The following is a 63,674-nucleotide window of genomic DNA, read 5'->3' as shown; positions in this document are numbered from 1 at the left end:
AAACAGAATGCAGATTAATCACAAAGTAAACATATGTGTTGGTGTTTACAACAGCACGCGTTTCAAGCAAGTTTTGTTGTTTTCCTTATAATAATAACAATAATATTAATCCCGTTGATCGCACTTCGTTCTTTTTTTAATTTGGTAGAATTAAAATGAAACATGGCATACTTCCAGTAGCGTAGCAGGCAACAGGGGGTGGGGGGGGAGGGGGGGGGGTTAGTATAGACCTCCTGTATATTTGTAAACAAACGAGGTGGCGCTGCAGTCGCTAGCGAGCTCGTGGTAAGCAAAAGGTCGGGGAGTGGCGTCGCGGATAGGTGTTGAGCGCGGGTTTTCAAGCCTTGTAGGCGCGTTTCCAGCTTCTGCGAATCATAGCAATGGTCGATGCTTCCAACTTAGTAATTTGTTGAAGTACACGAGCTCGCGTTGGCCACGTGCGGCCTATAAAGAGAAATAGTTTGCACTGTATTGTATATATGGTTAGTAGTAAACGTGTAGAAACCGTTCCTGCCGTTTATTTATGCGCCAGGCATTGAATAAAACAAGTTTTGACACTCTGCACTAGCCGGAATGATTTTACTTCGGGACAATAGTGAGGGGAAGTGCTGGCCTTGTTTCGCCGGAGCAGACATGCGCTCATCGTCTGCTGACATACGTACGTGTCGCGCTGTGCGAAAAGTGGGGACAGCGTCGTGTCCCTGATCTCCTGTCTCGCTTAGCGCTGTTTTTAGCCGCATGACCACGCACCAGCCAGGCCAACTTGTCCTCTTGTTAAGCTGGTCGATTTGGTGAAAATTGTTGATTTCTAGAATTATTTTCTTTCCTATATCCCTGAAGTCTAGATTCGTGACGAAAAATTATAGCAAAATATTGAGTACAAATTTACAAATTACGCTTTTTAGAAGTGTGGTCGTCAAAAATTGTGAGGTAATTTCTTTGATTTCAGTGCCGCATTTCTTTGACCAAAGCGAAAGCGAAGATGCCATAAACGAGGGAATAAACTGTAAGGTTCGTTTTGCGACCTATCACATTTTCTGCGACTGGATCACTCACCTTCGTAATTCGCATGAAAATAAAATGATTCCATTTGTCGCAAACTATTCCTGAGACGTTGAGGAGAGTAATAAATCTCTCGATTTTATACCCTACACGTGCAGTACTGTGTTAGTTATTTCTTGTAAGAAACGTTTTCATGTTACTATGCGTGCATAAATACTGATCATATAGAAAAAGAACTAATCGCGTCATCGTACAGAACAGGGCTTTATGTACATGCTGGCATAAAAAAACTGCGCACTATCTACTCAATTATTTAGACCTTGGGGGGACTTAACGACGGTGTTAATTATAATTACCCAGAACTGCACTAGGTATAACTATAAAAAAAAGGAATTACTGAAACTAGCGTAGGAATTTCATATTTGCACCAAGTTTAGTTACATATCGCATGCATGAATAACGAAAACACTTTTCATTGCCGCGTCCCCTCTCAATCTCGCCACGTGTCTGTTAGTAGCACGCCTGCGGCTGCTTCTTTCCAAACAAGCTTCGCGATCATGTACTACCTCATGAAACATGACACATGCATGATGCAGTGAAAAAGCATATGGCGTTTAGCACACTTAAGGTACGCTATTCTAAGCACACCAACGCGACCGCGCAAGATTGACACAACTTACCAGACTTCTTTCTACTCGAATGAAATAATTACGTCGTCATATCAAGAAACAGTTTCAAGTAAATATTAAATGTCATAAAACGCGCCATTAAAACATGGTGTGCTATTAACAAAAGATCATATTCCTTGGGGGCGAGTGAACCTGTCGGCGCCCCGTGCACTCCGGCTCAAGGTGATAAGTACATGTGCAGCTGCATATGTCTTTTTTTTCCTTGAGCAATTATCAGCCTACTATCCTGAAGTTCAGGTGAATGAACGCTGTAACTTGCATGTTATTAAGTGCATTGAGTGGCAGTGCCTATCGACTCCCAGACTTCGCGCTTTACTACCGTGGCCCAATGCCTGTTAGCCAGTTTCCGAATGCGGCATTTATGCGCGAGAAACCTATCGAGGCTAATTTAATATTTTTTATGCTACTACGCGGATCCAGCAGTGACGCAGCTGGTCAATATATGCTGCTTCTGCAGTGCACAGGCTTGAAGCAGCCGCCGGTAGGTGCGGCAGCTGCGGTAGGCACGGGCAAGCGGAACCTGTTTTGCCTACCATGCGAAAGTCGCTGCTAACATCAGCGCCACCGCATCTTCGTGACGTCGCGGGGTGAAGGAGGTCCATAGAGAAAGTTGGCCTGCATGCGCATTAGCCCAGGGCCCCCATTTATCTTAATCCGGTCCTGCGTGTGCAGCACGAAAGGCACGAAGCGAGCGATGTTTTTTACAAAGCATGAATGAGAGCGCTGTAATCGCGGCGCGTTCGGGCGCGCGTAAAGTTCCTAGATCAGCTTTGCTTTAGAAAAGCTCATGAAGGGACTTAAGGCGCGCGGAGTGCGCTGTCATGTGGTATTTCTTAAACTTCGCGGGCTTTCGTTTTCCCCGAATTAAAACGGCCACGCTTAGTCTATCTCGTTGGAAATATCTGGGTTGACAATATTTGAGTAGCTCCACAAATTTCCTATTGACGCCTGAACGTTTCAAGCTATATTTAAAAAGTTAATTAATTAATCTCGACTAATTATTTAAGTAGGGTGATAAAAAATGGTATCGTAACTTTAGATAACCCTTAACAACATCCACGCGATTTCATTTCTGAAGAACGCTTAGGTTTTTTTCAAAATCCGGGTCCAAATTAGTTGGGACACCCTGTATATCAGTTTGTGCTAGCTGGGAAACAAGCACGCGTTAAATGCGTGAGTACGGCGTGTCGTTTGATGAGCAATGCACGGGCAGTTTTTCCCTCCGATGTGATGTGAACTGAAGGACGTTAGTTTGCGATTAATCATCGCATGCTTTTGAGGATTTCTCGAAGCTTGCACAGCACGCTGTGCACCGAAGGCACACGCTAGCGTTGTCGTCGCCGATGTGTACGGGTGCCAATACGATCAGCTTTTTGTTCTGCGGCAGCCCTCAATAACTTCAGGTCGTTATTTTCGATCTCAAGCGTGGGTAGCAACGAGACGCAGCAGAAGGCGAAGCTACAGAGAGCGTCTGCCCCTCCTTGATCCGTGACTATATTGTCGCCGTGATTGCCGGCGGGCTAGTTCCAGTGGACGCCAGCCCATGTGACCATGGTAGAGAGAGTTAAAGAGAGAAACAACTTTATTGTCAGGTATTTGTAGATCGTGGGCGACTGTGCCTCAGTGTGTCCCCCATAATAGTATGAGGCATAAGGCACTCAGTTTCCACTTATGTGTTTAACCTATTTAGGATGACGTGCTACATTACTTTATCAAAGCAGGAGGTGAGAAGGATAGGACGGAGACTTCCCTGTGTTAATTTCTTGCCAGGTTTTGGAATAAAGATGACCCGGGCATGCTTCCAGCTTGGAGGAAGAACACGGTCATTCCAATATCCATTGAAAAGATCAGTGATCTTCGTTACTATGACTGGTCGTCCAGGTTTCGGAGCATTTTGTTTGTAATACGGTCCTCACCTGCCGCAGCGGTAGTTTCAATGCTGTTAAGAACGGCCCTGACTTCGGATTCTGTGATATCCTTGTCAAGACCTAGGTTCTCTTTCCCCTGATACCCCTTGGCAAAGAAATGTCAGTCTGTGTATTCAAGTAAGCATCTTTAAGAGTAGTCATCAGGGAGACGTCTCTCTCGCACGCATGTATGATCCTTTGCATGTTCTTTTGAGATGCTGGTCTGGTATGCTCTGGATCCAGAATTGCTTAAGTAAAAACCAAACGTTCTTGCATCAAAGCTGACCATTTAGGCGGTCACAGACCTGATACCAATGCTTTCGACTCAAATCTTGGGTGTAAGTTTCTATCTCCCTTTTAAACTGGCTCAGGCGTTTACGGAGCCGACGATTGTGCGTTTGCTTAAGCCATCATTTCTGAAGGTGTTTTTGTGCTCCCCACAAATGTAAATGTCTAGCGTCTAGGACTGGACTATCCTCCGCCTGCTCAGCCTCAGTAGGGGCATTTTCCGCGTCCCTATAAGCAGCTCATCTGCCCATTCCTCAAGATTAATTATACCTGCCAATGAGCTTTCCTGTCAAGGGCGAACTTTCTGGCAGCTAACAGGCTGCCCAATTAAAAAAAAAGTTCCAAGTTCATTTGTATGCACTATATCGCACTGTTTCTGAAATGGAACACTGAAGATTTCAGAAATAACGGAGAAATTTCTTAACTAATCATGGCTTTATTAATACTCGTGATTTCAGAGATGTATTATAAGTATCGATGATGCAGTAATCGAGTATCTGTATCTTGTACTGTATTGTGCATCTTTATCGTGAAGACTTTGTAAAGCGCCATCGGGAGGAAGGACCCTAACCGGTCGGTAGCACACTCAAGAACAGGTGTTTTTAATTCCTCGTCATCGTCCAAGTTCAAGTCAGCTAGACACGGCTTTCCAACCAGGTTCACTCGCCTGGATGTGGATCCTCTCCAGTGCTCCTGGCCTCTCAAAGAAACTTCTTTCGAAGTACCATGGCCCCTACCGCGTCCTGGAGCGCACATCCTCCCTCAACTACATTATTCAGCCCCTCACATTGTCTTCCGACTTCCGCCGACGTGGCTGCGAGACTGTGCATGTTTAACGTACGACTCAAGCCGTACTACGACCCAGTTGTTGAGTCGCCAGTATGGCTCCCTTTCCTCCACGGGGCCATTGTGAAGTGAAGAAGGGCATTAGCCTAGCCGCACATGCCATCGCTCAGAGCGAGCCTGCTGAACCTAACGGACCAGGGTTTCGCCGCCGCCTAAGCGTTGGCCTAAGCTTCCATTACAGTGGTAATAAACTGAATTCTAGCAACAACTGTCTCAAAGAAAACGCTCGTATGGAGTACCTCAGCAATATAACTTTCTAAGCGCTTTACGCCATACATTTTACCTGGCGAACGCCGCCGATAGTCGCGGTTGCGAGGCTTGCAGTTTACGCGCGCCTCATTCTTACTAAAATCATGTTGTCAGTCAGCATGCTCAAGTCTCAGGTACAACACACCACAGGTTCAGCCTAGAGAGCAGGACCATTTTAGCCCACGTGTCATGCATTAGGACAGAAGCCTAATACGTTCCCGGCTGCTGCAATTGTGGGCCGACCACACTGTAGCAACTTCCCCAGAATCGCATGCAATACAAACTCGGCTTAACATTCCACCTGTGAGAGTGTCACTGTATGAATAAGCACAACGCATCATGAACGGGCAGGTACCTACCCAAGGAACCAGTGCTCGCAACCACAGAGGTTGAAGGCCCACCGGCCGGGGCCGGCAAGGGCCAAGGCCCATCAGCGTATGACTGCCCCCGTGCTCGGCGGTTTCCCCGACAACGCCGAAGCATCGAGCACTTACTTGCGCCGCGACGTTTGTTGCGGCTGCTGATCAAGTTCCATCGCCGCAGTATAAAGCAAGCACATACAGCTGAATGCACGAAACACGCATGCTGCTAAAGACAGCGCTGCAGCACAAGGTGCAGTTGTGCAGATTGCCTCCAAGACTTTTGTTTCTGTCGTCCACTTTTTCGTCGTCCCCAATGGTTAAAAAACACTGAAGTTGGCGTGTCAAGGAAATCAAGATTGGTCGAGATGGTCGCGACGGTCGCATGAATTCGGGCGGGCAATTCAAACACCACTCAACAGTCAGTACAACAGTGATGATGTCATTGCACAGTTCCTCACTGGTCTACAGGGTCGCGGCGTGTTTGCAGAATTGTGTAGTGCCTCCGCAAAAAAGAAAAGTAATTACGCTGAAAAGAGAATTTGGAATCGGGTCTGGACCTGAACCGATGCCCTTTGGGTCATAAGCAGGGCGCGCTATCCCTCGAACACCGAGAAACGTTCGTCCGACTTCGTTAGGGAGGCCTCGCTTGCGTGCCTTGTAGTAAATAATAAAAAGTAAACAAAAATAAGGAACAGTGCCCGTGTCTGCGAAGTGATATGCAAAGAGGACACCAGGCCGTTGAAGGAACCCCTTACTTCTGTCGCGTCATACCTTCTGAGGGGGGAGATAAATACGTTCTCCCCGAATAACCGCGGCTGACACAGTTCAAAACCTCCGGACCACAACCCGTGATCGTGTGAGCTACCGAGCACATGCCCACCACGGCGGGCCTTGCTCTGGGAGGGGGGGAACAAAGGAAGGACACCATGGGTGACAGAAACAAGGCATTTATTGCTATAAAACAATAACACTAGCTAGCAATAAAATACGCTAAGGAATCGAGGTCGCCCGACCCACCAGCACGTTATGAGCGAACGTTCGCCCACGCTAGGGCAAGAGTGTTCCCACCACGAGGCCTTGCCTCGCTGGCGGAGCGCCGCACCGACAAGTCAGCGCGCGTCGAGTTCCCGAGCCCAAGAGTTCTCTCCCGCGCGCAGCAGTCACGCTGTCTGTGGCGCCCTCCCCTGCTAGTTAAGGTAACTAGCCCGTGCACCCCGAATTTATTCGGCTACATTACCTGGCTGGCGCACTTAGGGTCATTTTTACCAGGATGACGCAGGAGTCGAAGCACTGCTCCGATTAAAGCTTTGCTCGTATCTCGAGTAGTTCAAGGCTACTTTACCTCATTTAATACGCTTGCGGAATAGGAAACCGGAAGCCACTATAGACAACAGCTAGCGTTCATTAGTCGAGCTTCAAAGATGCATCAAATCCAAAATTGAACTTGGAAAAAGCTCATGCTTCCATCCCACTACTGGTAGCACAGTGTTAGTCTATACATGGTGACAACTTTTCTTGGCTATAAAAGGAAGGCTATGGGGGCGTACCGTACGTAACTGTGCAATTACACCAAATAATTCGGCCGCATAGCCGCATGACCGTGTGCCTGGCCCTACTGAACACTACTGGCTCTGGCTCTTCGCTCTCCCCGCAGTAACTTCACTCCATCACTGGTACAGCTGGTGCCATCTATGAAAGCATCTTGTAACCGAACAAATTCATTGTAATCAACTATTTTTTTCTCAACTTTCTAAAAGTGAAAGCTGCCAGTACTGGTATAAACATTAAATAAATATCTACAATACGCTTGGTTTTTTTTAAAAGGAAAGCGATAACCACAAGCAGAGACTATGTTCCATTGCATAGGAAGGTGGGCAGAAAAAGTTGACAGAAAAAGTTGTGGCCAAGTATAATCTCATGCGCCACAGAACTTGTTCTCCTTTGTGGGGAGCACAGAAAAATATTTATAATGCAGCTATGGTTTCGTTTATGGAGGTTTAAGGTCCCAAAGTGACTCTGGCTACAAGGGACGCCATTGTGAAGGGCTCCAGAAATTTTCAACCACCTGTGGTTCTTTAACGTGCACTGACATCACACAGTACACGAGCCTCTGGAACTTCATCTCCATCGAAATTTGACATCCGCGACAGGGACTGAACCCGCATCTTTTGGGTTAGCAGCTGAGCATCATAACCACTAAACCACTGTGGTGGCACAATAACGCAGCTATCATTTTGTAAGTTCCGAAACAAAGAGTTTGGCTTTCAGCTTCTGGGCTGGAAAACTTTTATACATCTTCAGTACATTAAACGTGAATCTCTGGCAGCTTTTCGGAGCTGCCGGACGCAGTCCGAAGCGTCTATTGAGTGGTCGAATTTTCACCTATATGCACACTTGTATATTTGTGAAATATGCTCAGATGTTCGCCAGCAACACCCGTTCTGAAGTACATAAATGTTGCTCTTTTGGTACAGTTGCAACACTAATTCGTCATCACTTTACAAAGCTTTCAGCAGGCATGTAACACATTGCAAAGCCGTGCTGAATGTCAACTTTATAGTAATATTACCAACACATTTAACATGACCTCATTACTACTGCAGCAAAAAGTTGCTGAAACAGTTCATGCTTCTTCAGCGTTGAAGCAGTAAAAGCATGGGCAGGAAAGCAGGTGACATTTTTCTCCAACCTAGCAGCTAAAAATGAAAAGATCTTTTACTAAAGTAAGCGTGCCGAACTAGAGTTGATGCTGAACACTGCCATACCAAGTAATGAGGATGTTGAATACATTCAGTAGCAAACAACGTGCTGGCATCTCTTTATTATACAGAATACAACGCATATAAACAACAGGTTCAGGTCATAAAAACAAGAAACTAGAGGACGGTGACCTGCATGCCTCTCCCCGCAAAACGTGATTGTGAGGCATGCACAATGCGTGGCACTGGATTACAAAAAAAAAGGAGAGAAGAGAGCTGCGACAGACATTGAATGACCTCCTAGTACACATAGGAAAGCACCCCTTCCACAATGCACTGGTGTCCCACTGAAAAGGGAGTTTCACAGCAGACAGCACAAAGCAGTATGTTTTCAATTTCACCAGTCTTAAAGACTAGCTCACTAGTACACCCATTTATCCTTTTGTCACGTACACTGTGTTCAGTCACAAGCACACTGCAGAAAAGCACACGGTGCTTTTTTTCTTTTTAATAAAAAAACACACTGAGCAACACTTTCGTTTGCTTTGCGGCTCTGCGCAAAACTATGCCCATCAGCTCTGAATGAGTTTTCATCCTGGCTAGGTGCGAAAAACCGGCCAGTGCAAAGACAGTCAAAGACTATATTCACAAGCAGTGGTGATAGACCAGAATCTAGACCTGTCCAGGAATCAGTGGTGAGTGCATGGCCACCCTCTGTCAACTGTCTGCTCCACCTACAAACCAACCACGCCATACAACGCTGTGAAACACCAATCTGTCACAGGGCATCTCAATAGGGCTGTTCAAATGAGATGCACTCAACCTTACACAACGATACAAAGGCTGTTCCTGCATTGAAAAAAAAGATGCCTGGACAGGCTCTTTTGCATGCACGTGGCATGTTGTCTGCCAGAACAGAAACAGGTGGAAAGCAGTGCCTTCAAAGTGAAGCAGAGGTCACAGTAAACTGAGTCTTTAAGCCTAATGCCACATTAGCTGCAAGGTGACGAGTTACTTTGTCTTGTTCTCCCAGCAATGAATGATGCGATTTCAAAATGCACCAGTACTAGAGGATTGCAAATGCCTAAGCCACTGCAACCATTTGCCAAGCTCTTTTGTTTGAGGCAATGCTCGCACTGCATATCTTCCAGCTTAAGAGGGCAGTCACTTAAGGATCACCCAAACATTCCAAGCATCATATAAACTTACATGGCACGTATGTATGTGAACAGGGTCACCATGCAGGAAGGACACACAAGTTTGAATGGCAACAGGTGAAAAACAAAACAAAAAAAAACCATGCAGTTCCATGGAGCAAAGGGCTGGTTTAACACGAGAACACCTGATCACACAGCTCAGTAGAACAGGACACCGGGGGCCGTATTCTATAAGCTGTCCATTTTCCATTGACCATTTCATCTTTTGGTCATTCAGATATACCTGTGGCTTTCAAGCGTCTGTGGGAAACGACCTGAACTTCACCACTGGCTAGATCGCAGCCAATGCTGAGGTGCACGGCAGCGCTCTGTCAACAACAGGTGACCAGAGTTGCCCATCAGCTCGCAGCCAATGGCAAGGTCTGGTCACCAACGACCCAATGGCCAAGTCGCTTCCTAGAGATGCTTGAAAGCTGCAGGTATACCTGAGTGACCAATGACAGAGGACCAAATGGACGCGAAATGGGCTGTCGAACATGGACAGCTTTTAGAATATAGCCCCAGAAGTTCGAATTGTCATGCACTAGATGTCTGTTTGACAAGCATACCGTGCACCTTGAATGTGTGTTAGATGTGGTGCATAAGACCATCTGGGCTGCCCTGACTCAAGAACAGCAATGAATCAGATCCAGCATAACAGCACAGCCACTGCTACTAAGTGGCTTCTTCGAAGGTCTTGTCTTCCTGCCTGCAAACTAATTAAAATGCTGGGTACCACTTCCACTCTTGTTACAAAGGCCGGTGGCCACATTTGTCATCAGAAGCAGACCACACAAAGATCATCAGTTAGACAGTCATCCACTCAGAAAAGGATCTGATGTTGCTGGCAATTGCTTTTTCCACAAACCACTAACCTGCATCCTCTATACTTTAAGAGCTGAGAAGCCAGATGCAAGGAAGCATACTATGTATATATGGCCTTGTTTTTTAAAGAGCTCAAAAAAGAAAGGCCAACATATTGGCAACCGAAGCTGGTCCCTACCGTTATGCGCTAATGGTTACAGTTGTAATGACACTGCACAGGGTTTTTTCATCTTCATGCGGCCACCAAACTGGCTTGTGAACACCTGAAGCTTCACATACACACAGAGTCAGAGTTCAGCAAAATTTCCGCTTGCATGGAAACTCAACACAATTCGAAAGCACCAGCAACATGCTGTAACTGTACTTTCCAATGAGAAAACATTCTGCTCAACTCAATGAGAGTTCTGCCAGAAGCAGTTGCATGGAAAGTTCTTACTTTGGTCAGCATTTGAAGGATCGGAAGTCATATAAAAAAAGACTCCCTGGTGCACATTATGTGCAACTAGCGGAAGGGGAGGAGGAGGCCGGAGGAATAGAGGTGACCAGGAAGGTTACTTGTGGATGGAGAAGTAGATGACCAGGGCTACCACAGCGGCAACCACAACCACTAGCACCAGCAGACAGCAGGTCTTTTGCCGGTACTTCCTCTGTGGGGAAAGGGAAAGAAGAAAGCAGAACGACACAAAGGCAGTTGGGACCACATGGCATGGGACTGTCCTGGAACAGCCACATCAGGGGTAACACTTTCAGCATACATGCAGAGATGGGCCAGGCCAGGACAGACCCAAGAGAGACTAATGAGCAGGTAAACTCTAAATGTGAATGTTACACTACTTAGTCGTAGTATGAAAAAGCAGCTGAGAAAAGTTTCAGTGCAGAGTGGCCTCCAGCACACAGCTCTTTCCAAACTGTCAAAGAGCAGCTGCCTTGCCATCAATCCGCCTTTTTCACGACGCGACTGTGCATGCGCCCATCCCCTGGCGGCGGTGTCGCGAAACATATTGGAAGGGTCGCGCGCTCCACTCGAGACCGGCCGTGGAAGTGTAAACAAACTGGCTTCTTACGCGGGGTGCGTTGCTGCATCCGTCGGGCGTTCAGCGCGACGCATTTGGCGATGCATACGACATGTGTTACATACGGCTGCAATGCCCAGTATGTAAAATGTAAAGGGAAGCAAACTTGGATTTTTTCACTTTCTGAACGCTTCCCGGGACCGCCTTCGACGCAAAGCGTGGATAAAAGCAGTTCGCCGGCTCGACGATCGTGGCCGCCCTTGGGCACCGTCAAACACGTCAAGACTTGCGAGAATCACTTTGTGACAGGTACGGACGAGGTACTGTGTTTAAATGTGTGTGCAGTCTATCACGAAAGGTTTTATTCATGGCCAGGAAGGCCTCGAATGTCACCGTGGCACCCAGACTTCGTTCCGATGCTTTTTTGCTTTCTCAAGCAAGAAGGCCGAATGGGCAAGTGCTGTGAGCCGCTTTCAACGCGCGATGGAGCGGACAACGAAAAAGAAGCTACGAGAGCATTCACGCATGGTGCTAAAATTTTGTTGTAATCTCCTATGGAAATTTCCTTGTTTATGCCACTACACCCTTGCCAATCCCCCGGTGTGGGTATGTGTCATGTATTAAGAGGCAGAAGAAGAAGAAGGTGTGTTATGCGTGCGTTCGCATCATATCCATAATGAAGAGAGCTGCGTGGTATCGCCAGAATGACCTAATGTGCGCCCCTCGCGCTCGTCTTTATGGACGCGCATGCTTGTTTAACCTGTGCAGCGGTGTGCTGTGGGAAAATAAAGTGAAATTCTAGCAGAGCTGCCATGTTGCGAGTACGCTCGTGCTTTTGTAGTTCGTGTAGCTATTCGGCAGCGCTTTTGCACAACGATTGCTTGTGAAAACTGCTGTCCCCAGTCAGTTTTTGTGCTACGGCGTGCACGATGTAGTATCCACCTTTTAATGGATGGCAGGCATACACAGTGGAAAACGCCAACCTCACTGATCGGGGATATTTCACTGAACATTATGTCCCGAATGTAGCCTTCATCTCTGAAGCGGCGACCCTTGCTCAGCTGGCGTTCGCATCGCATGCCGGTTGATCGGAGATAGTGAAGAATTTGCTCTTCGGTGGGCACAGCAGCCAGCCTCGGACTTCGCACCGAGCCATCAGTCAATCCTAGAAATTTTCCAGGTACCAGGTGCTGCCCAGGACACGCCATCGTTGACAGATTCCAACAAAACGTGCTCCGCAGCGGCACTCAGTCCGACCGGGTTGGGCGCACAGTACCCTTCCAGAGAGCTTCCAGCGTTGTACGCGAGGTGGCAGCACAGGAATATGAAAAAGGCGGATTGGAAATGCTTCTCCACTGGCCACGTCAGTGTGACCAATGCTCTAATTTCTGCTGTGGTTCGTCTAACATATGTGGGGACAAATTGTAATAATGGAATGGAATGGAAAGCAATGCCTTCGAATTTACCCAAGGCTTTGATGATTTCATTCGGGCACTCCAGATGTACTGCATTTCATGGTAGCAAAAATAGAATTATGGAGCATGCAACTGGCTTTTGCACCAAGCAAACATTAAAGGACTGTAGACACCTAATTTTAGTTACGTTCTCTTCTTTCTAATGATGCATTCAACATTGGAATACATGGATCACCACATGGTATTTGCCCACGACCACAAAATAACTTATAATTGAATTTCTTCTCACGCGCTGTTTCATCTCTAGATCACATGAGACAGGACAGAAGCAGCAATTTAACTGCTAATACGTCGTTTGTTGCCATTCCAGCTCTTGAAGCAGACAGGCTTAAGTGCTGTAGTGAATTAAAACTGCATGTCAGCATTAATGTTGCACGTTTTTCGTGCTTCACATGACATAGAGGTAAACTACAACACATCACAGCCATTGTTCAGTTGATGAAACAAAAACCAAAAAAGTATGAAGAATAAATTGGTGCTCTGTGTTGGTGGCAGCGGAGCTGTCATTAATCAGCATGCCGCCTCCATATTTGGCTCCCAATGAACTTAATTCATCCATACTGGGGTGAAAAATGCGAATTTACAAACAACATTCCCACACGGTCACTAGATGAGCCTAACCATTAAGTTGTAAGGCCCCCCACCCCATGGCTCGGTGCATAAGGCTGTCAGGGCTGAGCACACATCATCCTGCATCATTCAGGTGCAAGTGGGTGCATCTGAATACAACATCACTGCGCATGCCTGGCAAGTTCTTCGCTGGCAGTGCGAGAGCATGCGCGTCATCTAGCAAGCAGCTCGATAAAAGCCAAGCGAGCAGCGCGTCGGGGAGACGAATGCAGGAGCACTGCCCGCACACTTTGAGGTTCTGGCAGCGTGGATCAGCTGCCGGTGAGATGTTCATGATTCAAGGACCCTCCCTGAAAAGGAACGGTCCCTCAAAGTTTAAAATATCTTCCTTATACTCAATAGTTTCACAGCATCCATGTGATGGAGGAAAAAATTGCCTTCAAAAACTGCAGAATCGTGTTGTGACCAGCTGCCAACATTCAATTTGCAGCTTTGTCAAAAACTGGAGAGTGCTGACATGCTCACTTTTTCAACAGGACACTAGTTGTATGAAAGTTTGTGCTTGCGCCAAATTGACAAAGTGTGAAGTACTGCCGCATGTAGAGGTCAGCAAGAAAACTTTGCAAAGGAAGCTGCAATACTAGTCATTCTAACACACTTTAGCAAGACAACTGTACAATTTAAAACCATAAGAAAAAGTACACTAAAACTCATCTTCTTCAAAAATGGTACACAGTGTTCATGCTTGTAGGGTTCCCACTGAAAACCCCCTAGTGGCAGGCATAGAAACCGTTGGTAGTCTGCTTGCTGCAGATTTACACTACCAGTACAGGCTAACAAAAACAATCGAACTTAATGCGTACATTGCAGCGAGCTATGCAAAGCAAAAAGACAGGCGTAATGTTAAGGGACTAGAAGACAGCAGAGTGGGTCAGGGAACAAACCAGAGCTAACAATACTATGGTTGAAGTCAAGAACACATGGGCATGGGCAAAGCATGTAATTCAAAGGCAAGATTATCGATGATTGTTAAGGTAATGGAGTGGATTCAAAGAGAAGGCAGGTGAAGCAGGGGGCATCAGAGTCAAGCGAGATTAAGATAGGGATGAAATGGGCACAGCTGGCACAGGACAGGGTTAATTGGAGGGATATGGGAGAGGCCTTTGTCCTGCAGTGTGATGTTGATGAGAGCACGATCTCATTATGACAGACCTTGATACTAGTGTCCAAGATTTTTTGTCTGTTGTAAAAGAAGTCTGCTGAATCCAAATACTTTTACATCGGACTGATTCACAACCATAAACAAGTCTGTTATAACCATAGTGATCTACAAGCCAAGCACAGCTAAAGTCGAGAACAAGATATTCGAGCATAACACCTCTGAAAAAAGCTAGGAGGCTTAAAATAAGCTGAATGTCTCATAGCTTCTGATTTTGAGTGATCTGAGCTAAACAAAAGTTAAGTGTGTAGAGGACGCACTGGACATCCATGCGATGCACCGCCATGTGAAAGATGCATCTCCAAGCGAGTGAACAATGCTCACTGCTGACATGTGTATTCAGTTACACAGCGCCGTGGTGCTCCAAGGCATGTGTTCTTCACGGACAACACAAGAAATGAAGGGCTTGCGTGATGACTGCCTCACTGGTTGGGGCAAAACATACCTTGTATTGCTGGGTATATGCCTGTCTTTATTTTTGTTATTTTTGAAAATGACCATCCATAATTCGGAAAATGGAGGATCTACCTATGTAGCTGATCTATCTGCGCTACTTGTGAGGCCAATGCGGTTACCCACGGCTAGCAGCATACCCCATGACCGCAAAATTCTCTACCTGACAGCGTCACTATTTCAATTTCTGGATTATTCTAAGCCCCGCAGTGCCACTACGATATAAAGAGATACATTTGAAAGAAACCTCGTTAACTCGCACGCAAATCTGTTTTGTCACCGGCATTTCGAAATGTGCACCACCGTAGTTGCTCACTTGATGCCCTCACGCGAGCAGTCGCTTCCCCAAATGGACGATAGGTCACATGAGCGCATATTTCTTCATCATCACCATCAACTTCCAGAGTATGAGTCGTGGCGGAATATGAAACTCCAGGTCTGAACTTCGGCAGTTCATCGGTTCACAGTGCTTCTCAACACACTTACCACACGGTGTGGATCGTACGAAAGTTGAAGATGTGGTTTTATCGTCCTTGATCAATGTTACCCTTCAACAATGGGCCTTTCAGTTAAGTCGTTGCTTTCATTGCCGCTGCTTCGAGACGTCCTAAGCTGTGTGCGTGCCACGACGTCAGCATTTTGTGGCAAGTATGCACATACCCTATGTCAGAAGTTTTTGGAGCCAAAAGCGTTTTGCTTCTGGGCTCGCTATGTTGCTCATTATGCATTGCCAATGTTAAAAAGGTGTTAGGTTTAGGAGGAACGTTGGTCATTTCCCTTTTGAAAGGTGGGACCTGCACGGATGCAACAACAGTCCCATTACACGGTTCAGGGGAAAAACCCTTGGACTCTCAACTTGCATAACTTTTCAAAAGTTTTTTTTTTTGAAGGCATTGTCACTAGCATATTAATAGACAGCCCTTCCCTTGCAGCATCTAGATATACTGAGCCACTAAAACTTGCCTCTGCAATGACTGACTTGGTTAGTCACATCAACTTTCCCTTTAAAAGCACACTTTCACAGAAAGTTTAGATTTTAGGTTTAGGTTCAACATTCCAAAGCGACTCGGGCTATGAGGAACGCCGTAGTGAAGGGCTCCGGTAATTTCGACCAACTGGTGTTCTTTAACGTGCACTGACATCGCACTATACTTTCACTGAAAGTGGGTGCCCTATCACAAGTACTAACGAAAACATGATGTGTTGTTCTGGGCGTTGCAAACTGTAAACAAAGCAGCCAACAATAAGGCACTAAAACAGCAACAGAAACTGACATAAAAAACAAGGAAGTCAATAAGCATGCTTACATTAAATTAGAGGTGCGCAAACATAAAAAATATTGAATATAAATCAAGTTATATCTTTGCTATTCGGTTCATATTCGACTCAAGAAATTCATATACCAGAATTTTCGAACATCCGCCCATGATCGAATACCTTGCCAATTTTCACAAATACAATTGTGGCAAAACCACAATATCTGGTAAAATTATTTGATGACCGAGTTTAAAGGGCCAGGAAAACTGCAAAAAGGCGTCCTCTTCTTTACCTTCTCAGTCGTTTATCAAGTGTACCGATCATATTCAGACACTGCTAGGCTTGGACCTATGCAAAATTCTGCAAGTGGACTTTCCCACGTAACAGATTTGATCAGAACAAGACGGACGACTACCCGCTTTGAAAATTACGAGAAAATCCATGGTTTTTTGTTTTACCCTCCCACAATGTGTTCCAACTTCACACTCACACCCAAGACACTCGCACTGTCACCTTCATAACTGTTCTAGTGTGAGGTCTCCGCCAACTCATTTTAATCAACTATGACATGCGAGGCAACCCACTTGCGGAATTTTACATGGGGATCCCGAAAGGGGTCCAAGTCAATGCGTCACCGGAAGGGAAGCAGTTGTGTAAAAATCCTGCCTATTGCATGGTGCATTGTAACCTACACACCTATTACGCGCGTGATGGCAGGCATGACAATGATAGGCGGTCCCTTCTCACTACGACAAAAAATAAAATGGCCGCAAAGTTTCGGTTTCCAAGTTTCACCGCCAGCTCGTGACAACGGTGGCTATCAACTGCGCGTTCACCAACCCTGCCATTCGCTGCTCTCGGACGACTGATGTGTTGTTGGTCATTTGTCTTTCTTCGTAGAAGCAGTCTCGCCATTCCGGCACTAATGTACGTTTCTCTCACTAACATCTGTGTTGTCATTCTAGCATGCAAAAACTGCACGCTCATCACACGCTCTTAGCTGTTTGTGCAATGAAGGCTCCTCACAGGACTTCACCGCATTTTCACCAGATTTCTCCTTTTCACGCTGGGGGCATTTCATAACTCGACCTTTGAATAATTCGGGTATTTCTCCTGGTCCCATGAAGTCCAAATTAATGAGGTTTTACTAACCATCAAGTCATTTCTAGCTGCCATTTTGCACAACCATATTCGAAGTTTCACACTGTTACGCTGTCTTAATCGAGCAGTACACGTTCGTGTGCACATCATGCGTTTCATGTTTTCTTTTTATAATGCTGGGTCAGGATAGTTTTGTTTAATTTCGGTTACAAAGACTGCACACTATATAAAAAAAAAATTGAGGACAACATCATGCTTCATAATGTCAGCAGTGCAAAAAAAAAAACGCATTAAAATTATAAGTCTACACCAACTCGTTCAGTTTTCTGTTTCCCCTACGTCTGCCTGCACTTCTTCCCGAAACTTTTTTTTCATTCTGAACAGATATTCGATGTTGAAAGGCAATTTTTCTTCATATTCGATTCGTATTTCAAAATTCCATTATTCTCACACCACTAATTAAACCCTAACACTGCGTAAATGGTCATTTTTACGTCAAAAGCATACTGTACAGTGGCACCACAGTTGCTCTCGCCAAATGAGTAAGGGTCAGGAACTTAGAAGTACTACTCTCCACAGTAGTGTAGTGTAAATGACTGAGCAGCCAGCTACACAGCAGCTGTTCTTTGACATCAGTGAAGGGTTACATGAGCACAGATTCATCATTAATGGATACTGCGCACTGAACAAGCACCAAAATGCAACGGCAAGTGCACAAACTGATGCGGAGAGCACCAGGCATGGCCCATAACCGCTTCTTAACCTTGCTGCAATGGGTGGCTCAGCCACCACTGTGCACAGGGCGCACATCTTCCTGAGCCCACCAACCTGAAATTTGCCCCTTCATAGTGGACAATGGAATCAAAAATGTGGCAGTCACAGAAGCAGCTGGACAGTGCTGTAGAAAGCTGTTTCTCAACTACTTTTAGAACCTGTGCTGCTATCTGGTGAGAGTGGGCAAATTCGTGTCATTTCTCTCCTCTTCAGGAGCGACAAAAAAGGTAGGAGTCAGCACGAGCATGTTTTACTGCGGAGGTCAAGGAAGGCAAGCGGAGTTTCACGCATTTCAACAGGCATTAAAGAACTTTCAAGTAGACACGTGCCTGATGTACTGGCGATTTTAAATCTCACGCAAGTCAAGCGTGCTTGTTTCCTTCCCGGCCACCAGGGCAGTATTTATACTGGCTGGCGGCCAATAAACGTTTTAGTTGTGAGTCAGCGCTCTGTGTTGTGCGCTCTCTTCTCTGTCCCGTCTGTCGTGCTGTTATGGATTATTATTTCAAGTAGTGTTTATCAGCAATCATAAGAATGCCAACAAAAAAAAAGGCACCTTTTGGGGAGGGCTGTAATATTCCTTTTTTTTTTTCAGAAAGTGTATAGTCTGCTCTATACTGGGTATATCCCAGCACGTAAACAAAAGTTTCAAGCGTAGCAAATATATTGGAACTCAACATGCAACCCAAACAATCATATCCCAGGCATCTGAAAAAAAACTAATGACACAATTTATACTCAAAGTCTCAAGATGTTATAAAGAATTGCAATGCCTGCCCTTCGGATCACGCTCAAGAAATTGTGTCCTCACAAAAAACCATCTTTAGTTGACTGTAGCACAAATTTTTAACCACATAATAGAAGTTAAAAGTCACAAGTAACATTATAACTGAACCAGTATACTACTGCTGAATAATTGCATCATTTAGTACTTTTTTTTCTCCCGGTTAGCCAAGAGACTCTTGCATTACAATAGTAGCTACACTACATTCAAGTAGTAGATACAGCACTAAAGTGTTGTGGCACTCAGGTTTCCATTATTGGTGAATCTCGCATTCCATGCAAAGTATTAACAGAGGTTGCCAAAATAATTCTTCAAAATGCAAAGTGCAGGGCATCTTGGCACAGCAACAATGCCAGGTGCCTTTTCTAGCGCAAGAAAATAATAATAATAATAATTGGTTTTGGGGGAAAGGAAATGGCGCAGTATCTGTCTCATATATCGTTGGACACCTGAACCGCGCCGTAAAATTGGTGATCCTCTTTCTACGTGACATGTCGGATGCCCTGCATCGATAGCTATGGAAGCTTGTTTGAATGCTCATTTTATGCATGGGGTTCATCACAGATTTCAGGAGTTCAAGAAATGCAAACGAACTCCCGGGAGTGCAGTATTCCGAAACCACTTCAAATGCCTTCTTGACCAAGGCAATGACAAGTGATCAAAAAATAAAAAAAGAAAAACAGGTGCTTGTGAGGATAAGTTTTATGGGGCCTTTAGGCACACAGGGCAAGAGAGAAAAACGCAGCTGCTACAGAGAAATGCCTCTTGTCAAGAAACAATGGCAGGTTCGCCAGACACTCACAGCAGCACATTGTGGTGTGCAAGCGCTTATTGGACGCTGCATCCACTTGTCCACTAGGGGAGATGAATGGCATCAAAGCAGCATAGTTTTTGGAGAAAACATTAAAAACAAAGGTGAGCAGTTTTTTTCCGACCATGCAGAAACCTCCAACTTTCTTCTCACACCTCTCGAGGTTCTGCCCATAGACCTCATCTACGCCCCACTATATATCGCAATAATCACACCTCAAGGTTTGTCCAGTTCAAAAGTGCATCTGATGCCAGCTTTCATGAAGTTGTTGAAATAAGAATGAAAAATGACTAATGCTGTAAATATGGCTTCGAACACACAAAAAAGAAATCTATCCAATCAGCTTCATTTTCACCGCCATTTGCTTGAAATAGGTTGAAGCAGAGACTATGGCCAACACTGTGACAACATGTTTCAGGGTATCAACCAACACACTCCGAACGATATGCAACAAAGAGGCACTGGACACAGCACACTGTTGAATTCGGCAGTCACACCAGCTATTCCAGAGCTTCACAGTAGGGGACCAGACTTAAAGGCTGCCATTTGCATTGAGTACAAAGGCGTAGGCAGGGGAAGTAGTGTTACAAAAAGGGGCAGGCTGCACTTGGACTGAGTAATCTTCTCGGAGCTCCAGCAAAAAAATATAAATACTGTGAACTTCATCTTGCTCACGATATTATTATACTGTTTGTTTATTTATTTATGGGGGTTTAACGTCCCAAAGCGACTCACGCTATAACAGACGCCGTAGTGAAGGGCTCCGGAAATTTCAACCACCTAGGGTTCTTTAACGTGCACTGACATCGCACAGCACACGGGCCTCTAGAATTTCGCCTCCATCAAAATTCGACCGCCGCGGCCGGGATCGAACACGCGTCTTTCGGACCAGCAGCCGAGTGCCATAACCACTCAGCCACCGCAGCGGCTGATTTTATTATACTGTAAAAACAAAACAATACAGTAGTAGCAAATAAAAGCAGGCTGACTATGGCCTGCTTGGGCCAAGAACATTAGCCTCTGTGAACATAGCGACACCGTTAGGTGCCATGGCTCTACAGTGGCTACCTGTGCGTCCGCACTAAGGTTGCCAGGTGTTGAAGTGAAGAAAGAACCCTGAAATCTTTGGCACAATATCACCAGAAGTCTGTGGCAGGTTAAGGCAAAGCTAAAGGTTCATGCACTACTTGTTTGCTATGAACCGTGTGGCTCCATAAAAATAAAATAACGCCTTCCTTGGTTTCTGAGCATGCACAAACTATAGTGGCTCATTATTTCAGAGGCTCCATCAAGTGACAGGGGCCTTTATTTTAATACTCACTGCCATTGCATTGTGTAGCAAAGACAAAGCCATTTTGCCATTTAGGGCAGGCCCACTCCCTTTGCATGCTTTTCGAAACCCTCACTCCCTTCCCTCTCTCGCTCAATTTAAATGCGTGCAACATGCAAAAGCAACAGCACACATACATCCCTGCACTAAAAGCATGGCTAGTTGCAAGCAGTTCACAAACACAACTTCACACACACACGTGCACACCAGTGCTCTGCGTAGTTCTTCTGCAACTCTTCCAGTTCTTTCACATTTGATAACGTTTCGATCATACGCACTTTGGTAAGCTATTTGGCAAACAGAAAGGACAGCCAAGTCCACAACAAAACCATGAATGCACTGAGCAAATTAATAACACTTGAGAATTTGCCTTCTTTTTTTGTAGCACGATAACTGGCGTCGCTAACAAACCGGACAGTAGACTCTGGCCCACCTTACGCCACACCCAGAAACTTGAGAGACCAGCATTGGACTGATTACTTCATTCTGTGACTCAGGCAACAGTTTCAAACCCAAGAGAGGTAAACAGGGTACACTATGGCACCTAGAGCTGGATTCTTGCGTCGCTGACTTTTCCCAAACAGTTAACCTTAGCTTGCCAAACTGGCCGGCGTGCAGGCTGTCGTCAGCCAGCGTGCTGGCCAATCACACGAGCTGAATCCAGCTGGTTGGAAAAACCAACCACACGAGAATTCAGCCCCTGAACTCCCCTCAAGCACTTCCCAATGAAAACTGGCACATCTAACAAGTACACACATGACGGCGTTGTAGTGCCCCTCGCGCCGCGCTCGGCTCGCAGGCTAGGGCACGCAGCGCCAGACAAGCAAGAGGAAGGTGGGCTATTCCGCCGCAGTGCGAGCAGCGCAAATAAACAGTTCGAAACTCAACGCTGCCGGAGCTGGTTCTTCCTCGCCTTAGCTCCGGCAGATTTGGCGACCCGGCTTCTAACACGCAACCCCATCCTCCTACATGAATTTCACTGGCTGTTCTGCCCTGCCTACCAGCGGCGACATGCTCCAGAACGCAGGCAGCCTGCCGTCATTTTGACCCAATAGCACCCGTGCCTGGCTCCTGCAGGTTGAGGCGCATATCCAGCTGCGGCGTATCACCAGCCAGGAGACCAAGTTCCTCCACCTCGTGTAGTCCTTGCCTCCTGACGTCGCTGAGGAGTTACTGGACATCATCAGCTCGCCCCTTCGATGCGCTGAAGGCAGCTTTCATCGACCGCAAGTCCGCGTCCAAGCGCACCAAGCTCCAGAAGCTCCTCAGTGCTACACAGCTTGGTGACAGCCGCCCTTCGCAGCTCCTCCGTCGCATGTGCCAGCTTCTGGGAGACTCCGCTGCTCAGCAAGACCCACTTCTGCATGAGTTGTTCCTTCAGCGTCTTCCCCAACACACGGTCCCCATCCTCGCAGCTGCTGGTGATGTTTCATTAGACAAGCTCGCTGAACTCGCTGACCATGTTGCGGACTACTCACGGCTCCACAACGTCAGCTCTGTGGCCAGTCCGCCTCCAACTACTGCCGCAGACTCCCAGCTCCGACAGGGTCACATACAACTACGAGCGGGCACCCTGTGGCACCAACTTTCGCTTCGAAGCACACCTAAAAATGGCATTAGAGTTAAACTTTAATATCACGAAGTCGTGAAAATAGGCACTTTGCTTGGTTACATTCAAATTTCGTTACGTCGAAACTCGTCTCCGAGCATGCAAAGAAACCTCCAAAATGTGCTGCGGGTGCGGTGCACGCACGCACGCACGCACGGTAAAACGCTTTATTGCCGACAAAAATAGTCAGTCACCTTTTTCTGCGCTTTTTTTGTCATCAGCAAAGGCGTTACATGTCATTCGCAGACCCACAGGGATTGGATGGCCTCTTGGTCTTCTGTGCTCGCAAAGCGCCTAAGTACATCGATCGCGTCGACCACTTCACAAGTGGTTGGGATGTCGCACTCGTCCTGAATATCAGGTTTGCCTTTGCTGTCATCCTGACAGCTCGCAACCACGCCGCTCACGACCGATTCTGCTGTCATCTCCTCCATCGCAAGGGCGCACGAGACTCCAAAAAGGTAACCATCCAGCACAACTCCCTCTGGAATGGCGCCGTTGCTGCGAAGATGCTGCCAAGTCTTTTTAAGAGCTGCTTCTTCCAGCGCAGGCAAATCTAAGTCCGCCTCAGGACAAGCTGCTCCGGTTGCTTCGAAGCCTGCTTTCAGAAAGCAGTTCTCGAAAATCTTCTTTGGGATCACCTCCCAGGATGCGGATAACATTTCGAGGGCCTGAAACAAGCCCACTTAAGTGGGGCGCTGCAGTCGCAGGTCAAGCAGAAGCTTGTCGATGAGCCTCCGGCTATATGCGCGCTTCACACTGCTTATTATTACCTGATCGAGAGGCTGAATTAGTGACGTGCAGTTCGGCGGTAGAAACTGCACCTCAATGTGCTGAACAATTGTCCAATATAACATGCACTTTGCGTCCAGCTATCTCCATGTCCGCATTGATCGCTTGCAGCCAACCAAGGAAAATGCTTTGCGTCATTTAAGCTTTCAGGTTCCAATAATACTCAATTTCTAGCTGGTGTGAATGTCTGAAGCACTGCGGCTTCTAGCTGCACCCAATCACGAGCGGCACACGCTTGTTGGTACCATTCATGTTGGCGCAGCGCAAGACTGAGATGCGCAGCTTGCCGAGTTTCCCGCTGTGACAACATTCACCTTTTTATGCCAACGTACGATTCGGCAGCATCTGATAGAACAACGCTGTCTCATCGGCGTTGTATACGTCTGCTGGATCATAGTGCGCCAGTACCTCCGGAACTTCTATGTCTACCCAAGCAGCTGATACTGTCGTGTCAGCCGATGTAAACTTGCCACTTAAGGTTTTGCTGACGATGGCATGATAGGCTTTGAAACGGTGCAGCACCGCTGCTGGCCTGAAAATCGTCATGGCCAAACAGAGAGGCAAAATCCTTCGTCTTTTGTTGCAGTAATTCGCCGCAGATAGGAACGTTCTGTTCCCTAACAGACATAAACCATGCAAAAACAGCCTTATCCACATCTTCGAACGTGGGAATTTTCCACCTCTTTCTTTGCACATTTGACCCCATCTTCAGGGATTGTCGAAAGGGAGCTCTGGGTTATGCTGAATCGGGCGGTGACATCCTTCTTCTTTTCACCATTTGGCACGACTTGGAGCACACTTGCCTTTTCTTCAAATGCTAGGACTTAGCATTTTCCCCTCATGCTGTCAAAGATGTCAGGCAGGCACGCACACAAAAACACAGCGCGAGGCAGATTGACATGTACACTCGGGCAGCACAAAACTGACTCAAACTGACCTGATGCCGCAGTGGCTAGATCTAGACTGCATACTGGTATTGAGTCAATGAAAACCGAGCGTGCGTCAACCCTCTAGCAGACCTACTCGACACAACGTTCTCCAGTGTCACTCAATCTACCCAAGATGGCGCGGCAAGCAACGCATTTGCAACTGCCAGCCGTGTATAATTTCGCTGCGCCCATTTTTAGGGGCGCGTATTGGCGGGCGCACGTTTATCAACCACTAGAGTTCTCAGTTTACTTTTGTTCAATTCTTCTGGTTCGCCTCGATCCAGCAACGAAATTTCAGTAAGTTGAAAGTGTACCAGGACTTGCTTCGTTATACAAAGGCTGAAAATGTTGTTCTATGGACGCGAAGTTATAGGAACTGAAATACTTGGTTACATCGAAGATTTCATTACACTGAGGTTCATTACATTGAGGTTTAACTGTATAGAGCTCTAAAACTCGATTTAACGAAGTGAAGAGCAGCCACAAATTACTTCTTTAAATCAAGTCCATGGCAGAGAGAGGTTAGTCAGATGGTTCCTGATAATTACAAAGTGAACAAGAGAGGAAAAACCTCGGGGTGCTTGCCAACGTTTGGACAGAAGGACTTGTCTTTGCCCAGAAGAAGACAAGTCCATTTGTCGAAATGCTGGCAAGCACACTGCGGTCTTCCTTCTGTCGTTCACATTGTGATGTTCGTTAACTCGAGAAATTTGTAAAATTGAGAGAAGCATTTTTACGCCTTTTTAAATAAAAAATTATGTTGCAGCACCTAAAGCTACCGCGGCATCGCATTTGCCGACAACCCCTGTCTGCGCATCTCAAAAGTCCGCAAAAGCAGCCCGAATCGCTCGTGCGTGAAAGTGTCATCTGGTAAAACAGATACGAAGCCGAGATGGGAATAGCTGCTGACTGACGAGTTCCTTGTTCCACGCAGCGCTGCACCTTGCAGCCTCTCCAAAATAAAACTAGGACCGTGACTTAGGCATCTAGACGTTACTGCTTGCACGCTGCGAACACTCTGCGAGACATCATGGCAAAAAAGTGAGAAATTACCCTTTCTTTTACTCATTTATTCCCAGGAAAACTTCATTAAATCAAGTTTAGTGGAAATTCCTTTCGTTATTTTGGGTTACTGACAACACTGAACCTTATCAAAATTTGTTTGTTAGGTCGGGAACTTCATCAAATCGGGTTTCATTTGATACGAGTTCCATTTTCAACTGTTCCCACTTGTGCCTGTTTTTGCCTAGGCTGCAATTTCTCACAAGCGTGCGGTGGAAGTTGTCGGCAATAAAATGAAGGTCTCGGCAGGGAGTGAAAATGCAACCCATAATCACAAGACTAGAAATGAAACAGACATAGCAGCGTAAAGCACGCTGAGGTCACCTGATAGCTGGCGGCACTTCGCAGTTGTTCCACGGCTTGTGCAGTGTTCTGCTGTGTATTCTCAATGTTGCCTTCAATGGTGTCTGCATCAGAAACAAGATCCAACATTACAACAGGTTTGTCATTGCCACGTTTAAATAAAAAAAGACCAAGCAAATGCTGGACAAAATGCACACACCACTTTCCACAGTAATGGCACGCTAATATTAAGAAGTTTCTCAAATAATTTATGGTTAGTACTTTTCATATTAACTGCTCTAGTATGCATTCTTATAAAATTTACAAAAGGATTACTTTGTTTCAGTCAGTAAAGAAGGCATATATATGATGGCCACACCAAGGTGTCGCCTTCGTTTAACCTTAGAAGCCTTTCTCACACCTCAATATCAAAGACAACTACTACATCAGTAAAAGCTCGTTAATTGGATACCTGTTAATTAGGAAATCTGGATAATTCAAACTGCCGGCTAGGTCCTGGCTAACACCCATTTAAGTCCATGGCGGCATATGCTCATTAATTCAAATGTTATGGGTCTTGCACCAGTTAATTCGAACAGGCTCCCGAAAAGAGGCCACATTCAAGTATGACCAGCGCAGCGTGAGATTGTCGAAATAGCCCTACCAAAAACCCAGATTCACGTTGCATAGTTGCTCGTGGCCCATGCACCTGTCAAAACAGCGTGCAACGGCAGACATGACAATGAATGAACGGCCCCATCCCCGAGAACAACGTGGCCACTTAGTTTTGGTTTCAGTTTTCTGACCTTTGCGCCAGGCCATAGTGACGGTGGCTCGATCAGCCATCACCAGGACACAAATTAGCGCGTCGCTGGTTCCCCGATTTGGCACTACCGAGTGTTTCCTTCGCTTCCGTCTGCGTGGTTCTGTTCTTCCAGTGCGCCGAAACTGAACATTTGTCATGTGCCACTCGCAGCTCGTGCAGCGATGCCCTTCTCATACACGACAATGCTGTTTGTGAGAGCTGAGATGTGGTAGTGGTGGAGCTCCACTGCGTCGCAGTGTGAAGGATGTTGAGGAGGTCATTACGATTTCGGAGCAGTTCTGCTTCAACGCCCCCTACAGTACACACTGCAATAAAGCATTGATGGAAACGCGAGAAAGAGCCATTGCCACGCCATTCTAATCTCAACAGCAGGCACCCATTGCCCAGTCTTTCACCAAATCAATTCACTGTGATGCGAGCAGTTCTTGACGGTTTTTTAGAAGTCATTAAATTCAAAGTTTCGAATAATTTGAACATTTTTGCAGTTCCTTGAAGTTTGGATTAACGTGCTTTTACTGTATATTCAATCCTGGCCACCACAGCAGGATTTCGATGGAGGCGAAATTCAAAAGCACCTGTGTGTTGTGTGATGTAGACGCATGTTGAAGAACCACAGGTGGTCTAAATTAATCCGGAGCCCTCCATTACAGCGTCCCTCACATATGATGTGCCACTTTGGGATGTAAGCCCCAAAGTTAACAATTCTTTTTATATATTCAAATTATCAAGCATCACATAAAAGGATCTGTATTGCCAAAAAGTTCGCCATGGAAGTAGATTCACATTGGATGACAGCACACATGTAAGTAAAAAGTTTCAGTAAAGCAAATTCTAATGCACTGACAACACACTGCCGCAGTACTATCAACATCAATTACTGCACACCAACATCACAATAAAACATGGTTATCAGCACCACAGAATTTCCGATCTGTGAGTGAAAGAGGATGAAACTACCATTCTTTCATGCTTAACGACAGGTACACATCAGCCATCTAGAAAGAGAACATATGGATTGCATGCGCAGTGATAACTAGACTAGTTGGTATGCACCATATTCTAAAAGAATATTGTGACGGACTAGAAGACGACAAAGCGGGTAGTGGTGCAGGCAGGAGCACTCGCACTAGGCCCGCAGCCATTAAATCACACCATCCTCATCCGTCATGTCGTCCTGTCTTCATCGGCTTGCCGTCACGTAACATTTGGTGTGAGGTCCGGAGTAATCATCGCCACCCTGGTTCTGGAGCTTCACCGTCCTTCGTCTGCCATGGTCGTTAGCCGTGTGCTCAGGGTCTGCACCGCCCAAACGTGCCCCAGCCTGCCTGACAAAAACCAACCTCGCCGTTTGCTCCAGACCCATCCCCGACCAGCAGACATGGAGAACTACCGTAAAAACCGGAATATAGGTCTAACTTTTTTCACAAAACCATGGCGAAAAGTTGACCCTGTACTATATACAGCGGAAAAACTATGGAAGTCCTGCAACAATGGGCGGCTGAAGTCAACAGCGTCCGTCAGCAGCAGCGCGGCGTGGCGACTTAGTGGCACCACCATTTTGTGTTTCCGTTGTTGCAAAGCTATTTTGGTTAAAGGCTGCTTATTCACATTTTCCTTCAAAATGAGCGAAACCGATGGCAATTCACCGTCACCTTCAAGAAAAATGTGATTGAGTATGCAGAAGCTCATGGCAACCTGGCGGGCACAGCACGAATTTGGAGTATCCGAAAAGAGCATTCGGTACTGGCCGAGGCAGAAACTGCATATTACGACTTGCAGCAACCAGAAGAAAACGTCATTTCATGGGCAGACTGCAGCGTATCCAGAATTGGAAGGAAAGGTTGTGGAGTTCTACCGGCGGCTGCGTGCAAGATCGCTGCCTGTGACTGCCAAATGCATCTGCAGAAAGCGGTAGAGATCACGCGATACAGATCACGGCACAGAGCGGCGAAAGAAGCGACAGCAAGCACATGTGTACACATGCGCGTACCTTGTTTGTTTTTGCCGCTCCGTGCCGTGATGATAAGGTGCTGACAAACACATGGGTCGATGGGTGCGCGATACTGTTAAAAAATTGGCCGGGTGTACATATGAGCAGCATTTAAATGAAAATAAATACTGCCACCATTATGCAACCTGTAAAAACATTCGCATTTGGTTCAAGGTAAGGGTGACTTTCAGTACTTTTTCCATTGAAGATTTTTTTCATTTTTAGAATTGGTTAGCTGGGGGGTCGACCTATATTCCGGCCCGACCTATAGTCCGGTTATTACGGTAATGTTGTCGCCATGATCTGACCCAACGACCTCACTGATCTGAGTCTAGTGAGCACATGCCGTTTGGTGCACCCATGGGCCTCGGCCATCAGCTTAGGTGACCTGTGGCCCGGAAGCTTCGTGGACCAGGGACCATTCACTCATCTCCTTCATCGTGATGGCAAGCCGTTCATCTTCTCTTCTCTGTTCATCCCTTCTGCCACGCCCATCGTCACATCCTGCATTGCATCGTCCTGCTATTCTTTTAGTTCATGTGATCGGGAAGATTGCTCGGTGGTCCCCGGTCATGTGACGGACTAGAAGACGACGAAGCGGGCAGTGGTGTGGGCAGGAGCGCTCGCACTAGGCCCGCAGCCATTAAATCACACCATCACCATCCATCCTGTTGTCCTGCCTTCATCGGCTTGCTGTCAAGTAACAATACGTTGCCATATCATAAGAATATGTTGTTGAATATGTTGCTGTTTCTCAAGTATTTTAAAAGAATTTGTTAGAAAAGAATATGGAGCAGAACAGGGACATGCAAGGTCTTCCTTTTCCTCTTCCACATTGAGTGCTTAAAATATTGTCAGTGGTGGTCCAGCGATTTCAAGTTCTGGGGCAATTTTTGGAGCAGAAAAATATTCGTTTTGGAGCAGCTTTGTATCAGAACAGTAATTGTAGAGCAAGTTCAGCAAAGCATGCTTGACTAAACGTCCAAAGGACACTTTCACTGAAACCATTCTTTTTTCATGTTGGCATTATCTCAACACTTCTCGCAATTTTTTACAAATTCATCAAGCTCGCAAAGTGAATCAGCAATGCCAAAATTCCCTAGTTCCAACAAAGCTTGACCTTGTTGAACCTGCTCCAACCTTTTGTTCTTCAACCGGAGATATTTCTTCAGCCTTCTTCAGGGTTCAGTTCAGTTCAGGCTCTCTTTTAAGAGCATGAGCTCTTACTCGTCACGCTTAGAGATTTCGCAGGGTCTGCTACTACCCTGAGATCACAGCGCCATCTGTGGCAGCAACTACTCATCACGTTTCGAGATTCCGTGGGGTTTGCTACCACCCTGAGATCACAGCACGATCTGTGGCAGCAACTAGAAAACAGCACATCTCGCATTGAGACTTCTAGCCCCATCTACAATAGCATTGTAGAAACAACCACCTGCCACGTGCCAGTGATGACGTCATGGTCCAATATGGTGGAACTATGAGAGTATGACGTCAGGGGACGAAATGGCTGGCAGCATAGTTTCGGTTTCTCGAATCCAAGATGGCGGTCATTAGAACTGGTTGTGCCCTCCCATCCCTTTTCCCCCCAGAAATATCCTACAACGGGTAGGAAAAGTGTCTGGTCACGAGACCGCTATGTGTGTACATTCGTTCCACTATATATACTCCGACAACAAGGGGCAACCACGCGGGGACAGTTGTGTATCGAATTTGGGAAGCAAATAAAACCGTATGAGTTGTGATATAGAAACAAAACCACAATTAACAGGTAAATGTTGTATACATGCAATTACTAATTGAACCAAATTATAAAAAATATAAACCAAATTATAAGTCCACCTTGAGCCCCCAAACAAAGCAAATTCTGTTTCGGATGTATCTTGAGGAGGTGTGACTCGACAACGGGTAGACGTGCATTGTAATTTCTGTGATAGATGGCGCTAGGCGTCTATCGCTCCGCTAGGTGTAAAAGTTATGTTACTTTCCCAAACCGCTCAGGGTTTTCTTCACTGGCCCCGCTGGATGCGGAAAGACCGTCGTTTTACGCATGGCCAATAAAGCTAACGCCCGTTACTTCAACGTCTTCTAGGCGATGGCGGCCTTTTTTCGGGGGTATTACATATGGGGTTGACCGACATGATGCAACCTTTAGATGCAACCGACGTGATGTGCGAACATGGAGGAAAACTCTGGAGATGCCCTCGCTATCCGAGCTGCACGCAAAAAAGTGTGCCGGAAGGCACGTGCTTTCGAAAGGACTACTGCGAGCCTTTGGCTCACGGCGCAGCAGTCATCTGCTGCAATGCCTGCCGCGCATGCGGAAGTGCGCTGAGACAGCAGTCAAGTAGGGGGGGAGCCGGCCTCAAAAATGTGACTTAACTGCCTCTCCTGAGTTCTTTCCTTCCTCCATGTGTGTGAATGAACTGGCTGCTAAATTATGCCATAAGCCAGCCCATCAGCGCCCTGGGTTGCCAAATGGGGAAACATTTCAGTAGGTTGCCAACTGAAAGCCTGAATGGTTCCAAATATAGTTGTTTTCCCGTGACCACGTCTTTTTTTTTGGCACAGCTAAGGCGCAATATTTATCAATTTTCCGCTTTTGGAGCAGACTGGCAAAGCAAAATGTAAATGTATCACAATGGCGCAAATGGAGCAGCTGGAGCATCACTGTAGTTGTGCCAAATGACCTAGCTACCGCTGCTGCTGCAGTGTCTATCCTTTATGGCGCTTCTTCTGTGCATTCTTAAAGGAATGCTTAGTTGGATCGAGTTGGCCTACATAGATTGGTTGCTGAATTTTAATGGAAAAGAAAAAATGGAGCTTTTCTAAGCTACAAACGGCCAAAAAATACAACACAGGTAAAGAAGTGAAACACGGGGAAAACACAGGCCCCACACTGTTTTGAATAACTTACTGCAACGACGTAAAGTGCATTTTTTCCTCATGGGTTTCTGGAGCTAGATCACACTACCAGCTGCTTCCGTTTGATGATCGCAGATTCCATGGTGGACTTAGCGCCATCATCCACATCACAAATGTGGGTAAAGTGGCAAGCAAAAATGTTTAAGCTTCAATGCCAGATTTCCTGGCAGTATAGATGCTTTTGCTGGCAAGCAAATATCCGCAGAGTCACATGAAAGCCAAGCTGTCAATGTGCACCGAGAAGAAAAATCTTATGGCACTGCCCTTGGTGCTCTTTTTCCCACTAGCATCTTTTTCACTGTGCACTCAAAATAAGCTATTGCACCACTTGGCCATGCTGCAGTCACTACTCCAAAGCTCCTTCTACAGAACTTCTCCAGAGCCGTGGGTCACCAGGTGCCATGACACATTCTTAACCCTTCGAGGTGCGATTTTTTGTTGTGATCGAAAACAATTAATTTTTGCACCTAACCAGTATGTTCAGGCCTCAAGAAATAGAATGTGTTAGTTTTTCCCGTGTGAAAGAGCAGCAGGTAAGTTTTTACAAGGATGTGCAAAATCTTGCACGAAGTGTCAGATTAGCGAGAAAAAGCAACATCGAAATGCTCACATTTGTCAAGTAAGCGCCCGAAGGATCATGGACTCACTTTCTGTTTCAAAGATGCGCACTGCACTATAAATGGAGCAAAAAATTCTATTTTATCACTGGCAGCAAAATCTGTCTGCACAAAAAAGGAGCCGACGTGCTACCCAGCTCATTGTCTTGTGAAATAGTAATCACTGCATTTGCTATATGCCACTAAAAACCAAATTATTAGTGACAAAAAGGATGCTAAATTCAAGTGGAATAATGATATCACTGCTGGGTGCAGCCCCTTTTCAGAAAAAGCTGTAAGTTTCATGTGTGCACAACTGTGTGCACAAGCCACCTTACACCTTCAAGGGTTAATGAATAGTGCTGCCGTACACTGACTAGCCCATGGGCGGCCATACTGAGACTGAGTACATGAGGAAAAGGGGAAGCACACTGACCAATGACAGCCCCCTGCTCGTGCACAATGTTGGCCAGGTCCTTGAAGATCTGGTTGCAGTCCAGCATGTCCGCCTCAATCTGCCGGATGCGCTGGTCCCGCTCCACCAGCATTGCCTGCAGGTATTCATACCAGACGGCTTCCAGCTCTGGCCTCTCAGTGCCAAAATATGCAACACTGAAGCAAAGCCTCGTTACACTGACTGACTTAAAAATGCCTACCAAGTTGTAGGGCAGCAGGACAAAAGTGTCCCGCTTGCTTCAAGTGCCGGTAAACAAAACAAAAAAAAACGGTGCATCTATGCCAGGGACATATCCAAGGGGGAGACCCGAGGCCCCTCCCCTCCTCGAAATCATGCTCAACCCCCCCCCCTCCCCCAAGCAATGTGTTCGTTAAGCATGCCCCCCCCCCCCCCCCCCCCCCCCCCCCTCCCTTCGAACTTCACCCTATGGACCTCCTTCACCCCGCGACGTCACGAAGATGCGGTGGCGCTGATGTTAGCAGCGACTTTCGCGTGGTAGGCAAAACAGGTTCCGCTTGCCCGTGCCTACTGCAGCTGCCGCAGCTACCGGCGGCTGCTTCAAGCCTGTGCACTGCAGAAGCAGCATGTATTGACCAGCTGCGTCACTGCTGGATCCGCGCAGTAGCATAAAAAATATTAAATTAGCCTCGATAGGTTTCTCGCGCATAAATGCCGCATTCGGAAACTGGCTAACAGACATTGGGCCACGGTAGTAAAGCGCGAAGTCTGGGAGTCGATAGGCCCTGCCACTCAATGCACTTAATAGCATGTAAGTTACTGCGTTCATTCACCTGAACTTCAGGATAGTAGGCTGATAATTGCTCAAGGAAAAAAAAAAAGACATATGCAGCTGCACACGTACTTATCACCTTGAGCCGGAGTGCACGGGGCGCCGACAGGTTCACTCACCCCCAAGGAATGCGTTTTTTTGTTAATAGCACCCCATGTTTTAATGGAGCGTTTTATGACATTTAATATTTACTTGAAACTGTTTCTTGATATGACGACGTAATTATTTCATTCGAGTAGAAAGAAGTCTTGTAAGTTGTGTCAATCTTGCGTGGTCGCGTTGGTGTGCTTAGAATAGCGTACCTTAAGTGTGCTAAACGCCATATGCTTTTTCATTGCATCATGCATGTGTCATGTTTCATGAGGTAGTACATGATCGCGAAGCTTGTTTGGAAAGAAGCAGCCGCAGGCGTGCTACTAACAGACACGTGGCAAGATTGAGAGGGGACGTGACAATGAAAAGTGTTTTCGTTATTCATGCATGCGATATGTAACTAAACTTGGTGCAAATATGAAATTCCTACGCTAGTTTCAGTAATTCCTTTTATTTATAGCTATACCTGGTGCAGTTCTGGGTAATTATAATTAACACCGTCGTTAAGTCCCCCCAAGGTCTCAAATAATTGAGTAGATAGTGAGGCAGTTTTTTTTATGCCAGCATGTACATAAAGCCCTACTCTGTACGATGACGCGATTAGTTCTTTTTCTATATGTCAGTACTTATGCATGCATAGTTACATGAAAGCGTTTGTTACAAGAAATAACTAACACAGTACTGCACGTGTAGGGAAAAAAATCGAGATTTATTACGCTCCTCAACGTCTCAGGAATAGTTTGCGACAAATGGAATCATTTGATTTTCATGCGAATTACGAAGGTGAGTGATCCAGTCGCAGAAAATGTGAGAGGTCACAAAACATACCTTAAAGTTTATGGCATCTTCGCTTTCGCTTTGGTCAAAGAAATGCGGCACTGAAATCAAATAAATTACCTCACAATTTTGGACGACCACATTTCTAAAAAGCGCAATTTATAAATTTGTACTCAATATTTTGCTATAATTTTTCGTCACGAAACTAGACTTCAGGGCTAGGAAAGAAATAATTCTAGAAATAAAAATTTTCACCAAATCGACCAGCTTAACAAGAGGACAAGTCGGCTTGGCTGGTGCGTGGTCATGCGGCTAAAAACAGCGCTAAGCGAGACAGGAGATCAGGGACACGACGCTGTCCCCACTTTTCGCGCAGCGCGACACGTATGCCAACAGATGATGAGCGCACGTCTGCTCCGACGAAACAACGCCAGCACTTTCCCTCACTATTGTCCCGAAGTAAAATCATTCCGGCTAGTGCAGAGTGTCAAAACTTGTTTTATTCAATGCCTAGCGCATAAATAAACGGCAGGAACGCTTTCTACATGTTTACTGCTAACCATATGTACAATACAGTGGCAAAATATTTCTCTTTATAGGCCGCACGTGGCCAACGCGAGCTCGTGTACTTCAACGAATTACCAAGTTGGAAGCATCGACCATTGCTATGATTCGCAGAAACTGGAAACGCGCCTACAAGCCTTGAAAACCCGCGCTCAACACCTATCCGCGACGCCACTCCCCGACCTTTTGCCTACCACGAGCTCGCTAGCGACTGCAGCGCCACCTCGTTTGTTTACAAACATGCAGGAGGTCCATACAACTGCCTCTGGCCCCTCCCCAAAAAAATTTCTGGCTACATGCCTGATCTATGCTCTATATTCTTGCGTGCTTAATATTACCGAACTGTCAAACAAACCATCGGCGTAATTTTACTTTTTGCTAATGTGCGTCCTTAGTGTTCAGTGTGATTTTGCAAGCGTCGGTGTACAGTTAGATGAGACCCATCTTAGCAGGAAAAAATAAATGTGAAAAATTGTTGACCTTTTGAGCCTTTTCCACCATTGAACTGCCTCACAATACTTTTCTAAGCTATTTTCAATTCTAATGCAAGTTGTCTAATATGTGCAAATAGCTAAGGCTAAGTCTAGAAGGCTAGACGTCATTTGAGGTCTTTTTTGTACAACTGTTCACCTCTTTCTTCTGCAAAACCAGTGAGTCGAACTGATTTTAAAGTGATGTCATTCAATTACTGAGATATTTCTAGTGCAATTTTACCATCTGTATACATGTGAGACATGCACAGAGGTTGTGCCTTACAAAGGACTAAATTCTGCAGAATTCTTTTTTCGGACAGAGAACGCATCGATTGGCAGCCCTGAAGGCGTGATTCCTGATGCCACCATAATTTCGCTTGCCATTTTGCTGCCTGCACGTGCTTATTTGATGTGCTTGTGTCTATCACATCTTTTTCCTTTTACATTCCCTCTCCCCCAGAGCAGGGTAGCCAACCAGAACATCCTTCTGGTTAATCTCCCTGCCTCTACTCTTTTCCCACTCACTCTCTGCTTTTTTCATATTTTTCCTCTTTAAAAGCTGCCCCTTGGCCATTCCAGACACCACTGAGACATTCATCTGCCATCATAAGCTCCAGACACACAATCAACTACACTTTGCTGCAGCTATCCCCCATTGTGTCCCTGTCACTGATATCACACAGAAGGAAACTAAGTGTGTGAGCTACTGGCTTCATGATGCATCTTGATAGTGAAAATGCGCACGCTGTCAGCGACACATCACACGACAGAGGGGGTCTGCGCAAGCAGTGTCTTGATATAGTACTTCATCCATACAACTACTACGTATTTTGAATGATAAATTCCCAAGCTAAACATTGGCACAACTGTGTATGTTGAACCCACACTTACACTATATACAGTGGGTCATTCTTGTTCATGAGGGCAACAAGCAATAATGTCTCTGATGGACAAGCAAAAAAGCAGTTCTGACAATGAATTTCTGGTGGATCGGCCTTTTCACTCTACGATGTCTTGAATACAAAATGGCACAATTCACTGGACAGCAGACAATTGGAGGTTGTGGCCCTCCAAACCACACTGCTACCTGTACAGTTCCCTTTTCTTCAGTACTTATCAAGCTAAGCATTTTTAAGCGTTAAAAAACCCAGTCAGCTAAAGAAAACACCTGAAAGAGTCCTTAGCTCTGGCAGTGAGGACGAAGCTTCTTTGAGTCCCCAACAGATGAAAATAGAGTAAAACCTCATTAATTCGAAGTCACTGCGATCGCGATCAAATTGAGCGCATTCTCGAATAGACCACCGGTGGATGCAGAAGGGCTGTTAGAAAATGCGTATACACACTGGCAGCCACCCCTTCATTGTGGCCTTCCAAGCTGAGCCCGCCTAAGCATACGCTCGACAAGCTGACGACAAACATATCTGTAGTCACGAGTGTCTCTAAGATGGCTTCTCAGAATGGCTCCACCCGCAGCCAACAACTGGTATCAAACTTTTGTACCACACAGCGGTGTCTGAGTGCTTCTTGGCTCGGTGTACTTCATGTTCGCACCAGAAAAGACAAGAAGCCATGTTATCAGAAAGACTGACTGCTATACTCGAACCACAACAAAGCATGCCAGCATCAAGCGCTGAGCTTTCTGCATCGGTGCCGCCCGCCAGCACACCGGGCGATGAACTGCACTACTCCCTGGTGCTTCAGAACTGGCCAGCGCTGTAATAAAGGTACTATTCTTGCCATTGCTTTACTGTTGTGATCCCCATCTCACAATAAAATAAATATATGCTCAATTTGCATAACGCCTTCAGTGCAGCGGATACGGGATGAAATTTTTTTGTATAGCAGTTACCAGCCACTCAGTATTGGTCAACGGTCCTCCAAAAAAAATTCATTTTTGACATTGCTCTATCTATATCTCAGAGCTTACTATTTTCGTGAACAAGTTTTAGCCCATTTTACTGACATTAGTGGCAGGGTACCAGGTTGGTTCCGCTTGGATGGTTGCAGACATTACTTCCTTGGCCTAAATACGGACAGCCTTGTTAGACGCAGTACGTGCAGCGATTCCAAACTTTTGAGGCCCGCAGCCAGCCAGCTCGGTAGATACTGCCGAACTGTGTCTTACCTGCAGAACACAATACTATCGTGCTCAATATGAACTGCTACGCATTAAATGTGACAGCACATTACCGCTTAGCAGAGAGTCAAAGTGCATTTAAGTTCCATAAATAGGTGGCGGCATATACTATTGCGCTCAATATAGCTTGTAACGCATCCAATGGGAATCAAGTGAGGTTTCCACTTTATAGTAAATCAATGCCCGATGTCAAAAAGCACCCCACTTCCACAAACATTGACAGCTACCTCCAATAATTTCTAGCACCATTGTGCTTGCAATGCTTCACGAATTGAGCTCCTTTCATATCTTGCACAAAGCAGTTCATGTTGATCACGACCGTATGTGTTCTTCAGTGAAGACAGTTCGGCAGTATCTACCAAGACGGCTGGCTGCGGACTTAAAACATTTTTTTCTGTCAATCTAAATTTACTCGAATCAAAATTTCTAGAATGCAAGCATCGAAGTTGGTGTATAGTATTATGAGCCATCTTATGTATTTTTATCTGGAAGGTCCGGATTCTTAACTTAGGTCTGAATCTCAAGAAAAAGTCACTTTTTGCAAACTTTGCGAGTAATTATTCTAAACCGTACCCTGTTTAACAATTTTAATTTATTTTTAGCATAAGCTACAGCAGCAGGTGAAAGTAGGAAAAAAAAATTACTGTGGCTGGAATGCTAATGATGTTCATGTAAAAAATTTCTTAGCATGCCATATTTCTTGCTTTTTACTGAACTAAGAAAATGTATAAAGCTCTCGCATGGCTTCACTAGCAAAATCAGATTAAAGAACAACGCAAGTGAGATATTCAAAAATAAGATTTATCACATCCTGTTTCACATTTTATTTTAAAATTTTTAACTCCAACCCACTTTTGCTTCTTTGTAGAAACTTTGAAGAGCACTCATGTGAGCACTCACGTGGTTTTTAGGCGAATTTCGCAGAGCGCCAAGACGCTGTGCGCCCTTGACAGGAGCACCGGTGTCGGTGGCTACATGCATGGGGGAATATGTGGGTATGTTCTTTTTGCCGGTCTAGATATAACGCTAATCGGTTAAACAATAGGATTTTCCGGTTTTCTCAATATCGTTATACTAAGTAGACTGCACTGTATCTGCTTATTCTTGCTACAACTTTCTTGCCACTCGTGTAAGGCGTTCATGTGTGGCCAGTGTTTAGCACCATTCACTTCAAAAGGTGTTTCCTCCACCATGGCGCGATCCGATGGTTTTGCGATCGTCGACAGCGGTAGCCAATTGCGGCAAGATAAAGCAAACCTGCTGAGCACCGGAACTGATGGTCTGGACTGCATTTTTTATGCGAGGTTAAAAAAAGGTAAAGTCTCACTGACCAAAGTGGGGAGTGGGTTCATTATGCTAGTAAATATGGTAATAAAGCAGAGCCCACACAGAGTGGGCGAAACACGAAACAGGTGCCATGCCAAACACAATGCGTCAGGTTTGATTCTAGCATGCCGCCACCGCAGCCTGATGTCTCGCCCACCTGCTCATAGTCGAGGTCCTGCCTCCAGTGTTGTTGCTGTTGCTGCGTCGGTGACTGTGGGCTCTCAACGTCGTCAAGCAGGGAGGTTGCTTCCTCCGGCCTAGGGGCGTCGAACCAGCCGCCTGTCTGTGGGGCAACTCCTCCGCCAGACGGCCTGGTTGCAGCACTGCCCGGCCGCACGCCCATCGTGTACTTCTGCCGTGTGGCCACTTGCTATGGCAGACCACAGAGGAATGAACAAATGCAAAAAAAGCAAAGGAAGCCCAACATTCTGCATAAGCACAGAAGATAATGTTAGACACCCGAAGCCCTGACCACCGTGATGATGATGATCATGGTGCCTTGAGTTTATATTAACAATGGTTCACAGGCCAAGACTGCACATCGTTATACCTCACAGAAAAACATTGCTCCAAAATTATTAGTCAAAAACATTGGTATGAACACGCAACTCTGCGTACAAGCTTAGAATCTTGCCACCAGCATCTTTCACATGCACAACTGCAACTATTTTGAGACGAATGGAATAGTTTTCTTTTAAAGAAAAGCAACAATGCTCCTCAGTTACTTGGCATTACATTATCTGAGACGTTTGTCCCTGGCTCGGGCAGAGAGCAAGTGAACCGACACTCCGCGTGGTCTTAATAACAAAACTGTACTCGTTTACCACTTGAAACTGTCAACAGACTTTGCATGCCACGCAAGGATGAGACACAAGACTGCATCAACACGACTGTTGATTTTGATTGCCAGTGACTGCTTTTTTGCTCATGGCACACTAAAACACAACGTTTCTAACTAACGTTTATCACAATGTTTACGACTGAACGCTTGCTCTTGGGCATGTACATGATTTTAGCAAAGATAAAATTCTGGCAACAGGTTTCACCTCCCCTCCTGTGCCCTGCCCTATGAATACTGCACACTTTTTTGAGAGGGTGAACATATTCAAGGTATTTTGCATAGCACAGCTATGTATTACAACACAGACACAACAAGATGTATTTCATTCTCTCATGAAGCAAAAACTGCACAATGAAACCCTGAATTACACAGGAAACACAAAGAGTTCAATGCTGCATATACATTCAAAACAACTAGAATTACGCTACACTACGCTAGAACTACGCTACACCGTAGCTTCAGTCAGTCCACGATGTTGTGACCAAACCCTGCATGTGCCTTACACAACCCTCACTGTTTCCAGATGGGGCGCCCATGATAACATAACCACACCCCCCGCCCACACACACACCCCGAGCATTGTGCCTCGTGCAATCTTTCTTGTCACCAGGTGGTTGCCCAGTCGTAAGATGCCACCAAATGCTTAAAACTCCTCTTGGACATTACACGTCGCCAGGAGAAGAGAGGCTGCAAACATAAGGCGGGTTAAGCATGGGGAGCACACGCTAGTGTTACTGCCTCCAAATGCACTACCCAAAAACAACTGCAAATCTGTGTGCACACATTTCATACAAAAAAAAAAATCCCATGACGGTTACAAGTGTGCATAATGATAGTTTGAGCATTAGCCGTGGTGTGACAGAAAACCAGTTTTTCACAGACATGTTCTGTTTTTTTTTTTCCTAGCAAAGTCAGACAGCTGGAGATGAATCTGAACTTGCCCGGGACTGCTGTGATACTCCAAAGTGAACTCTTCTTGCAAGTCTGTTTAGAAGTGCTAGTTAGAACATAAGAGGTTGGAACTTGAACCCTTGTGTGAGCACGGGGACATGAACCACTTTTGTGGGCCGAGGTGTTCGAAACTGTTGCCCCCCGAAGGGCGCAACAGGGTTTGCAAAACCTCTTCTGAACGCACACACCTAAGAACGCTGGGTGCCAGGCTGCAGGAGGCTTTCGAAATAAACACCTTCCGCAATAGAGGCAGGCACCCAAGCCACTAGGCCACCTGTCTCCTCTCTCCATTCTGCCATCTGCCGCCTCCCATCCTCTTTCTGTATGGCCTAAATGTGGAGAGGGGGACTTCCTCTCCCTTTTGCCAGCTACCCAGCAACAACGATGGCTTGAAACACAGGAATGAGCGAATAAGAGCATGCTTGTGTGCACAGTGGTGTTTGGCTTGAAGTGAATTCGAGGTGAATAGTAATCTTCTTCGAATAATTTCAAAGCGAATATTTCAAATACTTCTGGCACACAAAAAAGGTTGAATGGCACAAAAGGCATTTTTAAAATCATCTAATTTTGGGCACCCAAGGCCGTTTCGTGAAAAAACTCACAGGATGGTTACTACTGTGTAATGAGAGATTCAGCCCTGCAATGACAGGCGGCTGTTACAAACAGAGGCACCTGTACAGGTTGACAGTGATATAATGTAAGCACGTTAATGACCAGTGAGTGCGTTAATGACATCCGCCAGGTGGGTGTATGTCGTTAATGCACCCATCAGTCATGCTGACGGCGCCGCCGCTGGGCGGGCGCCTAACAGCTATTGCTGTAAAAAGAGAGAATGCATAGAAGCTTTGTCACAGTCATTGAAGCTGTGCCAAAGTCAATCAAAAATAGCCATAAGAAATTGGGGGAGTAGACCTACACATGAAGCCAGCATAATTGTGGTGTGCAAGACCAATCTATGAGACCCCCAACTGCTGGTCTTAATTGTGATTACGTCATTGCACAGCTATTGGTTTTAAGTGAGAGCTCCATGAACACCTGCTAGGCATACACGACACCGCACATATAAATGCGCACCCAGTGAATAATTTACTCAAATATTCGAAATTATCGAATATTCACAAATGCCTAAGTTACAGAGCTTTAAATGTGATAATGTTTACACCAAGCTGCATAGTGCGTATTTCCACCACGTAAGGGTTGCAGGTGGATGCATTGCAAGCCTGTCCCATCAGTGCTTGTGTCCACACCTTGTTCCGTACGATAAGATAGGATAGAAAGGCCATCAAAACTGAAAATTGAAATGTAGTACTCTACACAACACATCAGGGTTCACCTCCTGAATGCACGCCAGCGGTTCTGCAGAAAAACACACACACACACACACCAAAAAGTTTTTACGCATAAACATGGTGGCGTCAAAAGTGGGAAAGCATGTTTACCTTCTGCAAATTGCTGTACCGCTTGACAACCTCCTGGAATTCACTACGGAGGCGGCTCGACTGCAGTTTTTGTTGCTGCAAAGGTAAGAGGCATTAGTAACACTGAGTTGCAGTTTGCTCATGCAAACACACCTCTAGTTTATTACTGCCAACAGACCATTGAATTGTTAGGAGTCATTATTCAGAAAATGTTTCTCAAATCACTATACCGTAAAACCTTGCTCATAAGTTTTTTTAGAAAATGTGGGGGGGGAAGCGTATTATCCAAATTGCCTAATTTTGAACAATGTAGCTTATGAGAAAGGTACAAAGACATTTCATGATGTTTCTGTTGGCACAAATTTTATGAAGCCTAAGAAAGAAGACACAGGGCATGCCAACATTGGACAGGAAAGACACAGGATGGTACGCGTCCTGTGCCTTCTTTCTTTGGCTTTGTAAAGTTTGCACCTCAAAAAACATCACGAAAACCCTCCAACTCGTTTAGCTTTTTATTCTGTTGAACTACGAGGTCTGTGCAGCTCATTTTCTGGCACCTGCAGAATTCAGTTTGCATCTGCGTTGTACTTAGCGCGAAAGACACTTTGCAACACCTCTGGTTCGTCAACGGCAATGGTATAAGTAGCCGAAATCTTTTGCTTGCTGTGTTTTTTGCATGCTTCGCCCCCTTGCCCTTAGCCACTCTGAAGAAGAGGCTGCATTTCTCTTCACGCTGCGTCCCCGCCGGAATGGTCACTCGTATGCTAGCACACTCTTTATTTGCTGGACGCTTCGTCCCTTTGCACCTAGAAGCTGCAGAGAAGCCACCGCGGCGGGTGGCTGCCAGCGCATTCCAGCTCTTCACGTCGCATGCCTCCAAGTTCAGCTCACACGCATGCACTGTAGGCCACTAAACTTACTATACAGCCAGAAATTACCGCAGTGAAGGTAAGTAAATGAAATGGAAAAAGTGTAAATGGAAGCCAAACACTCCAGCAGCGCCAAATGAAAGGACCAATCCACAGATCAATGGTCCAGACAAAGTAAGCTGAACTTGATTCTTCATATCTGCAGCACATAGATCAGTGGTGGGATGCTAAAACTTGCAGTGTTTGCATTTCTTTTCAGGCATGTACACTGCCACATTGGCCACTGAAGTAAGAACCAGCTGGCGGTTCACAGCCAGTACCATGCCTCTGTTTACCTCTGTATGTCATCCTGTTTTCAAGCAGGCTTTCTTAAACTTCAAAAGCATGAACCACCCATCTCCCACACATGTAATGTTTACAGAATTTCATTTCGGTTATGGTTTATTGTGGTTTAACATCCCAAAGCAACTCACTCAGGCTGTGAGGGATGCCGTAGAGAAGCGCTCCAGAAATTTCGACCATCTGGGCTTCTCTAACGTGCACTCACATCGCACAGTACACGGACCTATAGAATCTCGCATAGAATTTTGTAACAGCCTTGCCTTGTCCCCATGGGTCACAAGTGCTCCGAGGTCTTGCAACGCTGAGGTGGTGCTCTTGATCGTAAGGTTGGCATTCTGCTGCGTCATGTGGCTGTGGAAAGTCAGAAAGTTGTAATTCATCAAGTAATGAAGTGGTGTACGGGATATACAGATAGCACCATTGTGCATACTAAAATGCAGTTCAAAGCCATGAGTGGCAACATCACATGGTTGGAATTTGAGCTGAAAAACCATAGAACTGCCATTGTGAATTGTCACTGCACTCCATTATTCTTCGGATATGAACTGCACACAAAAAGCATTACTTCATTACGGTCATCCTTGTTTAGCTCCTGCTCAAAGAGACCGCTTCGAATCCACTTTGTATGCCCACAGCTTCATATATCAGACTGACATGCAACAGAGTAGAATTAATCACTGCAGTTCAGAAAGAACTTGCAATATTACCAAAAGCAAAGAGTCACCCAAGGTCACAGACTACCCTCGATATTTTTACACAAAAGGCTAGTCCAATACGTTACTACTTATTCCTGTAGCAATTTCCGTAAAAGGGAAAAATGTGGGATAGCGAGAAAGACTTAGGAAAGTCAGCCCAGTTCGTAACCATCACATTGACAACATTAACATCAATTCCACTGGTTGTGGGCACCTGTTGCTGACAGATGAGTTTTCTCAGTTACCAGGTATTGAAACCTCAAATTCAAGACAGACACATGCAACTCTGTGAATTGAATGCCGGAAACAAGGTTGAGGTCATCATGCTGCATTAGAAGGCAAGGCATGAGGTTAGCTTTGAAAAGAAGTTGAAAATAAAATTGTGCCATAGCATTAGAATGCAGTACAGTGAAACTTCGTAATAACAAATAGGTAAAAAATTGTAAAATACAGTTCAATATAGCTGAAATTCACAATATAAAATTTCACCAAAAACTCAGGATGAAGAAGCAAAATTTAATCAGGAAAAGAACGGCACCTGGGAGAGACCTTTTCCACAACTTTAGCACCATTTCGAAGCTGCTCGCGAAGACTGCAGTCGCCACAAAAACTCAAGCGGCAAACGCCAGTTAGTCTGGCTTCTGCGCAAAGCACCGCAGCATGCGGAGGTGGCAGGTCAGATGCCAGGTAGAATAGCTTCCTCATGTCAAGGTAGTGTCGCATAAAAAATCGGACACCAGGAGGAAAGCTATTGCTGTGTTCACCACCTCCGCTCAGAGACAGTCGACGTGAGCATAGAATGGCGGCTGGAAAGCTACAACGATCGACCATGTCGCTGGTTCCAGGGCACAATCTACGGGTGCGGGAGGCGCAAACGGGTGCCCACACCAGCTTTTCTTGCCACTATATCTCCTGTGGCGCTGTTGGCAAATGCGAGATAAAGCGTGAACTGTGGCGCTAACGCTTGCCGCACGACCACTAGTCACCTATGTAGTGAGGCAAAGGTTGCCACCTGCCATCCGAGCAGGTATAGCTTGACGCTCGTCAGTTCGATATATCCGTTTTATAGCAAGTCAGGATCAATATATAAAGTAAGAAATGCATGTGTTTGTTGAAGATAATTCAGAAGGGTTCAATACAGCCCATAATTCTTAATATGCGTGTTTTTATAATGCGGTTTGACTGTACTCACAGTGCACACAAATGGTTAGCATGACAAGAATTGTCCTCTTAAAGAGTTTTCTGTAGTGGCAGGACTCTCAGAAAGAAACAGCCAGGGTTTCAAAAAAATCCCATTGATGCGGGAGACTGAAGCCTACATTCAGACTTTACCCGAAGAAGACTGATCCCTAGACACAAGGGGTTGCAGTGTCCAGGCGCAAAAGGTAAAGTACAACTGCACTGTCTGCGCTCATTTCCCATGGCTGTAAGGAGCTTGAGTCTTTCTCTAGTGGCTACATAAACCACAATTTAGGACTAAAAGCACAGCACACCAAAAAACCAAACGATGTGTCCTGCTAAAATATCTCTGAAATTCTCATTTATCACAACCTATAAACAACTTTTTTGTCACTGCTTCTTGGTGATGTCACAGCATCTTAGCTGCTGGCTTTACATTTTGAAATGAACAAGCATTTTTTCAAGAAATCACACACCATCTAAGAGTGGAGATTACAGCAGCCCTCCCAATAGTATTGGAGGCCATACAAAACGAAATTAAGTAATTGAATCAAATGTGACTCAGTAGCTATGCACGCGTTGTTCCCTTGAGGCTTTGCGCAAAGATGTTTCGCTTTGTAACTGAACCCAGCAACCACTTCCACAGCTGCAGCCGATTGGTACACATTTCTAGAAGTCTGTCATCACGAGGATCGAACTTATACTGTTAGCCCAAGGGCCGGTTTCTTCTTTCTCGCTAAGCCTTATGAACCAAAAAATATTCATCTTTTTGGGTGTGTGTGCCCACTGAAAACAACTGGAAACAACCTTGATTAAGTTCTGTGCAGTACGGTCAAGCACATCAAACAATGTACCTAAGTGGCTGCCAAGCTGTCTTTGCAGTGCTCTCGATACACATCAGCAAACCGAGGACTCAACTAAAAATAGTTGCAGGGGGAAAAATACCAAGCTTCTTAAATGCTTTCTTGTACTGCTTCCAGACCCCTCCATCAATCACTCTGGGTAGTTTGTGCTTATGCTCATAATGTAGCCCCGTCCTCTACTTTTCAGCATACTGTTGCTCTGAAGTGCTGCTTTCTTCCTATGCTAGTTTATCATCCTGCTGTGTTTTAGGTGGGCTTTCCTGGAATGGCTAGACTAAGATGATGATACGGGCATGTCCAAAGATGCCCTGACAAAACCTAGACAGATGACAGAAGTGACTGATGCCTTAAGGCAGGCTGCCATTTTCGAGGCAAGGCAGAGGCTGCCAGCACCTTTTCTGTGCACGAAAAAGGAGTGACACCGCTGCTAAAGAGCAGCATTAAAAAGGATTTCATGCTGCTGCTCTATTTAGAACCCAGTTTTACAAATTCCAGCCAGGGCCATAAAATGTATCCCTGGATGGAATTTGCAAAGTTGGGTTCTAAATAAAGCACCAACACAGAGCCCACAATTACTTCAAGTAACTGCCCCTGAAGGCTGCCGAGTATGCCATATAAAAAAAAAAAACAGTACAAAGTTTCATAAGATCAGCAACTGAGACACCGACACGTCCTTCACAACTTCTTAAAAAACAAGAAAAAAAGCACCACGTTGCTAGCTAAGAGTGAAACATGTATACATGATATAATTTCGAGTGCATGACAAATTTAGTCTGCTGAAGAAAAAAGAAAACCTAACTCACAGTTTTTCTCTGAAGGCATCTGTGTCTGCCTGCGTCCCCAGCTGTTTCGAGGCACGTTCAAGTGTTGCGGCTGCAGAAAAAAAAAAAAAAAAGAAATCACAGAAGTCAGCAACATCAAAGTTTTTTCGCACAGCAAGTAAGGGCACCCCACACGTCAAGCACTGGATTGCGCTCGTCAGAAAATTCTTCTGAAACAGACATTTTCAACAGGTTTCCAAAATGACCTATGCTTAGACGTAAACATGGTGTGAAAAGCAAAATCATGTTAAGCAAAGTGGACACTGTTCCACAAACCAAAAGCCACCTAATAAACCACTACCAGCATCATTAAACCATATACTTAAGAAATCTGACAGCACGGTACAGTTGGTAAGAAACAATTTTGCAAAACCAAAGTAACCACCACATTTCATTTTCAAGTGAGCCAAATAGCAACCTAAGCAATATGTAGCAGTACAGGAGTAAGGAAATGTCTATGTTCGTTTCTTTTTTGCAGTAAGTTTTAGAAAAGCACTCGATCACACCAGGAAAGTGAAATGAAATGCACTCAAACAATAGCACAGAATGCCTTCTCTCTGCACAAAAATGTTAAGAGCAGAAATTTGAAATGCAGCATTTTGTAAAGTGATACTGAAGATAACGCAAGTTTGCCTGTGTTGATGACTAGTACCACGTTCCAATGACAAAGGTGTCATTAGAATGCCTCTATAAACAGGCCTTTTTTTGAGCTAGAATGAGCACAATTTTTTTTTAATATTGCCACCAGAGGTCATTTTCACAAGCACACTGCAATGATGTCAAGTACAGTTCTAATGCGATAGCTTCTAGGTTGTTGTCTCACAAAAAATATTAAACCTACCTGTAAAAAAACTCCCTGACTGGTTGAGAGGGTCGTGACATCAACACCATGTGAGCACCAGTGAAGCAATCATGTGGCACAACCACATTTGAAAATCTGAGGACCCCCCCAAATTCGAAAGTTGGCCGACCCAAAAAAATGGATCAAGGTGGATTAGAGGGTCAGATTAGTATAATCCCATATGATAATCCAACTGAGAGTACATTCTGGACAGTGATCAGGCTCATGTATACCATATAAAGGCAATGGAACTGGTTCCCACCAGATTTTTGGCAGGAAGAGCATGAAACACTCATTTTTGACACAACAGCTGGCAACCTAAATGCTATTGCATTTTTTTAGGAACGTGGTTAAGAAGGCCCCAAAATTTTTTCTCTCTAGATATCCAAGGCTGGACACACCGCTTTCCTGTTCCCTTCCGCAATCACGGAGTCCCTACTGCACCAATGTCATGAGTTTGAATCAGAGCAGCAAGGAAATGTATTCTTCTTAGCTACAAATGCATTTTTCACTGCATCTTTTCATGCACATTTCAGGCACTGTTCGGGCCAAAAAACAGTAGCTATGAGACCGTTGACAGCACGACATATATAAAATGGAATTACATCACAAAGGTACAGATGCAATGTCAGCGTGCCATTGCTCTAGTACCAGGCCAGTCTTGTGCAAAGTAGTGCACTAAAAAGCTAGGCCTGCATCGCTTATGCTGAGGTGGCAACTGGCCTGCATTGGTCCAGGCCTTAAAAAGTGCGCTCGTGTAGCACTCTTGCACAAACGCTAGTTCCAATTATTGCGCAAGTAAGGCATCAGTTGTCCTCTTAAATAAAGAAGTAAATTTTCTTACTGCCAAACAACGGCCATTGTTCCTTTTTGCTCCAGTCTGTGTGTTAGTTTTTTTCGTTGTTCAGTTTTTATGCTCAGCTATGTTGTCTGATGGCCTGTTTCAGTGGTGTTTCACTGTTGATATGGCTTTGATTGTGACAAACATCTTGCTTGTGTTTTTTACACGTGTCGTGTACCAGTAACTCTGCACCTGCAGCATATAGTTCCTTGGATGTATTCCATTTTCCTTCAGTTCAGTTGAAAGTTTGGACCTGTCGGTGTCTCTTCTCCTCTTTGTCCCGTTTTGTTTGTACAAGGTTTTCCTTGAAACATCGCTTTCTACCACTGCTAGTTTCCCAGTACATCAGCAAGCCTGCCTGCTATAACGTTACTGAGAGCTTGCTTGCTGCAATCGTCAGTGCTTGCACAATTGGTAAAGTAAGAACTTGCACGTAGCAAACAACTCGTTTGAAGGTGAGGTGCACAAAAGGTGCACAACACATCAGGAACCACATCCTAGCATGTTCCTGACTCTGAGCAGACAGCAGTCTCCAAAAGGGTGGCACAGCAACAACTAGCAGTGAGTAGAATGCTTCTAGCGAATCTGAGCAGTGCAAGATGTTCATTTAGTATGATCAAAGGAGGAGGGGGATGAAGAGGAAAGGCATAGTATGATCAAAAGACACACGTTAAGGCACAGGCTACACAGACTGGTTTTGTCAGGTGCCACTTAATCACTGGAAGCCAGGGGCACCTCAGGTGACAGACGCTGTTACTTCAGCACTTCTCGACGATCCTCAGCAAGCCGCTGTCATGACCAACCAGGGGCCTACACAACATGCTTCTCTGTTTGGCGGCGCATCCTGTTCACAATGGGCGCACTTTGACGGAGTTCAAAATGCAAGAACGCCCGTGTGCTATGCAATGCGAGTGCTCAACACAAATCCCAGGTGGTAGAAACTAATCCAAAGCCCTCCACTGCAACACCCCTCATAGCCCATGGTGTCATTGGCACACAAAACCAAACTACCATTTCGTCCAGTAAAACTTGAGCACTACACGTTCTGAACAAAAAGGAGTAAAAGGAAGTAAGCTCTCCTCTATAGAGCTAGAGGACAGCGTACTCATTTTTTACTCCAATATAGGAACATTAGTGCTTAGAGTGTAGGTGTTTGTGCAGTGCAATGGACAGAAATGAAGCGTAACAGGAGCCACCTGTCCACACCTATGAGAAAACTGACTAATGTTGCTCAGTAACACCGCCAATGTCAATATATTAATTACATAACGGGACTGTAGTCAAAGTTGCCAAAAGACCAGGTAGGCTGACCAAATTTGTAAATGCACCAAGGCAAAAGGCTGCAACTGCTGCAGAGAAAGGAAAAGTGGGAAAAGCATTTTTCCAACAATGGATTCAACTCGGCCACTGATAACAGTATTTATAGACACTGAGCACAATGCAAGTGGTGATAAAGCGCATTTGAACCCTCAGCCAACTGGGCTTACTGTGCATTCATTGCACGAACACAGTGCGCCACACAATCCACAACGAAGACATTCTTAGTAGGTGAGGTGTCCTGATTCAAGTGAAAGCAGTGTTTAAAAGAGGGTACAAAGTTGGCGCTTTATATTCTCTGGCAGACAGTCCCAAATATCAGCATCATTAAGGAAGGCCGCCGTGATCACAGGTGAAATTTCTTATTTTTAGGCGCAGAGGATTGAAATTTGGCATACTTATTGGGAAACCCACTGTATGCTTAAATACAAATTTCAATGAAACATCCCGAGTAATTATGACTCGACAAATTTTTATATGCTGCATTGCTATACCAAGATCACGTGACAACAAAACATGGTAGAAACCTACATTCACCCTCAAGTTTTATTCCAAGGAAGGGTTAATGCAGTGACATCCTCGAAATATTTTTAGCACCTTGTTTTTTTTACTCGGAATGACTTTGCAATTCGATTGAGCGAGTTCCACTCGGCCAGCTGTAGCTATCGCGTCACTCCAGCCTTAACCAGAGCTAAACCACAGCCAATATTTTAAAGTCACTCCTGGGCTGTTTTGGGGGAAATGTTTTTGGGATATAATTAAAAAGACCTTACAGATACCAAACCTAGTATTTTCTAAAATCAATTTTTTTTTAAATATTTCCATGACTTGATCCCCACGTCCCGCTTTCAATTGACAACCAGGTCAATGTACATGTCATGCAGATGTATCTCGTTCAGACTGACGCAATCAGCCAGTTTACCTGTATCTTCCTTAGGTGCAATCGAAGCCAATGGATACAATGAAATGAAATGTTTGAGATGGGTTTTTTTGAGACTGCAAATCTGCACAATGCTCGGCTGTCATTGAAAGAAACTGTAATAAGGAAAGAAAACTGGCTGCTTTAAAATTCCACGCTGTACAGGCACTGTCATGAGCAGTGGCTGTGGACCCGGGTAGCTTTAACTGAGGCAGCGCCAATAGATACCATTAAAAAAATAATAAATAATAGGTCCATGCACGTCCCTCTCTGTTTACATTCCGAGTTGCCTGTCATACAGTGAACCACTGGCCACCACACTTGAGTCGGGCCGTCTCAATGCAGACAAATTCAGATGACAGATTTCAAGGGAGGTTCCAAGTGCAATGGCCTGACTAAAAGGCCAGAAAAGCAGTCAAGCATATATCTGCTCATTCACTACTGCACACTGTAGGAAAAATCCGATAGTCTGGTCCTCCAATTTTTCCAAAAACTGAAATTTTTTATCAGGCACAGCAGGAGGAAGGAAGATTTTGCATTTACTTACTTGCATTGTTGATGGAAAATATGCTGGAACTGATGTTGTCGCATAGCTGGTGGTACCGCTGAGAAGTATCTAAGGGGCACAAAGAAAAAAAAAATGCACCTGAAGCTCCTGCGCCAAATTTTTTATGCTATTAATGACACAGGTCAGCCCGACATGATACAAAACAACAATGGAAGAGACAGCAGAAGCAGAGAGACAAGGCAAGTCGTTAGCACTACACAAAGAATGCAGTGCACAACAAAATACACCAGACCACAGGGCAGGGCTGTGCTTTTACTGAGACATCACGAACACAATAACATCACAGCGTCATTCATTCCTAGCTTTTGCAGCCCACTTTCATGTTCAGCACCACGTGGGTATGTCTGTCTGGAATCGTAAGTGCACACAGCCTTCTTGTCGAATTAAAATATAGAATCACTGAAAATTAAGACGTGTGTGATCGCTTTCCTTGTAACCTTTTTTTTTGTGCCTCATTGTGTCATCAAGGAACAAAACAGATGCACCGACGTCGACGACTCATTACATCAACAAAGTAGGGAAGCCAGCAGCCTTGCAGAGCAAAGGAAGGACAGCTGAACTATATGCAGCTTTTCAACTAGAAGGCAGCACCTACTTTATTTATTTTCTTTGTAAATAGCAAATAAACTGAAAGTAGACGACAATACGCCACCAGTTAGGAGTGGCATTTCTAACACAATGTTAAGGACAGCGAACAAGGAACCCGTAGGCGTTCCGAAGGGTTCCGAAACGTGAACAAACTGTTTTTTGACAATTGGTCAGTGACCCAAGACTCGTTCAATCAAGGACAGAACATCTTCCTGGATGATCCTACCCAAGTTTTAAATAACACTGCTCACATTCTTGCCACCCAGAAAAATTACTCAATACAATGCAGAAAGATGAGCTCACACGACTGAGAACCTTTGTAAACAAAAGCTGTCAGAAAACTATGGCAATGCCATCAGCCATCAATTCACTGTTGATAATCTGGTAGTCTGCTGCTAGTCACCTACCTGCTCTGTTAAAACTTCCTTTTATTGTTGCGCGTTTGCAATGAACTATGCCGAAAAAAACCTGAGAGCTGTCTAGCTAACAAGAATCTGCTAAGCCTTGCAAGGCTGCAGGTGTCTGTGCATGACTGTATGCAACAAACCTCCGAGAGAGGCTTGCACCCCATCAACATGCTGTCGGAGTGTTACCGAAGGATCAGGAGTTCTAGAAGTAATGTTTGAAGGCCCACCTGCAGCAGTCTCCATGCTACCAAAAGACTATATAGTGATGCACTTGTGAACTCGCGAGTATTCCACAGTTTACACAATTCAAAATATGCGACAGCCACCAAAGGGCCTCATCGGTGTACTGTGCGCAGGGTCTCGGAAAAGTTCATTCTCGCTGCCAGCGTTCTTCCAAGAGGTGTTATCACTGCAAGCTATTCAGTAATTCCACACAGTCTGCAACCCTCTTTGAACACGTAACTCATGGTGTGTAGCAACATCAGTGCGACATGCAACAACAGGGGACACCCATATCTTGTCAGCATCAAATGCAGCAAACAGTGGAACCATTATGTAGAGTAGTAAAACAAAAGGCCACTGTTTGACTTGAACGACCTTCATGGCTATCTTCAGCATTACTGTTATTCTCACATGAGCCTATCTCTATTTTCTATAGATCAAATGTGCATGCCTAAGTAATGTTCACTGCCAGTAAACTTGCAGTCATAAGCAAACCATCTGTCTCCTGCATTTCTTAATGATGTAACGGTCTTCCCTGAGAGCACTAAATAGTGCAACAATTAATTTCTCTCCAAAGCTATTTGTCACGAGAAAAATGAGTGATCCTCATATTAAGCACACTATAAAGAACTGTCATGCTTCTTCCCTTAAATTCACAGTTAATCTCTCTTGGCATCATATGTTCTGCATACCTTATTTAACTTTCTACAAGATATGAGAAGTGATTTATGTAGTGGGCTATTTCACAATCTCTTTTTGATCATGTGATTGTGTTACTGACTGAATGGATGGCGTTCAGCTCGTCCAAAGTGCTACTTCGCATTCTTGTCAACAGAGATACAGATTAACAATAAGAGCAGGAATGAAAATGGTAGCTTTCATGGGGCGGAACTTTTTATTACCACACACAACGTCCCCCTTTCTGGCTTGACGCGAATCCTGGGGATGCAATACGATCCTGAAAATCTCAAGGTGTTCACATTGTGAAATGTGGCAACAATAGTTCATTCGTTCGTTGCTGAAGCTTACAAGTCTTTCTCTCCCCCATTACTGTGGTCTGTGCCACAAAGCTTACAAGAGCCACAATCAATAAGCCCCAATGTATATAACCCCAATACGACCTGTTAGACTACAATTTGCCTAAGGTACCCTAGATCTTCTACAGGACAGCATTACGTGGCATACTGGAAATGTGCTCTCGTTTGATGACAACTGCAGTGAACAAAGCAAGTGTCGAGTGTCCAGTTTTAAAAAGAATGGACAGCAGTCCAAGAAAACTAAGTCCCTTAGACACTGCAGCAAATGAATGAATGATGACAAATGTATCACATTAGGTACTGTTGAAGACATATCAATCACTTTATGGCTCCAACTGATTTGGAAGTATGCATACAGATCACTTAAAATGTATTCACAGCATCCATACAGAAAGGAATGTAACCTTACTCAGATACATTGCCCGAAATATACAAAGCCTGCACAACGATAATTACAAGCATTAAAAAGGCAGCACAGTGGCCTTCCAAAGCTACAAAATCATGTACCCGCTATCTTTAAGAGAAAGTGTACACTCCACCGAACAAGCAGGCATTTGAACGAGCGAAGAATTAGGAGAGTTTGAAACTAATTACCACGAGTCAGATAAAACACATACCACCATCCTTGATGTCCATTTCTTCGGAAAACAACACGATGGCACGTTAAAATACTTGGCGAAATGACTGCACACTCGGCACACTATAACTGCCCGACAGTGAAGGCCATTTATCTGAATCGCATTGGGGCGTCATATCTGCATAAATCGGGCGCCCGATTAGCTTTGCGCAGCAATCATTTCACGGGCAAGGGGCAATCCCGCAAGCACCCGGACCCGACGCTGTCCTCGATCGTGAGACAGCCGTCGAGCGCAGTGAGGGTCAACCCACCGGAACCTCGTGCCGAGCTGCCCATGCCGCCGAAGTGCTCTGTGCTGCCGTAGTTGTGGGCGTCGCGGCCGCCGCCGGGGCTGCTCCACAGAGACATCGCTGGTGGGTGGGCTGTCACAACACCTGACGGGCCTTGCCGACGATCAGCGCGGGACGCCGGTACCGTCACCACTCACTCCAAGCGGCTGACCCCCCTCAGTGCATCCGCCGCACACCTCCGGCAGAACGCGAAAACAATGTCGCGGTGCAGGGATCGGTTTGCGTCCGGCGGCGCGACAGCTGTTAGCGATGCGGATAGGCACGGTCTTCGGCACACGGACGATCGACTAGCCGCCGTGGAACACAGGTTGGCTGGGCACGGCAATGACTGTCGTTGTTATTTTATTTTTATCCCCGACTACCTGGAATAAATCACGCCGCCCCGAACAGCCACATGCAAGCCGAGGAGATTATTCCGCAAATGATAGTGGGCGCGTCGACGATAACAGCTACGCCCGGACAGAACGATTGGCGATCCTGCACTCTGATTAGGCGCGGGCAGGAGAGCCCGAAGCCCCTATCCAGAGCACGCATTGGAAACGCCGCAACGAGAAACGGTTGTAGTACAGTTCATGATATGGACAGTGGCAGAACTCGCAGCGCTACACTTGACCATTGACTTGACAAGCAGACAGATGGATCAGCTGGTAGCGAAGGTCCAATAGAGCGTCAGCGCGACGACAGAGCGAGGTAGGGATTCCGTGGCGCCACCTGGGTGATGCCCTGAATGACGCATATGTGGCGCGGATTTTGATTGTTTTTTTTTTCTAGATTACAAAATACATGGCCAACGACTACAAAGACAGAAATGTGCTCGGCTAAGTCGATAATTATTTGACACTGTAACTCTTCAGACGATTTAACTTGACCGCACTTTGTCAACTTAACCCCGCTAATTAGTGACGGTGGTGAACTAAGCCGACTTGCCCAAGCTTCGTCGATAGCCTTCTTCCTCATGGTGCGTCATATTGCTACGGTTGTGCTTGTGCTTGGAACGCTCGTGCTTGGTGCGCTCGCGCTTGGAACGCGAAGAGGACGAAGTGCGTTTTCTGCTGCTGGGCTTCGCGTGCCCGGTTGTTCGGCTGCGTGGCTGTAAGCTGTTTCCCTGTAAATATATTTTTCCCTTTTGGTGTGCACATCTTCACGTTACATTATTGGTGGAGGTGCGGGGTACAGCCACAGCAAGCACGGAACTTCGCAGCGGTCGTCAGCTCGCCGGCTCTTCAACCATGACCAGCGAAGGGGCCGCTCCGTCGGCGTCCGCCAACCCGGCGTTCATCATTGCCCATCCGAGAGATCCTGGGACCTTCAACGGAACGGACGGCGTCGACGTGGAGGACTGGCTCGCAATGTACGAGCGCGTGAGCACACACAACAGGTGGGACCCGACCCTAAAGTTGGCCAACGTCATCTTCTACCTGACGGGCACTGCCAGGGTATGGTTCGAGACCCACGAGGATGAACTCACCAGCTGGGATCTCTGCAAGCGCAAGCTTTGTGACCTGTTTGGTAAGCCATTCGGGCGTCAGCTCGCTGCGAAGAAGGAGCTCGCATGCAGTGCACAAACGTCCACAGAGTCCTATGTATCATACATTCAGGACATATTAGCTCTCTGCATGAAAGTCGACGCCACTATGTCAGAGTGCGACAAAGTAGGTCACGTGCTCAAAGGCATCGCAGATGACGCCTTTAACCTTCTTGTATACAAGGACTGCGGAACGGTTGACGCAATCATCAAGGAATGCCGCCGGTTCGAACAAGCGAAGAGCCGCCGAATTTCTCCGCAGTTCACGCGGTTGCCGAATACGACTGCGACGTCGTCCTGTGTAGACTCGACTCCACCGAGCCGTCTGCCGACATCTGAGAGCCTGACACGACTTGTGCGCCAAGAAGTAGAGGCAATGTCCCCCGTTGCGTTTCATCCACCCGCAACAGACAGTACTCCAGCAGTATCCCTTATACAGGCTGTCGTTCGCAAAGAATTTGCCAATCTTGGGATTCAACCTGTTTGCTCAGTTAGTGCCCCATATGCTCGCCGCATGTCCCCGGAGCTCGGTTCTGAACGTGCATACTACCCTCGACGCAGCCGCAATCCAGATGAATGGAGAACACCTGATGACAGGCCCATCTGCTTTAACTGCTCCCGAGTTGGCCACATATCTCGACACTGCCGAAGCCGTCCGTCCTCGACCTACAGCCGCTACCCGCCGGGTTCTGCATATTCCCGCCGCTCTCCCTCGCCCTCGGAAACGACCTCTTCTGGCCACAACGCTCAGACCCCGCTTACCAACCGTTCGTCGTCACCTCAGCGCCGTCGATCTCCATCGCCCCGACCTCGCCGCCCTTCGTCGCCGGCCCCATATGCCCGCTCCCGGTCGGAAAACTGATGGCTGCAGCGTCTGGGGGTGATGCTGCTCTGACGACTCGACCAAAAAACCCTCCTTTAACTCTTCATGCTCATCGGAACATCCTTAACGTCGACGTGGACGGGGTCCCTGTTACCGCTCTGATCGACACTGGAGCGCACGTCTCAGTCATGAATGCTCGTCTTCGCCGTCGCCTAAGGAAAGTGCTCACTCCTGCCCCCTCAACTGTGGTCCGTGTTGCAGATGGCGGTATGTCTATTGTCGTCGGAATGTGTACTGCTCGTGTTTCAATAGCCGGCCGCCATACTTCTGTGCTCTTCACTGTCCTCGAACACTGCCCTCATGACATCATTCTCGGCCTTGACTTTCTCACCGACCATTCCGCCCTTATAGATTGCGCCACAAGCATCGTTCAACTCGCTCTACCTGTTCCTTCAGAGCCACCGGATCCAATTGTTCACCGACTGTGCACCGCCGACTTTGTCCGCCTGGACCCCGATGCCGCCACTTATGTCCGTTTCTCCTCGGTCCCGCCAGTTCCCGATGGTGACTACATCATTACTCCGGTTCCTGATGTGCCCTTTACACGCAGTGTTGCCCTTGCGCATACAGTTGTCACCATGTCGGCAAATCAAGCGTCCCTTCCGGTTCTCAACTTTGCCTCTTACGTTCAGCCGCTCCCACAAGGTATGTCGCTCGCCACGCTGTGCCCTGCTGCCGAATGCGTCGTATCGGCGGTGAGAAGCGTCCCACCCTCGTCGAACTGCCGCGACTCTGACGTCCCACCACCTGATGAATATGCAAAAATGATTGCTGCTGACCTCTTACCAGGGCAAGCTCACGACCTTCGGTATCTTCTGTCGTCTTTTCGCGACATCTTTGACTTCGATGACCGCCCTTTGGCTCGAACATCTGTGTTCACGCATCGCATCAACACCGGTGACGCAGCTCCTATTCACAGACGCCCCTACAGAGTGTCCAGTACAGAACGCACCATCATACAGCAAGAGGTGGACAAGATGCTCAGTAAAGACATCATAGAGCCCTCGTCGAGCCCTTGGGCCTCACCAGTTGTGCTGGTTAAAAAGATGGACGGCAGCTGGCGCTTTTGCGTTGATTACCGGCACCTAAACAACATAACAAAAAAAGACGGCTATCCACTCCCAAGAATAGACGATGCTTTGGACTGCCTTCACGGAGCCAAATTTTTCTCTTCAATTGACCTTCGGTCCGGGTATTGGCAAATCTCTGTTGATGACAATGACCGCGAAAAGACGGCATTCGTCACACCGGACGGCTTATATCAGTTTAAAGTTATGCCATTCGGTCTCTGTAATGCGCCAGCTACCTTCGAAAGAATGATGGACTCCTTGCTTCGCGGCTTTAAATGGTCCACATGTCTATGTTACCTCGACGATGTTGTGGTTTTTTCGCCCACGTTTACCACGCACCTCGAAAGACTGGCGAGCATTCTTTCTGTCTTCCGTCGAGCCGGGCTACAGCTCAATTCGTCGAAATGTCAATTCGGTCGCCGCCAACTCACCATTCTCGGACATCTAGTCGACGCTTCTGGTGTCCGCCCGGATCCTGTTAAAGTTAAAGCCGTCAAGGACTTCCCTATTCCCCAGTCGTCTACGGATGTGCGCAGCTTCGTCGGCCTCTGCTCGTACTTCCGCCGTTTCATCAAAAATTTTGCCGGCACCGCTCGCCCCCTGACCGACCTTCTAAAGAAAGACACCCCTTTTACCTGGGGCCCTGCCCAAGAGGAGGCCTTTTCTTCGCTAGTCGACTTACTCACCTCCCCACCTATTCTGGCCCATTTTGATCCGTCGGCTCCGACTGAAGTTCGCACAGACGCCTGCGGTTATGGGATTGGCGCCGTGCTAGCCCAACGTCACCAAGGGCAAGAACGCGTTATTGCATATGCCATCCGCCTCCTTTCTACAGCTGAGCGAAATTACTCAATTACAGAGCGCGAGTGTCTAGCTCTTGTTTGGGCCGTAGCTAAGTTCCGACCGTACCTGTTTGGCCGTCCATTCTCCGTAGTGACCGATCACCACGCCCTTTGTTGGCTGTCTTCACTGAAAGACCCCACAGGCCGGCTCGGACGTTGGACGTTGCGCCTCCAAGAGTATTCTTACACAGTTCATTACAAGTCAGGGCGTCTCCATCAAGACGCCGACTGCCTGTCTCGGCACCCTGTAGAGCCGCCTGATCCTGGAGACAACGACCTCGGCCCGTGCCTCTTCGCTATCTCCGATCTGGTTAACATCGCGGACGAGCAGCGACAAGACTCTTCCTTGCGTATTCTCATTGATCGCCTCAACTGTGCCAGCCGAGATCCTTCATTGCAACTGTTCGTCATTCAGGATGGCGTCCTATACCGCCGCAACCTTCGTCCTGACGGACCTCCGCTCCTGCTAGTCGTTCCCCAGCGTCTCCGTTCATCTGTCCTAGCGGAACTACACGACCTACCGACCGCAGGCCACCTCGGCGTCTCCCGCACATACGATCGGGTCCGACGCCGCTTCTTTTGGCCTGGTCTGTACCGCTCTGTTCGGCGTTACGTTGCCTCCTGCGACCTCTGTCAACGCAGGAAGAGACCATCAACGTTGCCTGCTGGCCTTCTACAGCCTATTGACGTACCTCTCGAACCATTCTACCGTGTTGGACTCAACCTTCTCGGACCTTTCCCGACGTCCTGCTCCGGCAACCGTTGGATTGCTGTCGCGACCGACTATGCGACCCGGTACGCTATCACGCGTGCGTTACCAACAAGTTGCGCAACCGATGTCGCCGACTTCCTATTGCAGAACGTAATCCTTCACCACGGCGCTCCACACCAATTGCTGACGGACCGCGGCCGCTACTTTTTGTCCCGAGTAGTTGACGATATCCTCCGGTCCTGTGGCACGCAGCATAAGCTCACTACAGCTTACCATCCCCAGACGAACGGGCTTACCGAGCGCCTCAACAGGACTCTGACCGATATGCTATCCATGTATGTCTCGCCCGACCACCGCGATTGGGACGTTGCCTTGCCTTATGTAACATTTGCTTATAATTCGTCGCGGCATGATACCACCGGCTATTCTCCTTTCTACCTTCTGTTTGGTCGGCATCCTGCGCTGCCATTGGATACATTACTACCGAGTTCTACTGCCTCGACCACAGAGTATGCACGTGACGCCATCTCCCGAGCAACTATGGCCCGTGAAATCGCCCGAGACCGGCTCACCGCATCTCAGACCTACCAGAAGTCAGTTTACGACCGCCGGCATCGCCCAGTACACTATCCGCCGGGCTCACTCGTCCTCCTTTGGTCTCCTTCTCGCCATGTCGGTCTCTCTGAGAAACTTCTACGTCAGTACAGTGGCCCTTATCGAGTTCTCCGTCAGGTGACCGACGTGACCTACGAGATTACACCTCTTCATGCTCCGACGTCGTCCACTAGCCCTTTGACTGACGTCGTTCATGTAGTCCGTCTCAAACCGTACCACACGCCTGCTACATCATCCACTTAGCACCGGGACGGTGCTTTTGCCGCCGGGAGTTATGCTACGGTTGTGCTTGTGCTTGGAACGCTCGTGCTTGGTGCGCTCGCGCTTGGAACGCGAAGAGGACGAAGTGCGTTTTCTGCTGCTGGGCTTCGCGTGCCCGGTTGTTCGGCTGCGTGGCTGTAAGCTGTTTCCCTGTAAATATATTTTTCCATTTTGGTGTGCACATCTTCACGTTACAATATAAACAATGGCGGATGTTTCAGCTCGTTTTCCCTAAGCCCCGTACTATCATCGTCACCACTTTTCTCTCTTCAGTCTAGATGTGTGGGCAGTGTGTCGACCGTGCCGCTGGGCTAAAGTGAACTAGAACTACTATTGGGTAGTGAGCTGACTCTCCGGTGGCGGCGTGCGCTCCCGCGTCGCCGGAAATGTGAACATTTTTATGTTTTCCCGGGGACCCGCGCGGAGGCGCTGTCGTCGTCGTCAATGTAAACCTCCGCTGCCTCCGCCGCTGCCTTCCTGGCTTTGCGCGCCGCTGCCTCCGCTGTGCTTTCTTTCATGTGTTCCGAAGTTTACATTACCAATTCTAATGTTTATAAGAAATCATCGTAGGGAAGTATATCGTGCGTCGCTATTGCGTGTGAAATGGCACCACGCCGTTTGAACCACTGTTTTGCGCCCGGCTGTAAAACGGGCTATGTACATGTAAAAGGTGCCCCAAAGCCGTCGTTATTCAGCGTGCCCAAGGATGAAGCACTTCGAAGACTGTGGGAAAAAAACCTACATCGAGCGGACAAGCCTCTCGAAGACACAAGTGCCGTGTGCGAACTACATTTTGAGCCGCGCTACGTAATTCGCGACTATGTACACATCATTGGTGGCAAGGAAGTGCGGATCCCACGTGGTAAGCCACTGCTTAGCAGTGATGCTGTGCCAACCATTCTTCCAAACCTACCCGCGTATTTGACGAAAAAAGCTGTGAAAGAGAGGCCTGCTCGTAAAAGGAAGTCAGAGAGTTGCGCGTCTCCGGCGAAGCGTAGACCGTGCTCGAACAGTGACACGACGGTGTCCTACACAAGCGCTGCAACGATTGCTGAGCAAGGCGCGGCCTCCTCGACGGAAGCAGGCGTGGAGCCGGACGCCTGCCCCAGATGAAACTTTTCAGCTTGCGAGGCTGACAAAGTTTCGTGACAATGGAGGGCTCCTCTATCCAACTGCTCGCTTATTTGGTTTCATAAAGAAGCTTGAGGACTTGTTCACAGGCTGCTTCTCCCATGGACAGCTGCACTCTGACAGCATTTTAGATGTGCTGACAGTTGTCAAAGCCAGACTTGGCCAAGAGGTTGGTTGTTCCAGTCATGCTTCCACCCTTTCTCCAAATATAATCAAATTCTATGTCACTACACGACTTCACTTCTATGTTAAACGTATAAATACTGACAAGTCGGGGAAGCGCCAAAAGGCAAAGCACTTGAAGTTGAGCCTCTGCTCTTGAAATGTGCATGCTGTCTGCATTGTCTACTTGTTGCATTGTGCTTGTCAAGATAATAAACTTTTGTTAAAGTTGTTCAACCAACATTTTGTTTGCATTTTTTTTCTCTTTTTCTTTCATAAAATATTTCCTTAAAAATAAGTGTGGCTATACCAACATCACTCTCTGGAAAGGCAGATATAGGAAATTATGCAGTATGTTAGTGTCGGGAGAATTAAATGCGTTTTATGTTGGAATAATGTAGAGCAACGACTGATGTATAGGCGCATGTTTTCTGGCACATATGTGACAAGCTACAGCATGGAAGGTGTTTTAAACGGTTTACCTTTTGTTTCAACATTCATGTGCGATTAAAACTTCATATCTATGCTGCTTAACATTTCATTGATATACCTCTATTTTTCTTCCACAATATGCTCAGCCAGAGTCAAATAGGTAGGTATACAGGAAAGGCATCGTTCCAAAGGTGCCTGAATTGCTGTAAGGACTGCAAATAGGGTAACGCCGAAAACGAATTTCTGCACGCGCGCAACTCGATAACACCGCGACATATGGATCACTTACCTTCTAATCAAAGACAGCAGTAAAACTGCTGTCTTTGACAAGAATGTAAGTGATTCATTTGTTATGTCGCGCTATTATTGAGTAAATATACCCAAACTTGCTGTCAATGGAGAGGAACCCCACAGCCTTTTACTCGGCGCAAGACGCGAGTTTTCGATACGAGTGCAAGCTCAGCAAAGCCAGCGTTACAAAAATGGTGATTAAAGAAACTTTTCCCTCATGAAAAGAAAGACGAAGTACTACTGACAAACAAGCATACTGTCCAAGCTCTTTATTTATATGAGAAACGAGCATTCAAGAAATTAGACCGTTTCTACAGCGGCGACCACGTACCTTTCGCACGGCCAAAGCGCGGCCGCTTACATTGAATACAGTGGTGGCGCCATCTAGCAGGCGAGACGTAAACCGCGACAGCGGATGGAGCTCAGTCAGCCCACTACCCAATATTCTAGTACACTTTAGCTGGGCCGCGAAAGCATGGGAGCAGCGGAGGGACAGTTTCGCGATGACGGAACCGTAGCGGCGCAGGAGCACTACTAGTCACAGGGGTTTTGGGGCACTAATAAGAGAGACAAAGTAACTTAATGAAAGGAAAGTGGAGAGGTCGGCCTGCGGTAAGGCGACCCTGGCTTGCTACTCCACACTGGGGAAGGGGGAAAGGAAGTAAAAGAAGAGCGAGGGTGCGTTTGGAGGGTGATGATGTCATAATACAATGAATTGCTTGGGGTGGTCTGGGTTTGAGGAGACTATACGCACACGCTGGGTGGCACTGATATCGCGTGACGACATGCAGCGCATGTCTTCCTCAGCAGCATATGTCTTGCACACGCGCGCACACACACGCCGCGTACACAGACACCGCGCACGGTTGCAGGGAAGTGCTCTGCGCACTTACACATCCCGGCACAAACGGGCGTGCACTCACAGCGCTCGCTGTACACCGTGTAGACACGCACAGCGTCAAAGGAACAGGGGCCTACTTCAAAGAAGAACCTGAGAACAGCCTTCATCGCACACCTGCCGTCAGTTAGGTCCGCCCTGGCGCATTAGGATAGCTTCCTTAGAAAGAGGGCGTTCGTCCAACTGTCTGAGAGTATTTTCCAAAGCTCTCCTCGCATCAGTGTAGTGAGGACGCTCGCAAAGAATATGATGAATTGTCTCTGGATGGCTGCAGCTGAAGCAGTTCGGGCTAGCTTCAACTCCAATCTTGTGTAGGTAGCTTTTAGTGGACGCTACCTACACCAAGTCGCAACCGATGGAGCAGAATTCCTTTGCGTCGCATAACATTTGATGGTTGGCGAAGTCGCGAACCATCGTCAAGCCGAGAGATGCGGCCCTGCTGGAGGTTCACATCGTTCCAGTGCTGTTGCATGGCAGCCTGCATTGAATGAGTCAGTAAGGCTGCTGCGTCACTTCTTGAGAGCGAGACATGGATGGAAGCCCGATCAATACGGGCCAGCTTAGCTTCCGCATCAGCGCTCTCATTTCCCGCTACACCGCGATGGCTCTGCACTCTTCCTTAGTCCACACGCCCCACGCAACGAAGGGCGTGTCCCCAGCATGGCTCCTGCACGTTCTTGAGCCAAGAAATTTAGTGACATGCACTCCATCGCAGTGCTGAATCCTCT

General features: G+C 46.5%; 1 protein-coding gene across 2 annotated transcripts; it reads right to left on the bottom strand.

Annotated features, from left to right (window-relative positions):
• Positions 1–8,128: 8,128 nt before the first annotated feature.
• On the bottom strand, positions 8,129–54,768 carry LOC144127997 (syntaxin-7-like). 2 transcript variants are annotated; one of them, XM_077661042.1, is made up of 9 exons: positions 54,086–54,768; positions 50,923–50,991; positions 46,440–46,509; positions 43,160–43,250; positions 41,710–41,784; positions 38,636–38,848; positions 32,298–32,412; positions 25,567–25,649; positions 8,129–10,710 (listed from the first exon to the last, which is right to left on the bottom strand). In XM_077661042.1, the coding sequence occupies exons 1-9, from the start codon at positions 54,180–54,182 to the stop codon at positions 10,615–10,617; spliced, it is 909 nt and encodes a 302-aa protein (XP_077517168.1). In that variant the 5' UTR covers positions 54,183–54,768; the 3' UTR covers positions 8,129–10,614. The 2 variants fall into 2 exon arrangements, with proteins under 2 accessions (XP_077517168.1, XP_077517169.1); XM_077661043.1 differs by having other exon boundaries at positions 53,815–54,763.
• Between the last annotated feature and the right edge of the window lie 8,906 nt (positions 54,769–63,674).

Source organism: Amblyomma americanum, chromosome 4 (genome assembly GCF_052857255.1).
Source record: "Amblyomma americanum isolate KBUSLIRL-KWMA chromosome 4, ASM5285725v1, whole genome shotgun sequence".
Lineage (NCBI taxonomy): Eukaryota > Metazoa > Arthropoda > Arachnida > Ixodida > Ixodidae > Amblyomma > Amblyomma americanum.
The sequence above is the reverse complement of the archived record's forward strand: the minus strand, read 5'-3'. Positions and strand labels throughout refer to the sequence as shown.

What these genes read in the sequence shown, in the direction of transcription:
- LOC144127997 (XM_077661042.1), bottom strand. Translation starts at nt 54,182, where the DNA reads ATGTCTCTGTGGAGCAGCCCCGGCGGCGGCCGCGACGCCCACAACTAC. An exon ending in CAGCTCGGCACGAGGTTCCG is followed by an intron (nt 50,992 to 54,085) that starts GTGGGTTGACCC and finishes TGTGCCCCTTAG; the next exon opens with ATACTTCTCAGCGGTACCAC. An exon ending in CGAGCAGGGGGCTGTCATTG is followed by an intron (nt 25,650 to 32,297) that starts GTCAGTGTGCTT and finishes TTTCTGATGCAG; the next exon opens with ACACCATTGAAGGCAACATT.